Source organism: Nansenia antarctica (genome assembly GCF_963989245.1).
Source record: "Nansenia antarctica genome assembly, chromosome: 1".
In the NCBI taxonomy this organism is placed as follows: Eukaryota; Metazoa; Chordata; class Actinopteri; order Argentiniformes; family Microstomatidae; genus Nansenia; species Nansenia antarctica.
Genome location: NC_137674.1, coordinates 92,351,996 through 92,424,084, shown reverse-complemented (window position 1 = coordinate 92,424,084; position 72,089 = coordinate 92,351,996). Strand labels below are relative to the sequence as shown.

The 72,089-nt window shown below is 46.1% G+C and overlaps 1 protein-coding gene and 2 pseudogenes across 3 annotated transcripts; all 3 read right to left on the bottom strand.

Moving 5' to 3' along the window:
- Window positions 1-22,196: 22,196 nt before the first annotated feature.
- On the bottom strand, window positions 22,197-22,848 carry LOC308154154 (annotated as a pseudogene). The gene has a single exon. The product of its transcript is annotated as an uncharacterized misc_RNA (transcript).
- Window positions 22,849-35,188: 12,340 nt separating this feature from the next.
- Window positions 35,189-36,533, bottom strand: LOC308154143 (annotated as a pseudogene). The gene is made up of 2 exons: window positions 35,957-36,533; window positions 35,189-35,522 (listed from the first exon to the last, which is right to left on the bottom strand). The product of its transcript is annotated as an uncharacterized misc_RNA (transcript).
- Window positions 36,534-49,327: 12,794 nt separating this feature from the next.
- LOC308154132 (E3 ubiquitin-protein ligase TRIM35-like) lies at window positions 49,328-59,705 on the bottom strand (the record flags this gene model as incomplete). The annotated part of the gene is made up of 3 exons (XM_080527309.1): window positions 49,328-49,603; window positions 50,018-50,106; window positions 58,886-59,705. 3 exons carry the CDS (start codon window positions 59,703-59,705, stop codon window positions 49,328-49,330), a joined length of 1,185 nt encoding a protein of 394 aa, XP_080383435.1.
- Between the last annotated feature and the right edge of the window lie 12,384 nt (window positions 59,706-72,089).

Below are 72,089 nucleotides of genomic sequence, written 5' to 3'. Positions count from 1 at the left end.
GGAGAGCGCACATCACACCTGTCTTGAGATCACTACACTGGCTCCCTGTCAGTCATAGAATAGACTTTAAGATCCTTTTACTAGTTTATAAATCACTTCACTGTGATGCACCCAATTACATGGTGGACATGCTCATAAGATACACACCAGCTAGACCCCTACGGTCTAGTGGCACGGAACTTTTAATAGTGCCAGAGGCTAGGACAAAGAGATTTGGAGGATCAGCTTTTAGCATATGCTCCTAGATTGTGGAACACCCTACCTGAGGGCCTGAGGTTGTCTAAAACTCAGGACATTTTTAAGCGTGACCTCAAAACCTACTTATTCAATGTCGCCTTTTGATACTAAGGGAGACATTGGACATTATAGAACTAGGATCACTAGGCCATTACACCATACTCGTGTTTTTGAGATTTGTGTTGACAGGAAAATGGACCCGGGTGCTGATGAGGCACTGTCAGCTCCAAATAGCACCTAGAGCAGTACTGGAACCGGTACAAGGGTGTACCAGGACCACCATCAGGTTGTATTGCTGTCATCTTTATTGTCTCTATTGTGTTGTTGCATCTTAACTGTGCTTAAGTTTCTCTTTTGGCAGGACCTGTGACCATACTGGATGCAGAACGATGCAAATACAACACAAAATTTATGGACAGTGTGTACGCCGATAATATGCAAGGAATTTTTCCTGGATACATGGTGTACAGGTTTTTGCCCTTGCTTGCTTGCTCTGTGCCGGTGGTCCTGGCCTCCCCTGGGGGACCGCTGGGTACTGGTAAGCAAACTGGCTAGTAGTCGCTCTATTGGTAGAGGGCTGCAAGGGAATTTTTCCTGGCTACATAGTATACAGGTTTTTTACTTCTGCCTGCTCGCGGCTCTGTCAGTATTGATTGATTGATTGACTGATTGACTGAACATTTTCATTGTGTGAAGCGCATTGAGTTGCATCTTGTAAGAAATGCGCTATACAAATAAAATTTGATTTGATTTGATTTGAACTGTTTTAAGTGGAACACCGTTTATGTGAAGTTTGGGAAGTGAGTTGGGACATGACTTTTTTGGGATGTTGACCTGGAGACCGAAGGATTTGTACAGACTGGATATGGTGTTGAGAGCGTGCTGCATAGACTCTGGGCTGTGAGATAAGATGGCACAGTCATCATCAGCGTACTGAAGCTCACAGATTTGGCAGGACTCTGTCTTTGTGTGTGTTTGGAGCCGGCGGATGTTGAAGAGACTACCATCAAGCATGGCAGAGAGGAGGAGATTAAAGAGCACTGGAGCCATTACACAGCCCTGTTTCACCCCAACATATACCTCAAAGAATTCTGACTGGAGTTCACCCGTCTGGACTCTGGCTTGCATCCCATCATGCAGCTGCTGAAGGATGGAGAGGAACTTGGGTGGTACTCCAAGTTTGTCGAGGTGTTTCCAGAGCAGCCCACGGCTGATGGTATCGAAGGCTTTGCTTTGGTCTATGAAGGCTATGTAAAGATCCTCGCGGTGTTCTCTGCTCTTCTCTAGTAGCTGCCTCAGGACAAAGACCATGTCGGTGGAGTTTCCGGAAGCACAGTTTCCGAGATGGTCTCCATCAGCCTGTTCAGCATGATCTTCGCCAGCTCAGGGGCCCATAGTCCTCGGGACCCGGGGCCTCTCTCTAAGAGAAAGAAGGGCCCACGGAAACGTGACATCAACGGGGGCCCTTCCCTGGACCCGGTCACCCACCCTGATCTCCATCAAGGCCCCGGACCTGTATTTTACCTTAACCACAACACCCACCCTACCCTCCCTAATCTGGTGTTGGACCCCAACTCTGGCCCTAACTCTAGCCCTGACCCTGGCCCTGACCCTGACCCTGACCTGGACAGACTGCTCTATCACCGTAGTGCATATCAAAAAAGTGTGGTGTGGGACCTTGAGATTAGAAAACCAGTGGTGATAGTGGGGGATTCGAATCTCAATAGAATCCCCCCTTTCAACTATCCACTGGTACAAATTGACAGTTTCCCGGGGGCCAACATTTTCCATCTGAGGGATATTTGGAACAAGTTGAACCCTAGTCCTGCCACTCACAAACCCTAGTCCTGCCACTCACAAAGTGGTCTTTGTGGTGGGATTGAATAACTGTCTGAGTGGAAACCTGCTCTCGAAACCTGCTCTCGAAAAAGCAATTCCAACAGCTGATGGCGAGGGCAAGAGTGGTTTTCCCTCAGGCAGAGGTGTTTGTTACATTGACACAATACTCACCCAGGTTGCAGGCCCCAGTACGGGCCCTCCTGGAAGAAACAAACACCTATGTGCAGTCCACATACAGGACCCTGAGAGGGGTGGAGGCCCGGGACTTCAAAGCTTGTGAGAGGGATCCGATACATTGGACCCCTGCTACAGGCAAAAAAATGTTAGAGGCATGGATGCTACAGTTAAACTGAAAAGAGGGGGACCTGGGACACTTACCAAGCCCCATTCTAATATTTTAAAATTTTCTAATATTTTAAATCTTTCACTTACCTTTGAACTATCCACAAAAGAAGAAATGCTGCTGGAGAGGGGCCTCTTCTTTATTCCTACGCCATCTGTAACAGACAGAGAAGATTTACAAAGAGATTTAGCAAAGTATCACAGGCGTTTGAAACGTTTAGATCATTTCCGGTTTACCACGGATTTCATCAGGGAACCGTTCATCAACCCCTCTCATTGGGAACCTGATTGGAATTCCATCTTGGACCCTATTAAGGGATTGATCAGGGAAGATGTACGGGACCTGGAGGGAATCCGTTGGGCCTGTGAAAAAGAAAGTAACCTGTCACAAGGGGAAAGAAAAGCATTAAACAAATTTAAAAAGAACCAGGATATAATTATTAAGCCTGCCGATAAGGGCTCTAAAATTGTAATAATGGATAAAAAAATCAACATTTGACAGAGGCTAACAGACAATTGGAAAATAGAACACACTACTTACCTTTAACTAGCTCTCTGCAACTGGAGACCCAGAAACAGATTAGAGCGACGGTGTCTCACCTGTATGAAAAGAAAGTTATATCGGCCAAACAAATGACTTACCTGTATGGGGAGGATCCGCCACGTCCACGGCAAATCCATTATCCATAAATCCATTATCCCAAATTCATGAAAGTTTCATTAAAGATACATATGATTTTGTGGAAAAACTTAAAAACATCCAGGTTCCTTTTGGTTCAATGCTTTTCTCGGTCGATATTGACTCCCTGTATACAAATATAGAGACCCCATTGGGGCTCAAAGCGGTGCGGGACCTATTTAACGACCATCCAGACCCTTTTAGACCAGATGAGGCTCTTCTCCATCTTTTAGAGTTAGGGTTAACTAGAAACTATTTTATCTTTGATTCCAGATGTTTCCTTCAGGTACATGGGACGGCCATGGGGAAGAAGTTCGCTCCTGCATATGCCAACATTTATATGGCTGATTGGGAGCGGACTGTCTTCCCCAAATGCCGAAACTCCCAGCACTGTATGTCCGTTATTTGGACAATATTTTTGGCATCTGGAGCCACACAAGGGTGGACTTCCAGGTTTTTTATCAATGTACTGAACACGCATCATCAGGCAATCACTGTAAAATGCAATCTTCAACCTGAGAAAATCGAGTTTTTGGACACAGAGGTGTTTATTAAGAGAGGAGAGGGGGGGTTATAGTATGGGCACAAGAGTATATTTTAAACCCACAGATAGCTAGACTTGTGCAACAGCGCATGGGTATCACCCCAAACATACCTTTAGGGGAATAGTGAAATCGCAGCTTATCAGATTTAAGCGAATTTGCACAGCAGAGGAGGACGCGGAGTCAGCCACGAGGACCCTCTTCAAGGTCCTCAGATCCAGGGGTTATGGGAGAACTTTTCTCCGGAACATCAGGACTGAGGCAAGAGGGAGTCCTAGGCAGGAATTTAGACCGGAGAGGAAGGATGGCCCACAACATCTGGTCCCTTTCGTCTCCACCTTCTCCCCCGCCTCTCGTAGACTAAACAGCAACATCAAAAACAGTTTTTTAAGGGTGCAGGAGGTTATGGAACCCTTGAACAATTTGAAAGTTTTAGCAGCATATAGAAGAAATAAAAATCTGAAGGATCTCCTTGTACATGCCTCCTTAAGTCGGAGTGTAAAAGATAAATATAAATCACATTTCAAACAGTTGAAGTTTCTCAAAAATCTGTATACTGACCTGGGCTCACCGGTGTGGCAGACCGTGGGGCCTGAGTCTTCTAATCTGGTTTACAGTATCCAGTGTGGAACATGTGGGAGACTGTATATTGGACAGACCAAGAATAGCCTCTTACAGAGACTCAAACAACACCTGTATACAATTGAGAAAACGGATAAACAGACTGTACTGTACACACACTTTAGGAGACATGGGAGCACCAACTTGCTCATAGCGGGATTGGAGTCGGGTACGAGGTGGTCCAGAGCACAAAGGCTCGCCAGAGAGAGACAGTGGATTAGAAAATTAGGTACTGTCGATCCTGGGGGGCTGAACGAATTGGATCATTAAAATGATGAGAGGAGAAGTGGGGAACTTGAACGGGAGGGAGACTGAAAGAGGGAGAACACCCTTATTTATTTATTCATATGTTATATTGTATGTGTATGTGTGATGTTTTAGGATCATTTATGAGGTGGAGGCGTTATGGATTGAGACCCCCCTCAATACTTGAGTTGTTACCAGCACTTATTTTTGGCACTTTTATTATTGGCGGGAACTTCCTCATTAAAAATATCAAGGCCCCCCGGCCCCCATCTTCCCTCTATGGATCCGAATTTTGTGACCTCTGTACCTACCTCATGTTGGTACCCACCGGAGACCCTCAGTTGTGGATGGTGTTGGTCACCAGTAGTTTTTTCCTGAAAACCAGAGGAAATTTTAGTTTATAAGAGTGAGAAGTTACAGTTAATATTTTCCTGTATATCGGATATGAAATAAAGAGGATTGTAGAATACTTACCTACTACTTACCTGGAACCGGAATGCTTACCTGTATCACAGACCTAATAGAGGAAAAGTAGAACATTTATCTATCACCTCACCTGGAACCGAATTTTGAAAAAGAAAGGAATTGAAAAATTAAACAATAACAATAGGAAATGAGGATACCTACCTGTGTGTGGATGTATCAACTCGTCTGGGACGTATTCTGACAGTTTAGAGGGGTTTAATAACGGTTTTAATGCATTAAAGATAAGTAGAAAATATGTTTAGACACAGACCGCATTTAGCTGGGTTAAAGGACAGCGATGTATAGACGCAATTTAAACCACCTCTTCTGCATGAATAACTATGCTAGACTACATGGAATCTCAGACTAAATGACGGTCTGGTACATATTTTGACAATCTACAGGTGTTTAGGGTATTAATTTAAACTCAACGTGCTGCTAGACTAAAACAGGTTTAGACACAGACCGCATTTATCTCGGTTAAAGGACAGCGACGTATAGACGCAATTTAAACCACCACTTCTGCTAGGATAACTATGCTAGACTATATGAATCTCATACTACATGACGTCTGGGACGTATTCTGACAGTTTAGAGGGGTTTAATAACGGTTTTAATGCATTTAAGATAAGTAGAAAATATAGCCGTAATATAGCAGGATTATATGATGGCCAAGCGTAGACGCGAGGTTGAAAAGACGTCTATTGCTCACTGGGATGTTTTGGTCATGTAATTTGTTGTTAACATTTTGGAACTTTGTGATTGACACGATAGCATTATGTTTAAATATTCACATTGCAAAATCATCTCGCTTGTGTCTTTTAGGCACAATCAATATGGATCCTTGGAATGAATTTCAAAAAAAATATATTGATCTTGCTTTGATTGCTGCAAAGAAGTGTATTGCAATCCATTGGAAATCCGATTACTCTCCTACAATATCACATTGGTTAAATTAAATCTCTAGCTTCATTCCATTAGATAAAATATACAATAATATAAGACATAAGAGTCAGGACTTTGTAGAAATATGGCAACCACATATAGATGTTATGGCAAGAAGGGCAGCTTCAGGTACTATTGTTTGATGGACAGTGTTTCTTGTAGGGATGCACGGTGATGTGAATTGCTGTTAATATCATAGCGCATCCCTAATGAATGTATTATTGTGTGTGTGTGTGTGTGTGTGTGTATGTAGGTATGTGTGTTTTGTCTTATTATTATTATTATCTTTGTGTTGTGTTGTCGTTGGGCATTGCCGCACAATGGTGGGTGGGTGGGGGGGGGGGGGGGGGGGGTGGATACAAGGGGGCGGGGAAACAAGAAAAAATGTGTTCAATTTTATTGTAAAAATGTTTGAATCTTTGGAAAAAAAAAAAAAGAAGAGGCGGACCCAGGTCATCCAGGAGTTCCAGAGCCCCGCTCCTGACGGCCCCACGATCATGCTGCTGTCACTCAAAGCTGGCGGGGTGGGACTCAACCTGACAGCCGCCTCCCGTGTTTTCCTCATGGATCCAGCGTGGAACCCTGCAGCAGAGGACCAGTGTGTGGATCGCTGTCACCGCCTGGGCCAGAAGAGAGACGTCTTCATCACCAAGTTCATCGTGAAGGACTCTGTGGAGGCGAACATGGTGAAGATTCAGAGGCAGAAGCAGGATCTGGTGGACAAGGCTTTCGGCTCCAAGAACCCCACCGACAAGAAGGCGTCACGCATTAATGAAATAAAAGCCCTCATGGAGCTGTAGACGTCCCTACGTATGGGAACCTTGTTAAGAAATTCCCATTTTGAAGTTTAGTTTTGATACTGTTTGTTGTGGAATGTTCTCTCAGCACATATATGTCCATCATTACATTCCCACTCACCACACTGCCCTTGGTTAACAAGTCTCATGATACATTTACATTTTGAAATTAGGTAGGGATGTCCCGATCCCATTTTTTCACTACCGATACCTGGGCTTCAGGTATCTGCGATACCGATATCAATCCGATATTTGTATTTATTGTTTTACTCCTGAATAATAACAAATACTTCCCCAGTATAGTCCACAACATTTGGCTATTAAAGACTGCCAGCCTTTATTCAAGCAACACAAACAGTACTCACTGTTACTCACTACTCAGTGACCAACTGGTTTGAAGTTAAAACAATTTAAACAGCAGCATTCAGCATTGTAGAAAAAAATGAGTTACTGTCTGATTTCTAGTTGTAGTGCCTTCAGTTCTCTTTCAGAGTATTCGTTTGGTATCTCACTATGGGAACGCCCCCTGCGTGACCTCATCAGAAACTGAATTACACTGCGCCAGCCCATTGGCTGACCAAGGCGACGCTTGTGTCACGAGGGACGGGACCCTCCGCCTATATAAGACGTACACACGGCATTCAAAAGCCTTTTTCTCGCTTCTCACTGGAGCTGACAACAACTGTGCCGGTGGCTAGAGCTAAACAGTCCACAGATACGAGCGACCACAACACAAACCCACACACACACTGTATGGAAAGTTTGAGCGGCAGTGACGGCCGCGCGCTACACTTAGTATTTATTCTTGATTATTTTGAACGTCTCGCTCAGCCCGTCAGTGACGGTGCAGTGTGTGTGTGTTAGCCCGTCAGTGACGGTGCAGTGTGTGTGTTAGCCCGTCAGTGACGGTGCAGTGTGTGTGTGTGTTAGCCCGTCAGTGACGGTGCTGAGCCGTGCTGTACGTTAACAAACACGTTTGTACAGCTGTTCCTTTGTGTCGACCTCCCTCTGTGCCTAGAGACTCTTATATAACGTTACCACCAGGTGCTAGCTAGCTACGGTAGCTAACGTTACCACCAGGTGCTAGCCAGCTACGGTAGCTAACGTTACCACCAGGTGCTAGCTAGCTACGGTAGCTAACGTTACCACCAGGTGCTAGCTAGCTACGGTAGCTAACGTTACCACCAGGTGCTAGCTAGCTACGGTAGCTAACGTTACCACCAGGTGCTAGCTAACTAAGGTAGCTAATGTTACCACCAGGTGCTAGCCAGCTACGGTAGCTAATGTTACCACCAGGTGCTAGCTAACTAAGGTATCTAACGTTACCACCAGGTGCTAGCTAGCTACTGTAGCTAATGTTACCACCAGGTGCTAGCCAGCTACGGTAGCATTCCTACACTTGAGATGGATGTCACTGCATGGAGTATACAAGAGTTGTGTATGCTGGAGTGCATCCACTTAGGTTCACTCTTATAGAGTCATTTAAATGCTCATCTGTCAGTCTTGTTCAGAAGTAGTAGATTTCATTACATTCATATCAGAAAAAATCTGATTCTCAAAGGCATGTAGAGCCAAATACAACAAATACTTTCAGGGCTGCTTGGTGAATATTCTTATAGTTGCTTGGGTCTACCAGGCTCCAGAAATGTTGTGAATGTAGCTGGACATTATTCTGGAGCTTTATAACCTCCATCTCCATTTCTCCAGGCTTGACACTGAACAGTTCAGCTATCTGCTCTCAGTGTTTCCGTTGGTTGCTGCCTTGGGGCGGGGGTGGCATGGACTGTGGCATATGTTGTCTTGACTACCTGTCTACTTTCTCACCTGGTTCTTGCTCTCTCTCTTTGGTGTGCTGACACCATCCTGCTCTCTCTCCTTCTCTACCCTCCTCTCCCTCTTTTGCTGTCAACCAAAAGGCAAACATAACAACCAGAGTATGTATAATTTAATAAGAGGTATAAATTGATCCATATCAATTCATAACATAATTCGAATTGAATATTGGGTTGCTAAAAAATAAAGTGTATCCATCTATAGAAAACAGACATTTTCAATGAGTGAGGGTTTGTTCCAATGCTTCAATACACTGTCCATGTACTGTAAATATACCATTATGGTATTACCATGAAGCCCAATTCTATCAGAATAAGAAAGATTGTATATCTACTTTAAGTAAAATAATAAAGTGCCTCCAGTTAGCTCTTTAGCTGGCATGTGTGCAGCAGACTAGCTCATCTCATCAACTCTGAGCTGGCTAGCTAGTTCTTTGACACTATTCACACCATGGAACTATAATCAGACACTAGTCACAATAATAACAACCTTTCTCTGTCAGAACACTCAGCAAGTATATTTGCTAACGTTTCAACTTGCTTACTTTCATCTGCAGACATCTCACCCTGCAAAAACTCTTGTGTCTCGTGCGCGCCCACTTGCGCAAAAAGTATATATTCTCCAGCGCTGGTACAGCGCGAAGCGAAGTGTGGAGAGATAGGTCTGGCTATGAGAAGTGTGGAGAGATAGGTCTGGCTATGAGAAGTGTGTCAGAAGCATTCGCTTAGAAAATAACAAATCTCATGTGGTCTTGAGAAGAAATCTCAAACATTTTAATGAGCAATCTTTCTTGGCAGGTTTTACTCAGAAGTAGAATTGATGTCATGTTACTATAAGTTCAATGATGCTCAACTGGCATTGGACTTCTTCAATGAATCAACTCAGTTGACCTAGGTACAGAGGAACGGCTGTAAATATGTTTTTATTGGCGTACAGCACGGCTCCAACGTCACTGACGTGCTGAGCGAGTCTTTTCTAAATAATAAAGAATAAAGAACAAGTACAGCTCTCTGGTTCACTCAGTCTCTCTCCAACACCTCAGCAGGTTTTCCCCGTCTCCTTCACTCTCCCGGGGGAACAAACACACTGGTTAAATAGACCATCCAGTATTGGCTGTTGTGGTTCCTGTATGCCTCCAGGGGGCCCCGTCACAAAGCTCCTATACTCTGTTAAGTCCATGTCCACAAGAGTGTGAGAGGTGGCATTATTTGCAAGGTCATCTCCAGGTAAAGGTGCATTTTCCTCTGTGAATGGATCAAATAGACTGAACAGATCCTCTGGTTGAGCCATTTTACTCCTAGTAATGCTTTCACAGTGCTATTATTACAATATTAAACAATTTTTCCTAAGCCAGGTTTGTGGTATTGAGTCCTACCTGGGGTGCCATTTTTTATGTAACGGGTTTGACCTTTGACTTGGTTGTCCGGGGTGCCAGTCAGGGCGAGGCCTGACAATTTTGATCATGTCCGTGACCGAATAATAGTTCTCTTGACATTCAAAGAGCTCAGAAAAATATTGGTATCAATATCGCTAATAATTTTTACCCACAATTCCACAGTGAACCTGGGGGGATAGCACCAGCCTCCCCCCAAGCGCCTTCATGGGAGAGGGCACCAACTGCCATCATTCACTTCAGACTTGTATAGAAATTTACAAAATTAAAAAATCCATATACAGTATATATCATCAGCACCCATTATTATATAGATCCTAAATATTACTGAATCAATATAACTGTGTGTGGAATGTGGCTCATGCATTGCTGTTATCGAGAGGGTCTTACAGTGAGAGTACAATTTGAACAGTATCATGAGAAGTGAGACAAAGGAGTCAGAGTCCTGTTGATCATGTCCGTGACCATCTATGACAATTAACAAAAGACAATAATTACAAACTAACTACCTGGTTATCATCTGCCGTCTTCCATAAATGCTCCGCAATGCAAATGTTTTGTTTGGTACTACTAAGTGTTAAGTTGTCATGGTTTTCACGACGGTATATCCGTTTCTACTGTTATCATCACTGTCATTGATAACAATCAACAAGCACATTTAAAAAAACGGGTACGAGTACAGTAGCCTCTCACCTGATAGTCTAACACAAGGGGACAGGGTGGCTGGGCTGTGTCACCTCACTCTGCGTCTCACACACAAGCACTTCTGATTTGGGTTCTGCCACCGTTCATGGATTAAAAACATGTCTCAACAGTTGTCAGAGGGTTTCAGACGGGGTGGATGTCATAGTCATACTCTGGCTCTAGGTGGTCTGGTTAGGTCAATCTCTTCTCATGGAGGGGGGGCCTGGATGCTGTCAGAGGTATTGTGTATACAGTACTTATGAAAGCAAGACAGCAGTATTATTAATAAGTATGGTATACATTTACAGACACAACACTTTAGAATCAGTTGTGTTGTTTTCTGGTGATGAGGGCTGACAAGCTGAATGGACAAAAATCCACAGAATCATTCATGATTTAGTCATTATCCCTCACCAGTTAAATAATCTTACCTAAATATTTAAATATTTACATTTGTTATCACTCTCTCTCTTCTCTCGAGAAAATTCCAAAAAACAAAAACTAAGCTTCAAGTTGTCAATATTCCGTTCTTTTTTTTTCTTCTCATTAAAATCAAGATCAAAAGTGCTTTTATAAAATATTTTCTTCTGTATGTACAATTTGTATTAGCTATAGCAGAAACCAATAACATCAACAACAATCATCATCATTAGTATCATATAATAAATAAGAATAAAAAAGTGGATTCAAATTAGTTATGTAGACGGAGCGCACAGAGAGGGGACTGTGGACAAATGCATGTTGCCGTGCCCTCAGTGGCCACAGCGTGTTGAAGCGTGTGGTGACCGTGACCAGTGTCTCTACAACATGAGGTACAGAGAGCTCTACAGCCCCTGAAAAGCACCAGGGTTTCTCCCAAATAAGCACCAAGCAGACCCTGGCCACGCTGCACGCCTGGTGCCACCCTGGAGCCTACACAGCACGCGCACACACACACACAGAAACACACACGGAGGCGCGCACACAAACACACACAGGGGCACACACACACGTGATGCTTGGTGGCCCTCAGCGCCCCAGGCTCCAGGGCTGGGAGTGTTGAACCCTGTGTGGTGGGGGTGGGGGCACCTACCCCTGATTAGCACCACCCCCCCCCAGGGGACAACCGCCTTGGGCCGCATTGTCACCTTGTCACCTTGTCACCTTGACCTGGCTGGACCGAGATGATCATGGTTTCATTCTTGTGGTTGAACAGCATGCTTCCTGTGTAGCCTTTCTGTGATAGCATGTTGTCATGACAGTAACCTCCTCAGTGTGGTGTAGTTGGTTAGCCTCTCGTTTAGGATAGTGTCCAGCATCTGGGTGAAGCGGTTGAGGCTCTTTACCTCCCGGGCCAAGGTCTTGTAGCTCAGCTGGGCCTCATGGAATTGCCTGATGACCGTCTCGCTGTCTCCCTGCTGGGTGCTGATCTTCACCTTCAGGCGGCTGATCAGTCACAGCACCATATACAGTATTAGCAGGACTGAGTGAAAGCATATACAGTATACTGAGTCACAGCACCATATACAGTATTAGCAGGACTGAGTCACAGCACCATATACAGTATTAGCAGGACTGAGTGAAAGCATATACACTCATAGAGGGTTAATATCGACTGTGAGAACTAAAATACATGAGTACTTCCTACTGACCTGATCGCCCCTCCTCTACAAGGCCTAGCTAGCATTGTGCTTTATTATACGGCAGGGAAATAGACTCCTGGGGGACAACAACAAACAAAATAATTGTTGTTCTTTACCACAAAGGTTCTCCTGAATGTATGTAAAATACTTTGCAAAGTGCAAACAAAAATGTTGCCGAAATGACAACCAAAAAAGCATGTCACCGTGGACATTATGCCAAATCAAGATAACAAAACAAAAAAATAAAGAAAGTAACCAAGTTATTGTCCAAACAAGCATTAAATCAAGAGTTTGTTCTTAAGGTGAATGCACTCAGGTACAAAACAACATGTTTTATAACAATATGAACAAACAACATTGACAAAATGTCCTTAGAAACACTATACTCCTTTAATAAGGAATATTCCAATAACAACCAGTGGTATGGATTGTCTCCTGTGTGTGTTCTCTGATGCTTCTTCAGGTGTCTTGCTTCACTAAAAATCTTCCCACACTGGGCGCATGTGTTTGGTTTCTTTCCTGTGTGCTGAATGCGGGCTGGCTTTGTGCATTCTTACCCATTTAAAGTTTGAGAATAGGTTGAGATCGTTTCGGCCCCAAGACCTCTAATCATTCGCTTTACCAGATAAAACTGCGAGACTTCGAGCGCCAGCTATCCTGAGGGAAACTTCGGAGGGAACCAGCTACTAGATGGTTCGATTAGTCTTTCGCCCCTATACCCAGGTCGGACGACCGATTTGCACGTCAGGACCGCTACGGACCTCTCCGAGTCCTGTGCACCGCGTCTCCACCCTCACCTCCTCGGAGGGTGAGGTCATCAGGGGGCGCCGGGCCAAACTCCCACGGATGTTCAGCAGGTGGCGGAACACCAGAAGACCCAGAAACGTGTTCTATATATTCTATAGAACATCATGGAGTATTCTAGAACATCTGGGAGTATTCTAGAACATCTGGGAGTATTCTAGAACACGTCAGAGTGTTCTATAGAACGTCACAGTGTTCTAGAACATGTCAGAGTGTTCTAGAACATGTCAGAGTGTTCTAGAACATGTCACAGTGTTCTATAGAATGTCACAGTGTTCTATAACATGTCAGAGTGTTCTAGAACATGTCAGAGTGTTCTAGAACATGTCACAGTGTTCTATAGAACATCACAGTGTTCTAGAACATGTCAGAGTGTTCTAGAACATGTCAGAGTGTTCTAGAACATGTCACAGTGTTCTATAGAGCGTGTCAGTGTTCTAGAACATGTCAGAGTGTTCTAGAACATGTCAGAGTGTTCTAGAACATGTCACAGTGTTCTATAGAGCGTGTCAGTGTTCTAGAACATGTCAGAGTGTTCTATAGAGCGTGTCAGTGTTCTAGAACATGTCAGAGTGTTCTATAGAACATGTCACAGTGTTCTAGAACATGTCAGAGTGTTCTATAGAGCGTGTCAGTGTTCTAGAACATGTCACAGTGTTCTATAGAACGTCACAGTGTTCTAGAACATGTCAGAGTGTTCTATAGAGCGTGTCAGTGTTCTAGAACATGTCACAGTGTTCTATAGAACGTCACAGTGTTCTAGAACATGTCAGAGTGTTCTATAGAGCGTGTCAGTGTTCTAGAACATGTCACAGTGTTCTATAGAACGTCACAGTGTTCTAGAACATGTCAGAGTGTTCTATAGAGCGTGTCAGTGTTCTAGAACATGTCAGAGTGTTCTATAGAGCGTGTCAGTGTTCTAGAACATGTCACAGTGTTCTATAGAACGTCACAGTGTTCTAGAACATGTCAGAGTGTTCTAGAACATGTCAGAGTGTTCTATAGAGCATGTTGCAACAACCTCTCACCTTTACAGTTGTCATCGTCATCAACAACAACAAGCACCATTAGAAACATGTACGTAAGATAATATGTCTATATAGCAGGTATTTATTTACAATTATTATTATGAAAACAAAAAAAATACAATGTGAGTTTTTTAAGCAATTGTGTCAGAAAATAATGACAAATAATTTGGTATGTTTAAAATAGATAAAGAAACAGTAACAATATAACCGTAACCCCCCACCCCCTCCCTCCCAAACATTATTTCTACCACCCCAATCTCCTCACTGCCCCCTTCAGTCCATCACTGGCGTGACAGTGGTACTTGAGGCCCAATTCCATTACGACCCCTAGCCCCTACGACAAGCACCGTGGGTCCCCCACCTCTTCAAGTCTGCAGGTCTACGTCATTGGGTGTGAATCCTGAATGTGACCTGAGGTGGCGGAGGTATTCAGAAGCAGAACAGATCGCAGAGCGTCAGAACAAGCCCGGAGTTTCCTCTGGCTTCGCCCTGCCTAGGCATAGTTCACCATCTTTCGGGTCCTATCGCACGCGCTCACGCTCCACCTCCCCGACAGAGCGGGCGAGACGGGCCGGTGGTGCCCTGTGTGGTGGGGGTGGGGGCACCTACCCCTGATTAGCACCACCCCCCCCCAGGGGACAACCGCCTTGGGCCGCCTTGTCACCTTGTCACCTTGACCTGACTGGACCGAGATGATCATGGTTTCATTCTTGTGGTTGAACAGCATGCTTCCTGCTACTAGATGGTTCGATTAGTCTTTCGCCCCTATACCCAGGTCGGACGACCGATTTGCACGTCAGGACCGCTACGGACCTCCACCAGAGTTTCCTCTGGCTTCGCCCTGCCTAGGCATAGTTCACCATCTTTCGGGTCCTATCGCACGCGCTCACGCTCCACCTCCCCGACAGAGCGGGCGAGACGGGCCGGTGGTGCCCTGTGTGGTGGGGGTGGGGGCACCTACCCCTGATTAGCACCACCCCCCCCCAGGGGACAACCGCCTTGGGCCGCCTTGTCACCTTGTCACCTTGACCTGGCTGGACCGAGATGATCATGGTTTCATTCTTGTGGTTGAACAGCATGCTTTCTGCTACTAGATGGTTCGATTAGTCTTTCGCCCCTATACCCAGGTCGGACGACCGATTTGCACGTCAGGACCGCTACGGACCTCCACCAGAGTTTCCTCTGGCTTCGCCCTGCCTAGGCATAGTTCACCATCTTTCGGGTCCTATCGCACGCGCTCACGCTCCACCTCCCCAACAGAGCGGGCGAGACGGGCCGGTGGTGCCCTGTGTGGTGGGGGTGGGGGCACCTACCCCTGATTAGCACCCCCCCCCCCCCAGGGGACAACCGCCTTGGGCCGCCTTGTCACCTTGTCACCTTGACCTGGCTGGACCGAGATGATCATGGTTTCATTCTTGTGGTTGAACAGCATGCTTCCTGCTACTAGATGGTTCGATTAGTCTTTCGCCCCTATACCCAGGTCGGACGACCGATTTGCACGTCAGGACCGCTACGGACCTCCACCAGAGTTTCCTCTGGCTTCGCCCTGCCTAGGCATAGTTCACCATCTTTCGGGTCCTATCGCACGCGCTCACGCTCCACCTCCCCGACAGAGCGGGCGAGACGGGCCGGTGGTGCCCTGTGTGGTGGGGGTGGGGGCACCTACCCCTGATTAGCACCCCCCCCCCCCAGGGGACAACCGCCTTGGGCCGCCTTGTCACCTTGTCACCTTGTCACCTTGTCACCTTGACCTGGCTGGACCGAGATGATCATGGTTTCATTCTTGTGGTTGAACAGCATGCTTCCTGTGTAGCCTTTCTTTCTTTCGCCCCTATACCAGAATTTTGAAATGGTAGAACATCGCCAGAAGCAGTGGATATAAGTGCCATTTTTCTCCTTACACTTGGAGCAAAGTGGTGATCTGGACAGGTCAAATTTATTAAGGATATATGGAGTTCTATGTTGTCTATGCAAAATGTTGTACTGAGTCTCCTTAAATTTATTACAGCAAAAAGTGCTACTGCAAGAAGTAATACATGTAGTCCAGTCTGCCCCTTCATACTTAGATTCCAAGTCCCTCTCCCAAGTAGCTATTACATGGTCTATATTATGTTTGTTGCAAGTGTCTAAAAAGTTATAAAAATAAGAAATAAACCCTCTAGGTTGTGAGAACCGGGTAAGACATTCATCTAAAGAGCTCCTTACTGGCCCCCCTGGAGACAGTTTAATATTGGTATCTATGAAATGGCGTACTTGTAAATAAGCAAATAAATGTTTATTAGGTATAGCAAACTGAGACTGAACCTGGGTAAATGACATGAGAACCTCGTCCGTGAATAAATCACCTATGACCCTAACTCCCTTCCTATACCATTCATTGAAAACACTACTATTAATACCTGGAGGGAAGGTCTTATTACCAATTATTGGAGTCAGGGAAGAGAAACATCCCTTCGTACCAGTATGGCTTGTAATTTCTCCCCACGCTCTTACTGTGCTATAGATAATGGAATTCTTAATGCTTGATGGTATTTGTTTTCTGTCACCAGTTAGCAAACTTAACAGAGTTACAGGTGAACAACACCATTCATCAATGTGTTTACCCACTCCATTAAGGTAATCTTTTAACCATTCCAACATGATCCCAGCATGACAGGCCAAATTGTAATTGAAAATATTGGGGAGTGCTAAGCCCCCTCTTTCTACAGGTAGCTGGAGTGTTTTCATCTTTAGTCTCTGATGCATCTTTAGATTTCCTGCTGTGTACTTGAACCTCTTCCCACACAGGGAGCATTGGTACGGTTTCTCTCCTGTGTGTGGTCTCTGATGCATCTTTAGATTTCCTGCTGTTTTGAACCTCTTCCCACATTGGGAGCAGTGGTATGGTTTCTCTCCGGTGTGTGTTCTCTGAGGCATCTTCAGGTGTCCTGCTTCAAATCAAATCAAGCCCCCAAGGTGTCTTGTGGTCTCCAGGATCTTGCTGAGGAGACGTCTGTGATTGACTGTGTCATAGGCAGCTGAGAGGTCGACTAACACCACACCAGTTACCATCCCTTCCTCATATCCGTCTTCGATGTACTGGGTGAGGTTGAGTACTTGGCTAGTTGTTGACTTGCCAGGGCGGAAACCTGCTTGTTCAGGGATGAGGTGTTCGTCAACAAAGGTACAGATTCTGTTGAGGATCAGACGTTCAAAGAGCTTGTAGGTGTGACTTAAAAGTGAGATTGGTCTGAAGTTCTTAGGAGCGGATGGATCTTTCCCCGGTTTCAACAGTGCTATAATGTGGGCTTTCTTCCAGATGTTAGGGAGCTTGTATGTTGTTAAGCACTCATTGTAGAGCTGTAGAAGCCACGTCTTTGCCTTGTGACCGAAGTGCTTGATCTGTTCGGTTGCGATGTTATCCAGTCCAATTGCCTTTCCTGGTTTGAGGATAGAGATTCCCCCTTCTAGCTCTCCCATAGTAAGCTGTCTTGTAAAAGCAGGGTCCGCAATGTATTTCTTGCGGTTCAGCTTGGCGTGTGTGGTTAAATAAATAACTATTTACAGAGAGGAGATAAAAGATCCATATTTGAAATTTAACATTTGTTATTTAAATAATCACAAATAAACACACTCACACACAAATAAACAAGTTAAGCGTATTCCAGCAGGATTCCTGTCACCAGCAGGGTTCCTGTCACAAGCCGAGGATGGTGCTGACAGCCTGGTTAAATCTGGATCATTCTAATTTAGATTAGACGTTTTTGAAATACTGGGCTCTAGCTATCAATATTATATGGGCTAGTGGTGTTGACAAAAGTAGGTAGATTAACATCATGTATTATGTTACCCTAACTCTCCGGAAAGGAGAGCTAGCCAGCTAATCAGTGTAGCTAACATTAGCTAGGACCCCTAGATCAGGCTGGGATATCGGATAGCTCCATGCGTGGGATGGTAATCGGCTTGAGTGGAGCAACTCTGGCCTTTGCCATGACAAAGGCTCCATGAAGCTCGTTGTCATTGCTCTTCTGTAGCAAATAACTCACTGTTCCATAGCCCTCTTGACTAGCATCTGCAAAGTGATGCAGTTGGCTGAATGTTGTCTCGCCAAAGCCTTTAGGCTTGAAACACCGAGCCACTCCGAAGTCTTCCAACAGGTGAAGGTCGCTCTCTGTATACTTCCCATGGCATGTTCCATGCATCTGATGGGATTTAAATCCGTGCGCACCGGTGTGAAGGCTACAACTATGTTACAGTTTTTGGAAGGACCCTGAGAAAGACCTAAAATGAACATGTTCAGGCGTGTCTAGAAATCAAGTTTCACACATTCATATCAATTATTATTTGTGTGACTGTCATATAAGTAAAAGCCTTACCTTCAGAATGATGCACTAATATAATAGATAACGTTAGACATATCCACACTTTGTATTTCCCCCCCATTTCGGTGGAAATGTGTTCCAACGCTTCTCTCTGAAGTATTTAGCAGTAATACATCCTTTGGAAGTTCTCACAAAGATAAAAGTTCCAAGGGTGACAGCAGGGAATCTTCATAACGTTTTTAAGGAGGACATTCATCAACTAAAACCAAGTAAAAACGATGTTGAAAATGTTTAGGTCCAATCCCGTATTCGTGTCCTCCGCAGCTCGGACAGATGATCTACTTGGCTGACACTAGCTAGTAGTAGCTAGCTAAAGATAAACACACACTAGCTAGTTGATTTCAAGCTATACAGCTGACTTTTTAAGATAGCCCAGGAAGCCAATACATAGCTAGATAGAAATATACATTCTTTCTCTACTCTACAGAGAGAATGCCTCTTCTCGTGGATGGTCTGTCTTGTACGACGATCTTAAACTTGAAGTCGTCAGATTCGGTACACCATCGGACTCCCAACGCTAGCTCAAAAGGGAGCTTGTCCAGGTCCAAATCCAGGTCTCTAACTTCTTGGACCCGTTCTTCTGCAGGAATGGCTGACAGCGCGGCCCGGCTGTTGCTCACCCATTTTGTGAGCCGAAATCCTCCCGAACTAAGGATAGCTCTCAAGTCGTGGTACAAGGAAACAGCTTCTTCCTCTGAGCTAACTGACTTCAGGCAGTCATCGACGTAGAAGTTGTGCAGCACGGTTTTGACCCCTTTGGCGCCGTACTGGTTTCTGCTGTCTTCTGCACACTTCCGAAGGGCAAAGCTGGCACAACTTGGAGACGAGGTGGCTCCAAATATGTGCACCGTCATCCTGTACTCCACCAATTCTTGGCTGGTGTCACCGGAGAAGGTCGGCATCCTCCATCGGCACCCTAACCTGGTGGAACATAGCTTACACATCCGCCATGATAGCCACCTCCTCTTGTCTGAACCTGGTGATGACACCGAGCAGAGTACTAGTTAGATCCGGCCCCTGTAGCAGGTGGTTGTTCAATGTGGTACCCTGTAACGACGCTCCACAATCGAACACCACTCGGATCTTCTTCTTCTTAGTATGGTACACACCATGGTGTGGCAAGTACCAAACCTTCCCGTCGCTGCGGCTGAGCTCGTCCTTGGGAACCTTTACTGCGTAGCCTTTGGTTATCCAATCATCCACGAACACCGTGTAATCAGCTCGAAACTCAGGATTCCTCATGAACCTCCTCTTCAAGTTGAGAGCTCGCTGTTCAGCTACTCTTCTGTTGTTTGGCATCTTGACTGTGCTCTTTAGTGGTAGACTAATGCTGTAGTGTCCCTCTGTGAGCCTAGCAGACTGCGAGACCATCACCAGAAACTGGATGTCATCCCTCGTTATCTCCAGTTTGTCGTCTTGACCCTCTGGAAAGTCATTCTTGAACTGTTGACTCCAAAGCTCATCCAGCGTTGCCACTGATAAGTGGTTGGATGTGACCTGTATGAGTCCACTTGTGGTTCCGTGGCCATGGTCTTCCCGGAGGGGACCGTTGACAATCCAGCCCAGTCATGTTTTCACCGCGTACGGCCCTTCATCTTGGCTGGATATAACCTGCCATGGTTCCATAGCCTTGGGTACGTTAGTCCCAATGAGAAGGCCTATCTCCGCTTGAATCTCCGGGATCCGTACTTGACTGAGATGGGGCCACTTATCCACCTCCTCTTGTAGTGGGATGTTCTGTTTACGTGCTGGGATAGCCTTCTGAGAGAAGATATTGGGCAGCTCCAGGAAGTCATTACTATCCAAGCTACAGATCTCTAAGCCGGATACCACTTGGCTGCTTATGATCCTCTCTCCCCCCATGGTCTTTAGCAGGATGTTTGTGTTCCTGCCTGTGAGGTTAAGTGCCGACATTAACTTCTCAGTGCAGAATGTGGCATTGCTGCCTGGGTCGAGGAAAGCGTAGGTAGCCAACACCTTGTTGCCCTTCTTAGCTTTGATCTGGACCGGAACGATCGCCAAGATGGTCTCAGTGTTGCCGGCCCCAGTGGCTCTGCAGGTTCTCGTCTCTGCTTTGATGCATCCGCTGACCACCGAATGATCTTCGCCCCCATCCGATGGCTCGCTCTTGTGTACATCATCCGGTGACTCGCCCTCGTGCTTAGCTTCAATAGATGTAGCCTTGTTCTTCATATGCTTCATATTCTTCAAAACCGTAGGGTGTGTCAGCTGGCAGTCTTGGCAGCTTAGCCTTTCCTTGCAGTCCCTGCTTATATGTCCTTATTTAAGACAGTCGAAGCACAGACCTTTATTCTTAAAAAAGTCTATCTTCTCCTTGTGAAGAGACCTCCTCATCTTCTCGCAGTGCTCCATGGCGTGCTGTTCTCCTTGACAGAAGAAGGTTTCGAAAAAGCACAGAGTATGTCCCTCTTTACCCCGCATTTGTTTTCTAAATACTTTTCCATATGATTTAAGTATCCATGTGTGGTGAATAAACCAAGTGTCTATGGAATACATATAGTCCTGCCTCAACTGAATATGAAAGCAGTAGCAGCTCAATGGCAAACTGCTGGGGAAAAAATATGATACAGTAGTCTCCTCCACTAGCAATTGCTAACCTGCACAAGCTCTTGCCTGTAACCTGTCAGTAAGCCTACTGTGTTGAAATACAATTGCAGAATTCTTAAATATGTGTATGAACAGATTGTTCTGACTTTACAACAAACCTCTGTCAACAGAGAGACACCTGGAAAATGAAATAATTATAAAATCAAAAGATGTATCCTGGAGGCCCTTTGCCTGGTCAGTGATATTCTGCCCTGGAAAATGTTTTGATGGCATACAGTTAGTACAACCATTGCATTTAATGGAGATAATAATGTGGACAGGGAAGAAATAACCTATGGATTTGTAACTTCATAACTCACTCAAACATGGAGCTGCTGCTATACAATAAGTGCCAATGCCTTGCAAAATGTATTTAATCTATGTGCACCATTTGGGATGGCTTCACCAAAGGCTCACACATTTTTAATACATTTAGTTTCGCCCCCTTTTTACTTGTCTATGCACTCTTTTTCGAGAATACTAACAAAATGATGGTTAAACCTCAATTATACCATATATCTCTGTTGAATTCCCTACCACTGTAGCAGCAGTGGTAAAGCTTCCTCGACCGCCACTCTTTCTGGTCGACCTCTCATCATTGTGAGCTCTAGCTTGGCTCCTGACTCCATCTGCTATGTTCCCCAACAGGGGATCCAAGGCTTCTTCAGCTTGCTTGTTTACAAAACCTGCCAGGTCATGAAACTTGGCTCTACGCTGCTAATTTTTTTATACTTAGATTTTATTAACAGCCACAATGTGCATTCATTTATTTAACAATTGATTACATTTCCATAAAATAATTATGTACATCTTAAATAAAATATCAAACAAGTCAACATTCTTCTTCTCCTCTTCATTGTCTTCAATCTTTAACACAGGAATGAAACAACACATAAAGGCCAACTTGGAAGGAGGCTAGCAGGCAAGAAGTAATTTAATTGCTTAGGCACACTTTAGCTAACAGGCATAACGTCAGAACAAACTGCTTTCCCTGCAAAGTCATCTGCCCTTAGAAATCCAGCATTTTCTGTTGTTTTGACCCACTACCAGACTGCTTTCTGTGCCTGGAACACAAGGCACAAGAGAGGCAGTTCTAGTTCCCCAGACAGCCAGCGAGCAAAGGCAAGCCTCAAGAATGAATATGAAACTCCTTAAGCAGCCAGAGTGGAGGAGAAAGAAGGGGTATCTCCGTCGCTCTCCCCCTCTTCCTCCGCAGCGTCTCCACTCAGCATCTGCCGGGGCACCCAGCTGAACGGGGCGCTGGCCGCGGGGGGGGGGGGGCGCCAGCGGGGCCACCACCTTCCCCGACGTCTCTTTCCTGTGTTTGGGCGTCTTTGTCTTTCTCTCTTTCTTCATTCGCTCAGCTGGGGGAGCCAAATACTCCGGTGGGAAGGGCAACGTGTTGAGGTAGGGCGTAGTGCCTGCAGACTGAAGGGAGTTCACTCCAGGGCGTGAAAGGAGGGAAAGATGAGGGGATGAGGATGAAGGAAGGGTAACACCAGGACTACTCCTTCTCTTCTTTCCTCCATCTCTCTCTCTTTCCCTATCCCTGTGTCCCTCTCCTTCACTGTTCTCTGAGGATGCTGTAGCATCTGAGTCTGAAGAGTCCTCGTCCACCCTCTCATATTGTAACAGTCTGTCGAGAAGAAAGCTTTTGTCTCCGGAAACTTTAAGCAGCTTTCTCTGAGATCTTCTAAGTTCTTCCTGAAAACATTCCTGCTCATAAACCAGAAAATTCAATTTGCGTTTAAGGTTTTTGTATTTCCTCTTGTAATCCACCTCCATATCGGCTTGACCGTTCATTTCTGACACGGGGATGATGAACACACGTTTATGGGAATTCTGACTTCACTTCGGTCCTCTTCTCAGCCGCAGTCCACACACGGCTGTCTTCCAAAAGATAAGTTAAATACAGAAGTATGAACCAGTTTATAGCATATCGTTTTTTGACTAATGTGAGGGGCCGACGATGGACTTTTAGCTGCTACAGTTAGCTACTCGTGTGTGTTGCACTCCTTCGTTTAGAATACCAAAAATCCACAGGACTCCGATGTAAAAAGATATCAAAAGTTTTATTCCAATTTCCACAGGTAAGATCTCCTTTACATGAGCAAGATTGTGAATTTCGTAAACTATGTTTTGCAACTACGACTACAGTCAAAAAACTATATGCTTCCAGTCTCAAATCCAATCACCGACACACTGCCTAGAACAATCTAGAAAACAAAACAACATCACATTTTTAAACAATTTAAACAAAACCAATATCACATTTTTCACAAGATTAAAACCTCTTTTAACGCACTAGAGGCGATGACTAAGCATGAGACTCGGCACGGGAGCGACGTGCCTCAAAAGAATCGTCCAAACTACTAACTTTCTTGTTGTAAACACTTAACCAGTGTCCGTGTCAAGCCTGACTGTGTGATAAGTCCATAACATGTTATTGGTCAGGAGCGTAACTCCAAATAATCCAATACAAGTTGGAAATCCAGCTAATGGTGAACACTTCTGCTAACAAAATAGAATAGTTCGGCTCTTGACATTGTACAAACTGAACATGACAACGTATTAAACTGTTCCAGCAATCCTCACTCAGCTCTGCCTATGACTGTCGATACTCTTCCTGTAGTGATGATAAAGAAGATGACATTAATAATCGGATACACCTGTCCCCTATAACATCTGTAGTGTATAACACCTGTAGTGTATAACACCTGTAGTCTATAACACCTGTAGTCTATAACACTGCCACGCCGCCAATGTTGGGGTCCAGGAAGTTGTGTGTTTTGACGACCGCGGTTTTCTTCTCCGAGGCGGCCTTCTTGGCCTCCAGGCGGCGCTGTCGGCAGGACTTGGCCGGCTCGGGGAGCTTGCGGACGGCGCGGCGGAAGTTGTCCAGCACCTGGATGGCACCGGACTTCATCTTTTGCCGCTGGCCCTCCTCGCTGCCGTGCTCGTCGGTGAGCAGAGATGGAGCATGTAAATAAACAGGCCAGTTGTAACTGAGTGGTTATTTTTATTTTCTGGTTCCAAGAGTCATAATGATCACCACAGAAAAAGGTCATGTAAGTCAACGTCAAAATAGAATCTAGATGCATCAAAACAAAACAACTCAACACAGTCTTCAGTAAGGTTTGTCAACACAGATCCAATACAGAACACAAGTAACAATTAACAAGATCTTCAGGTCTGCGCTCGTACACTGAATACTACCAGAACACTTTATATACAGCATATTGGTTAACAACTAAATTGGTACAATCAGTAACGTAGCCCTTTGAGGAAGGTGTGCCCAAGCAAATGATGAAAATGTACAAGAAATAAAAAGAAAGAAATACAATAACAAAATGACACATTGAAAGACAGAAAACAAACAATAATGAGATTTAGTTTGGTGTTGGAAGCTCATAACTTACAGGCACCATATGCAGGATTGCTGGAACCCCCCTTGTAGAGGGGCAGCACATGGAGCTGCTCGTCCTCGGGGCTCTCCCCCACCTTGCGGTTGTCCTCTTTCGTCAGGGTGCACACCTGGGAGAGAGGCGGTGGTGGGGGGGGGAAGGGGAGAGGGGGCGTGCCGCGTCACGGGCCCCTCTCTCTTGTCCTTGGTCTGGCCTGGTCCCGGACTAGCCCCTGCCGCCGCCCCGTACTTGCGCTTTTTGCCGTAGGCCTTGATCTCCTCCTGGGAGAGGCCCAGTAGAGCGGCCTCCTGCTGCCTCTGCCGCGCCCACTCCGCGTGCACATTCATCTTGGCCTCCCACATGGCCAGGCCGTGGACGGGCTGGTTCAGGTTCTTGTGCTGATAGAAGACCAGGGAGATGCGCGTGGGGTGGGAGCGGTCGGGCCTCTTCAAGAAACGGCTCAAGGAAATTAAATTTTTTAAAGTCTTATGTCTTAAGTCTTAAGAGATTGTCAAAAGAGACTCTGGAAATGAAACGTTTATAACTTTTGAGCCAAAGGCTGCACACACGTTATTCAAGTTGCTCTGATTGTCATTTAGATATACGGTATATAGTACAGGCATTTTGTGAGAAAAGAGGAGGGAACCTCAGACAAATTGCAACAGAAAATCTTTCAACTGTTTATTGCTCATAAATGTCTCCTATATGACGTATAAAAAGTCTTAAGAAATCCAAGTGGTGGAAAGTATATTTTTTTTACCATAACCTGGTAACACGTTTTTGCTTCCAAAAATGACATTATAAAGCTTAAACATTTTGAAACTTAAATCGAATCACTAAATTATTATACTTTTATACAAGGCAACATAAATTGGCAGTAATCAACATTAATATAGGCATTGATTAACATCAATTGAAAACAATATTATTAAAATATCACTTTTATGTTACTTTCAAAATATTTGTGACTAGATTTGCAGATTTGTGGCAGCCGAACCACTCTTTTTTTTCTCGCATCTCTCCTTTCTATATTGGTCTCTGAGGCTTCGCCACCTCTTCCTACATCTTTCTTCTGAAAAGAACAACAATACATAAATTAATTGTACTGTCATTCTTATCTACTCAGAACTCAGAGAGGCCCCGGGATTCAGGTGTTGCTGTGTGGTCTGACTGTGGTCTGACCTTTCCCAGACTCCTCTCTGTCGTCCTCCTCCCTCTTCTCCTCTGCCACAAAGGCGCGCGTATCCCTCTCCGCTGTGGGCCACCAGAACCTCCTGCGAATAAAGTCCAGGGTCCTGGCAGCCCCGGGGTGGCCAGTGAGTGACGACGCATGCGCCCATTGCAGCAGCCGTGAGCGCGCCGTCTTGGGAACATACAGCCTCCCCGGGGGTCCTCCCCCCGGATCCGGCTCCCGCCTGAGCGCCGCTCTCACCACTTTATCGATCCCCCACGACACAGGGGCAACAATAAGGGTCTCCGGAACAATGGGGTGGGGTTTTTCCTCCCAGTCCGCCGGATCGAACTGCCGGGAGAGGGCGTCCGGCTTGACGTTTTTGGACCCCGGCCTAAAGGAGATGGAGATTTGGAAGCGTGTAAAAAACAGCGCCCACCTGGCTTGACGCGAATTGAGGCGCTTAGCCCCCTGGATGTAGGCCAGGTTCTTGTGGTCCGTCCACACCACAAACGGCTGTGCGGCCCCCTCCAGCCACTGCCTCCACTCCTCCAAAGCCAATTTAATGGCCAGCAGCTCACGGTTTCCCACGTCATAATTACACTCGGCCGGGGACAGCCGACGTGAGAAAAAAGCGCAGAGATGTACCTTCCCATCCTTCCTGCACCTCTGGGAGAGCACCGCCCCCACCGCGAGATCTGAGGCGTCCACCTCCACCAGGAATGGTACTTCCGAGTCCGGATGGGCTAGGACCGGAGCAGAGGTGAACCGTTGCTTGAGGTCCACGAAGGCGGCCTCCGCCTCCGAGGACCAGGCGAACGTACGGAGGGTAGACCTGGTGAGGGCAGTTAAAGGGGCAGCTAGGGCACTATTTTTGCGGATAAAGCGTCTATAAAAATTAGCAAACCCTAGGAACCGCTGTAACTGTTTCAAAGAGGAGGGGCGGGGCCAGTCTAACACCGCACTAACCTTGGCAGGGTCCATGCTTAAATCCCCCCGTGTTATAATGAACCCCAGGAATGACACTGTGTCGGCGTGAAAGACACATTTCTCTGCCTTGACAAATAACTGGTGGTGGAGGAGGTGCTGGAGGACTTGACGGACATGATGTTGATGTTGAGTAATGTCTTTGGAAAAAATTAGGATATCATCAAGGTACACAAAAACCGAATGACCAATCAAATCCCGCAGTACGTCGTTGACTAGTGCTTGAAATACTGCGGGTGCATTAGCGAGACCAAAGGGCATGACTAAATACTCATAATGTGCCGGGGCATCTGCCGGGGCACCCAGCTGAACGGGGCGCTGGCCGCGGGGGGGGGGGCGCCAGGGGGGCCACCACCTTCCCCGACGTCTCTTTCCTGTGTTTGGGCGTCTTTGTCTTTCTCTCTTTCTTCATTCGCTCAGCTGGGGGAGCCAAATACTCCGGTGGGAAGGGCAACGTGTTGAGGTAGGGCGTAGTGCCTGCAGACTGAAGGGAGTTCACTCCAGGGCGTGAAAGGAGGGAAAGATGAGGGGATGAGGATGAAGGAAGGGTAACACCAGGACTACTCCTTCTCTTCTTTCCTCCATCTCTCTCTCTTTCCCTATCCCTGTGTCCCTCTCCTTCACTGTTCTCTGAGGATGCTGTAGCATCTGAGTCTGAAGAGTCCTCGTCCACCCTCTCATATTGTAACAGTCTGTCGAGAAGAAAGCTTTTGTCTCCGGAAACTTTAAGCAGCTTTCTCTGAGATCTTCTAAGTTCTTCCTGAAAACATTCCTGCTCATAAACCAGAAAATTCAATTTGCGTTTAAGGTTTTTGTATTTCCTCTTGTAATCCACCTCCATATCGGCTTGACCGTTCATTTCTGACACGGGGATGATGAACACACGTTTATGGGAATTCTGACTTCACTTCGGTCCTCTTCTCAGCCGCAGTCCACACACGGCTGTCTTCCAAAAGATAAGTTAAATACAGAAGTATGAACCAGTTTATAGCATATCGTTTTTTGACTAATGTGAGGGGCCGACGATGGTACAAAACAACATGTTTTATAACAATATGAACAAATAACAAACAACATTGACAAAATGTCCTTAGAAACACTATACTCCTTTAATAAGGAATATTCCAATAACAACCAGTGGTATGGATTGTCTCCTGTGTGTGTTCTCTGATGCTTCTTCAGGTGTCTTGCTTCACTAAAAATCTTCCCACACTGGGCGCATGTGTTTGGTTTCTCTCCTGTGTGTGTTCTCTGATGCATTATTTTTATTTTTTTTATTTTATTTAGATACACAATACATATAACACTACATTGAATCAACAAAACAAACCTCCACAATACCCACATACAAGAGACAAACAAACATAAATTACACATTATATATATATACCCATACACATACATACATACATACATACATACACGTACACATATTATTAAAATATCACTTTTATGTTACTTTCAAAATATTTGTGACTAGATTTGCAGATTTGTGGCAGCCGAACCACTCTTTTTTTTCTCGCATCTCTCCTTTCTATATTGGTCTCTGAGGCTTCGCCACCTCTTCCTACATCTTTCTTCTGAAAAGAACAACAATACATAAATTAATTGTACTGTCATTCTTATCTACTCAGAACTCAGAGAGGCCCCGGGATTCAGGTGTTGCTGTGTGGTCTGACTGTGGTCTGACCTTTCCCAGACTCCTCTCTGTCGTCCTCCTCCCTCTTCTCCTCTGCCACAAAGGCGCGCGTATCCCTCTCCGCTGTGGGCCACCAGAACCTCCTGCGAATAAAGTCCAGGGTCCTGGCAGCCCCGGGGTGGCCAGTGAGGGACGACGCATGCGCCCATTGCAGCAGCCGTGAGCGCGCCGTCTTGGGAACATACAGCCTCCCCGGGGGTCCTCCCCCCGGATCCGGCTCCCGCCTGATCGCCGCTCTCACCACTTTATCGATCCCCCACGACACAGGGGCAACAATAAAGGGCTCTGCACACAGCGTGCGATTTCTGTTGCGCGACAGCATTCCATTGCAACGCACACGGCGTGCGATGCGATTTTGTGGCGCCGCAAAATTCCATTTTCAACTCACACCATTGAAGTCTATGAGAAAATCATAAAAAATCGCATCCCAATGCACACAGCGTGCGATGCCATTTCTGTTGCACCTCAACATTCCATTCTCAATTGTTACGTAGTCGGACCAGGCAGGCTGATTACAATAGGCTCTACCAATATTGCTTGCCTTGCTTCCACAATTTCTACAAGATACAACTGGACATATTGTGATAAAATATGTGGGTCCCCTGATTTAGGGGGTGTACCATGTTCTGTACATGTTCTGAAAGATGGCGGCCGGATGTCTCATGGCCGGATGTTGCCGCAATTGTCCTCTAGACTGCTGGGACTTGTAGTGTTTGATGGGAAAATACATGGGAGCATTTAGCACAACAACAACACTCAACAAATAAATGGATTCTCCACATGGATTCTAGCTGTGGGCTATATAAGTGTAGTGGCTGGCTGATGGTGATGTTCGTATCTAGTACAGTTCGTTCTAGAATAACGGTCACTTAACATCTCATCAACGAAAGGAGACAAACGAAAATGGGTGAGTAGCAACGTTAACGTCGATATGCTTTTAAGTAATGATAGCTAGCTTTTTTGCTAGCTAGCTAGTTAATAGTAACTTTTTTTTTTTGCTAACGTTTTATTTGTGTTTATACTCGACACTTCATTAATGTTAGCTAGCTAGCGTTGTCATAATTTTCATACCAGCCCCATGTCAGGTAACCAACCATAGTTTGACAGTTCTTTTGTATTGTAAAAAAATCTACCGGTAATTGGTCAAAAATAAGTGGCAGGTACATTTTAGAATCCACCAACTTCTGTGGTGGTACACGAAACTTGTGTTCAAAATGACTGAAATACCACTAATGTTGCTGTTTTTTCTCTTTACAGATAGTGACATGAATAAGAAGAAGGCTGCCGCACTTCTTCTATATCGCCGGCGTAGACAGCATCGGAGGCAGTGGCAATAAATAAACAGAGGCAACAACAGGGAGCCTTCCATCATTTGGTGGCAGAGCTAGCTTTGGACGAGGAAAGGCACCGCAAATATTTCAGGATGTCTGCGGTGCAAATGGAGGCCCTTCTCTGTGTGGTGGGACCTGACCTGACGAGGCTGATAACTAATTACAGACAGCCTATTGAGGCCAAGCAGAGGCTGGCGATAACATTGAGGTGAGTCATACTATGAATGGTATAGTTCATACTATGAATGAATTCAGGAAAATAAGTTACTTAATGTGGTTTATTTATTCATTTATTAATTAAATGTAAAACCAAAAAATTAATGTAGAACATGCACATATTACATATTACAGATTACATATATACACATAGGCTGCTTTTTGTGCAGTATCCGGACCAATCCGGACCAATATGTACACAGTATGCACAGTTTTGTGTTGGACCAATGTTATTTTATTTCAAATATAAGCTCATTCAGAAAAATATTTTTTATAAAAGCAACACACTTGCCCATAACAAGGTCTATAAGTAAACACAATGACAAAAGTACACCAATAAAATCAAAAATATATTTGACAAATAAATACCAATGAACAATCAATGAGTGAAAAATATTCCAAATAAATAAAGTGAATACTATAAAATTGTTAACTGTTAACTACAAAACAATATTTGTCTTATTATTTTCAAATAAATATTTACATAGGTGTTATAAAGTCCACCTCATCTGCATAGCTTGGGTGGTGGGCGGGGGGAGGGGGAGGGGGAGGGGGAGGGGGAGGACCCTGATTGTGGGGATTGTATTGCTGGTGGTAGTTCTCCCAGGAAGTCATGGGTTGTTGGTACGCCAGCTGCTCCCTGTGTGCTGGCCTGGCAGCAGTGTTGTAATTGATGTGTGGCTGCTCCTGGAGATTGCGCAGCTCATCCAGGAGCTTTATTATCCCTATTTGGGCCCGTGTCTGGAATTGAGGGTTGAGACCCTCCATCACAGGCACTTGACTAAGTAAAAACATTTCAGATGCAGTCTTAACAGTGGGGGCTGCAGGCTTCGGCGGAGCAGTGATGAACTCCACGAGAGCTTCATCAGTGTCCTGTTTCGTTTTTCTTTTTTTGCCCCAGCCACTCAGAGGGGTTGCTGTGCGGGCTCGCGCAGGGGTGGCTGGGACGGCAGCGTCTTCTTCTTCATTTAGGCCTAGTCCAAATTCATCATCTTCCTCCTCTTCAACCATTAAGTTTGTCTTCCCACTATGAACAGCAGGGGCTCAGATAAGGAAACATTCATACTTGCCATACATCTTAGAAAAGACACTTGCCCTTACTAAAAGTTACTCATTGAATGCGTTATAATGTACATTATCTTATCTTATGTCACATGTGTCATTGAAGATAATATCATGTGACATTGGGGCACTTAACTGATCAAAACCTGACCTACCCTTTCCCCTGGGTGCATGGGAGGAGAAAAGACATAATCTCCATAAATCTCCAGCCTTTTCGGTCAGCTGCCCCTGACCCACTGGGTGGAATCACATCTCTCCTTTTCCGGACATATGTTGTCCGTAGACTCCTCCATCTTTTTTGGCACTCCTCAACTGTAAATTGAAAACAAGTGAATATTGAATTCATTGTAACATTCTGTATATTTTACAGGTTCCTTGGAACAGGTGACTCATTCACGAGTCTGGCCTTCCAATACAGGATGGGAGAGTCGACTGTGGCAGCCTGTGTGGATGCGAGCTGCGAGGCTATCAACCAGCAGCTGATGGGGAGCCAGCTGCCTCCTCCGACTGGGGAGGACTGGAGAGCCATTGCTCTGAGGTTTGGGCAGAGGTGGAACTTTCCCAACTGCATCGGGGCCATGGACGGCAAGCATGTGGTGATTCAGGCACCCCCCAAGTCCGGCAGTCTGTATTTTAATTATAAGAAGACCTTCTCCCTCGTGCTGCTTGCCCTCGTTGACGCTGACTATCGCTTCCGAGTGGTCCACGTGGGAGAGTTGGGAAGGGTCAGTGATGGGGGGGTTTACGCCACCTCAGCTCTTGGGAAGGGGATGGAGGCCAAATCCCTCCAAGTGCCAGAGGATGATATCTTTCCACTCGCCGCACACCATGGAAAGATGCCATTTGTGATGGTGGCAGATGCAGCATTCCCGCTGAAGCGATACCTTATGAGGCCGTTTCCAGGGAGCAACCTGACCCACGACAAGCGTGTCTTCAACTACCGCTTGTCTCGGGCCAGGAATGTTGTGGAAAATGCCTTCGGCATCCTAGCTTCCCGCTGGAGGGTGCTGCACACCAAGATACATTTGCAACCCAGGAAGGTGTCCACCCTGGTGTTGGCTCTTTGTGTCCTGCACAATTACTTGCAGAGGCCTAGTGGAAACCAGGTGTGGCTGGATGAGAGTGGAGCTGGTGAGGACGGTGAGGGCAGCCTGGTTTCAGTGAGAAACGTTGACGAAAACAGGTGTACCCGGGAAGCCTACACTGTGCGAGAGAGATACCAGGAGTATTTCTGCTCGCCAGAGGGTAGTGTGGTATGGCAAGAGAAGATGGTGTAGGCCATCGCCTACATCACCATCGCCTGCCACACCACCGCCTGCTTCTGCCAATGTTTCTCACTGAAAGTGCCACACCACCGCCTGCCACACCTCTGCCTGCCATACCACCGCCTGCCACACCTCTGCCTGCCATACCACCGCCTGCCACACCTCTGCCTGCCATACCACCGCCTGCCACACCTCTGTCTGCCATACCACCGCCTGCCACACCTCTGCCTGCCATACCACCGCCTGCCACACCTCTGCCTGCCATACCACCGCCTGCCACACCTCTGTCTGCCATACCACCGCCTGCCACACCTCTGTCTGCCATACCATCGCCTGCCACACCTCTGCCTGCCATACCATCGCCTGCCATACCACCGCCTGCCACACCTCTGCCTGCCACACCACCGCCTGCCACACCTCTGCCTGCCATACCACCGCCTGCCACACCTCTGTCTGCCATACCACCGCCTGCCACACCTCTGCCTGCCATACCATCGCCTGCCACACCTCTGCCTGCCATACCATCGCCTGGCGTCCCCACCTCTGCCTGCCACACCTCTGCCTGCCACACCATCTGTATTAAAACACTTCATATTTAATTATATACAAGTTATTTTGTGATGCTTATTATTACATTTCTTTGTACCATTTATTTCTGCTAAACCTATTTGTTTACTTTCCAGTTCTTTCCTGCCCTGGCTCCACCACTCCTACCCAGGCCTTCCACCGCCTGCCCTGGCTCCACCAGTCCTACCCAGACCGACCACCGCCATCATCAAATATATATATTTTTTACTGCATCTGTTCTGCTGTCCTCCACTGTACCAAATCAATAGGAATAAATGTGTGTTTTGGAAATGACTGTCTGTGATAGGAGTGTATCGCCCACCATCTGCTCATCAATCATCATCTGCAATATGACAACCCTAGGGTACATAAGGTTGCAGAGAAATAGGAAATGTTAGAATAGGTATAGCATAGCATAGAGTACAGTGTTTTATCTGTACAGTATAGTATAGTGGATAGTGTACATAGCCTTTATTTAATAAAACAAGCCTTACATGCTACAAATGTCATGCCTACGTTTTGCAAGGCACACTCTGACCTGATTGCAAAATGCCACTCCTGTGGGTGAACACACACACACACAGGCAGAGAGACCTTGACCCTGACCACCGTTCTTGTGGTGTACCTCCTCTCTCAACCCAACCATCAAAATAGAATTATATGCACATGCAACACTACAGTAACAGCTATGATTGGGCAATGGTATAAATATTCAACTTCTACTTTGTATTTAGTCACATTACAGTAATTTGGTCATATCTATGTTCATTTTTTAACATCTCACAGGTCTCAGCTTTCACCAGGTACCAAATTTAGCAAATTAATAAGCAGTTAATCAGACCGGTCTAATTAGACCGGGAACACCAAGGATGGGGGGGGCAAACATGAACACAACCGGAGGGTTAAATGTACTAAATATTTAAAATGTATGCCATTTGAGTGCAATAATAAAAGTTCAAACTATTTATGAAATAGCCTTGTATTAGCCCCTCATCTGAATAGAAACCAATAACACAGTCTGTAGGTCAAAACAATACAGTGTGTAAATGATTGCTATTCAGCAAGTCAAAGTGAAGACTTTTTCAAACAGGTCTTATCATCTTATCAGGTCTTATCGTTTTTCATTGTTAATCAATTATTGAAACTAGATCTAATTATTGAAGCTAGATCTAACGTTAGTAAAAACCACTGCAATACATTCACGTAGATTACATTACATCGTGAACACCCACCCCTGGTACATTCGTAGAGAGACGTCTGAGTGAGAGCTGCACGCTAACGGCTAATCACAGGCTAGTTATCTGAGGTAACTAGCTACTTAGCTAGTCTGAGAGAGAGCTGCACGCTAACATTAGTTATCTGAAGTAGATACTTAACTAACTTACCAGGGCATCCAATAGCAAGAGATATTGCTCTCCATGATTGGTCTCTTTTATTAATGTCCTTATACATCGCATAGCTGGGGTCGTATAGCTCCCTATGGCACTGAACAAACGTTATCAGCTTTTCGTCATCCATTTTAGAGTAGAGTAAATAATGTGCATTGGCCTTAAATATAAATGTTGGGTTGCCGGATGTCCGGTTTTCAGTGGACAGTGTCTATACAACATGTGTATAAATTGGCTGGTCATTCAGTCGTGCTAGATTAGAAAATCTGGCAACCCTGTGCAGCCAAAAACTATATTTTAGTGATTAGTGAATGATGTGCCTGGCACACTGAAAAGAAGATGAGGTTTACCAAATGGCATCCATTATCCGTTGTGTCCAGTATGTATTTGAAATATATGATATGAAAATGAAATGATAATGTTGTACATCATAAACCCTTCATGTACCGTAGGTGTATGCACTATATCAGACCTTTTGGGTCAGACCTTCAGCCTTTAACTTCTTTCAAAAAAGGAGACAGTCAAAAATGTATGCTCCAGTCTCTCTCCCCGTTATGAGTGACTCAATTAATTTAGATAGACCAGTTGAAGTTTTCCCAATTGTCCCATTGTGATGCAATAATCCGTCGCACCACAAACTTTTACAACATTTTGCAAAATTTGACAGTGCGACAAAACTCGCACGCCGTGTGCTTTGTCCCATTCAAAATGAATGGAATCGAATGTTCGCCGTGCGATTACAATCGGGGCCGTGTGCGGGTAAATGCGATGCTCTCATAGACTTCCATTCAAACTTCAAAATGGAACGTTGACGCGCAACAGAAATCGCACGCTGTGTGCAGAGCCCTTAAGGGTCTCCGGAACAATGGGGTGGGGTTTTTCCTCCCAGTCCGCCGGATCGAACTGCCGGGAGAGGGCGTCCGGCTTGACGTTTTTGGACCCCGGCCTAAAGGAGATGGAGAATTGGAAGCGTGTAAAAAACAGCGCCCACCTGGCTTGACGCGAATTGAGGCGCTTAGCCCCCTGGATGTAGGCCAGGTTCTTGTGGTCCGTTCACACCACAAACGGCTGTGCGGCCCCTTCCAGCCACTGCCTCCACTCCTCCAAAGCCAATTTAATGGCCAGCAGCTCACGGTTTCCCACGTCATAATTACACTCGGCCGGGGACAGCCGACGTGAGAAAAAAGCACAGGGATGTACCTTCCCATCCTTCCTGCACCTCTGGGAGAGCACCGCCCCCACCGCGAGATCTGAGGCGTCCACCTCCACCAGGAATGGTACTTCCGAGTCCGGATGGGCTAGGACCGGAGCAGAGGTGAACCGTTGCTTGAGGTCCACGAAGGCGGCCTCCGCCTCCGAGGACCAGGCGAACGTACGGAGGGTAGACCTGGTGAGGGCAGTTAAAGGGGCAGCTAGGGCACTAAAATTGCGGATAAAGCGTCTATAAAAATTAGCAAACCCTAGGAACCGCTGTAACTGTTTCAAAGAGGAGGGGCGGGGCCAGTCTAACACCGCACTAACCTTGGCAGGGTCCATGCTTAAATCCCCCCGTGTTATAATGAACCCCAGGAATGACACTGTGTCGGCGTGAAAGACACATTTCTCTGCCTTGACAAATAACTGGTGGTGGAGGAGGTGCTGGAGGACTTGACGGACATGATGTTGATGTTGAGTAATGTCTTTGGAAAAAAATTGGATATCGTCAAGGTACACAAAAACCGAATGACCAATCAAATCCTGCAGTACGTCGTTGACTAGTGCTTGAAATACTGCGGGTGCATTAGCGAGACCAAAGGGCATGACTAAATACTCATAATGTGCCGGGGCATCTGCCGGGGCACCCAGCTGAACGGGGCGCTGGCCGCGGGGGGGGGGCGCCAGGGGGGCCACCACCTTCCCCGACGTCTCTTTCCTGTGTTTTGGGCGTCTTTGTCTTTCTCTCTTTCTTCATTCGCTCAGCTGGGGGAGCCAAATACTCCGGTGGGAAGGGCAACGTGTTGAGGTAGGGCGTAGTGCCTGCAGACTGAAGGGAGTTCACTCCAGGGCGTGAAAGGAGGGAAAGATGAGGGGATGAGGATGAAGGAAGGGTAACACCAGGACTACTCCTTCTCTTCTTTCCTCCATCTCTCTCTCTTTCCCTATCCCTGTCCCTCTCCTTCACTGTTCTCTGAGGATGCTGTAGCATCTGAGTCTGAAGAGTCCTCGTCCACCCTCTCATATTGTAACAGTCTGTCGAGAAGAAAGCTTTTGTCTCCGGAAACTTTAAGCAGCTTTCTCTGAGATCTTCTAAGTTCTTCCTGAAAACATTCCTGCTCATAAACCAGAAAATTCCATTTGCGTTTTTAAGGTTTTTGTATTTCCTCTTGTAATCCACCTCCATATCGGCTTGACCGTTCATTTCTGACACGGGGATGATGAACACACGTTTATGGGAATTCTGTCTTCACTTCGGTCCTCTTCTCAGCCGCAGTCCACACACGGCTGTCTTCCAAAAGATAAGTTAAATACAGAAGTATGAACCAGTTTATAGCATATCGTTTTTGGACTAATGTGAGGGGCCGACGATGGACTTTTAGCTGCTACAGTTAGCTACTCGTGTGTGTTGCACTCCTTCGTTTAGAATACCAAAAATCCACAGGACTCCGATGTAAAAAGATATCAAAAGTTTTATTCCAATTTCCACAGGTAAGATCTCCTTTACATGAGCAAGATTGTGAATTTCGTAAACTATGTTTTGCAACTACGACTACGGTCAAAAAACTATATGCTTCCAGTCTCAAATCCAATCACCGACACACTGCCTAGAACAATCTAGAAAGTTACCTTCAACGTAAAGAGGTCTGACGTTCTTAAAGTGACAGCAGCCCCAATATTTAACATGGGCTCTGAAGGCTAAACCAAAGGGGTTTCCTATGCTGATACAAATCATATATCAAAACATTGTTTCTACATTATACTTATTAACATTTCCAGTGTAGAATTTATCCAAAACTATAAATGCAAAATCATAAACCTCATCCAAAGTAATTGGCTCCTACAAGCGGCGTGGTGGCATGCAGCTCGCGCCGGGCGCACTCAATCAGGATGGAGCCGTGGGCCGGGGCCACTGCCACGCCGCCGATGTTGGGGTCCAGGAAGTTGTGTGTTTTGACGACCGCGGTTTTCTTCTCCGAGGCGGCCTTCTTGGCCTCCAGGCGGCGCTGTCGGCAGGACTTGGCCGGCTCGGGGAGCTTGCGGACGGCGCGGCGGAAGTTGTCCAGCACCTGGATGGCGCCGGACTTCTGTCGCTGGCCCTCTCATCTTCTGTCGCTGGCCCTCCTCGCTGCCGTGCTCGTCGGTGAGCGAGACCTTGTAGAGGGGCAGCACATGGAGCTGCTCGTCCTCGGGGATCTCCCCCACCTTGCGGTTGTCCTCTTTCGTCAGGGTGCACACCTGGGAGAGAGGCGGTGGTGGGGGGGGGAGGGGAGAGGGGGCGTGCCGCGTCACGGGCCCCTCTCTCTTGTCCTTGGTCTGGCCTGGTCTGGCCTACTTTATTGCAGGGTTGTACATTACATTTCAAGTTCATTTCATACACTTTACAAGTTTTCTTCACTTGTCTAAGTTCATCCTGCATCATTTTTTTATTTTTTTATTTTTATTTTTAAAGAGAACAAAAAATAAAAAGATAAAGAATAAAGAATAGAGAGAAAATACAGAAAAAGAAGAGAGAAATTATAGGGATAGAGATAGAAAAGTAAGAGATAAAAGGAGGGGGGTGGGAGGGGTGGGATCGGTGAGGGGGGGGGGTTCTTCCTACTCATTCATTCGGTCCATTTACTCCAGTTCATAGTGAATTGCTCTTCACGGTTTCCCACTTTATAAGTAATTCTTTCCATTTCTTTTATCTCTTCAACAGTTTTTTTCCAATTATTAACAGATGGTGGGTTTAAGTCCAACCATTTACGTGTAATTTGCTTTAAAGCTGCAATACGTAATATAGTGTACAAATATTTATCTCCCTCCCTGTGTATATCTAATGGAATAAGACTGAGTATAATATTTACTGGATGTATAGGATTTTGTAAGGTAAATGTATTTTTTATTTTTACTTGAACTGCCTCCCAAAACCTTTTCAATTTAGGGCATGTATAAAAAATGTGTGTGTGATTGGCTTCTTGTTCCGTACATTTCCTCCAGCATTCTGCATTGCCTGTTGGCCTATATTTTGACAACATTTTCGGTGTTAGGAAGATCTTCATATTTATTTTCCAAGCAAATTCTTTCCAGAATTTTGATTGTGTTGTCTTAAATATTCTTTTGCATGCTTCTTTCCAATCTTCTTCCGTAATTGTTATTGCTAATTCGTTTTCCCATTTTTCTTTAGTGTTATCTTCTTCTATCTTGATTTCTTGCATGATTTTGTAAAGTTTTGAGATTTTTGTCTTTTCGCTGTTTCTATTTTTGCTCAGATATTCCATCAGTATATGTGATCTTTGTTCCTGTCTCCTCTGTTGTGTTATAAGGTAGCTTCTAATTTGTAAGTACTTAAAGAAATGGCTATTACTTATATTACATTTATTAACTAAGGTTTCAAATGAGTCTATCATGTCATTTGTAACCATCTGTGAGTACACCTGTAGTCCCTAGCCCATTCTTCTAATATGTTGTCTGTTTTATTAGGTAAAAAGTCTGGATCACTGGCTATCTCTCTCAAATAAATACATTTGTCATCACATTTATACATTTTACGAATAGTTTTCCAATTTTTGAGGGTATTTTCTATGCATCTGTTATTTCCACTATATTTTTGAATATCCTTTAGACTCAGAAAAGGTAGTGTTCCTATTGATATTGATATTACTTGTTTTTCTATGTCTTTCCATTTGGTTTGAACCGAGTTATTCATCCATTTCATTATTGTATCTATTTGAGTTGCATGGAAATAGGACTTTAGATCAGGGAAATTAAACCCTCCTTTTTCTCTGGTTTGAGTTAGTATACTAAGTTTTTTCCGTTTACTTTTGTAGTTCCAAATGAAATTTGAGAGCATTGTATTCCATTTTTTGAAGCTACCATGTGGAATGGGAACTGGTAATGTTTGAAATAAAAACAGAAACTGTGGGAGGATCATCATTTTGACGCTTTCTACTCTACTCATTAAGGATTCAGGTGTTATCTTCCATCTATTAAGATCTTCTCGTATTTTATTTTCAAGGGCTTGATAGTTGTCAGTGTATAATGTTGTTATATCTCCGGTGAGGTAGATTCCTAAATATTTGATTTTCTTTGCATCCCATTTCAACTTATATTTTTCCTTAATTTCCGAATCTATCTGTTCTCCAATTGTTAATACTTCACACTTACTTTCATTTAGTTTATAACCAGAGTGTTTACTATATTCTGTAATTGCTTCCATTAGGCTTGGTAAGGATTGGGTTGGTGATGTTAAATAAACGACCACGTCATCTGCATATAATGCCAGTTTATGCTGTTCCTCTTTTATCGTTATGCCTTTGATGGTATTATTTTTCCTTACACTTTCTGCTAGTCCTTCCATGCATATAGCAAATATAACTGCTGAGAGTGGGTCTCCTTGTCTTGTACCTTTATAGATTGGAAATCTTCTGGATATTGTGCCATTTACTTTTACTCTTGACACTGGATTTTTATACATTCCTTGAAGCCATTTATTAAAATTCTCATGAAATCCAAAGCTTCTTACAATTTCAAACATGAATGGCCATAGCACTCTGTCAAATGCTTTTTCTGCATCCAGTGTCAAGAGTAGAAGGTTTGCACCATTATTTTGTGCATAGTCTATTATATTTAACGTCCTCCTTATATTATCTGACAGCAGCCTACCTGGTATAAAACCACATTGGTCGCTGTCTATTATATCTGGTACGATGTCCTTTAACCTATTGGCAATAATAGCTGTTACTATTTTATGGTCCGTATTCAGTAGCGATATTGACCTGTAAGACGAACATTCAGTAGCGTCCTTACCTTCTTTATGTATAACCGTTATTATAGATGAATTCCAAGTAGTTGCCCAATTTCCCGTTTGTAATACATACTTATATGCTTGTAAAAGTAGTGGTATCAATTGTTTTTTAAAAGTTTTATAAAATTCATTAGTATATCCATCATCACCTGGTGTTTTCCCCATTTTAAGGTTATTTATTTGTTGTTGTATTTCATTTACTGTGATGTCCTTAATGAGCTGTTCATATTTTGATCTTGTTACCTGCTTTAAGTTTAACTTATGTAAGAAATCTTTCATTAGTCCCAGGTCAATATCTGTGTTTTTATAGAGGTTCTCATAATATTTTACAAATTCTTCAGCTATGTTATCCTTATCCGTTATTGTTCCAGAGCCTTCTACAGTCTTCAATTTCGAAATGTGTGCTTTTTTAGTCTGTGTCTTAAGTCGATATGCTAGGAGTTTTAAAGACTTAGGCCCAATCCCAATTCACCCCTAGCCCTTCGTTTTCACCCCTATGGCTCGATTTGCGCGTTCACGTTTAGGGCGAGGGCTGTCTCAATTCATATTTCGTCGAGGGCTAGGGGTAAGGGGGAGGGCTAACTATTACTTCGTTTCGAGGGATTTCAGGACCAGACTAGCTTCGAAGGGCTAACGGTACGCTACCCCTTGATACCAGGATGCATTGCGAATCATCTACAGAAATCTTATGTCGCTCTATTCAATGCGGAAATGTCATTTTAATTCTCTGTAATTACTTATTAATAAAGATTTGAAAAATTATGATAACCATCTTATTGTCTTAGTTTAATGTCATTACAATGCATTATAGACCTTTTATTTATAACAAGCTTAACCCAAAAATCGCTTTTATGTCGGTGCTGTGTCTAACGTTACAGTAACGCAACGCTGCATGACAGTCGAGCATTTCAGAGATGTACAGTCATAAATCAATTATTACCTGTGGCGTTTGACAGCGGATGATGGTACACATATGTAAAGTTATCTATCAAACGTTCGTCTGACTTGTACATGATGCGCATTTTGACCTATTTCCACCCGCAATCTAATCCGAGCAGTTGTTATTAGGTAATATTATTAATGGGTTGTATCATTAATTTCAATGCATTATAGACCTTTTCTTTATAACAAGCACAACAACAACAAAACGTTATCATGCCGATGTGCTGTGTGCTGTGTGTTACAAGCTGATTTGTGCATGACAGCCGCGCATTGACATATTTCCATGTCTAATGGCATATGACACGCGAAATGTAACTACAGTTAAGGATACGCGTAAAGGATGATGATCTATCACCGTTCGACTCTACTGAGAAATGTTTCCGCTTATTTGTCATCTCTCCTTCACGGGCAAATGTGGCCGCGTCCCCAAGAGATCCTCTTTCTACGTTTTTGACCACCACTATGATGGATTGATTTTTGGATTCTAGACGACGAATTGTTCTGAGAAAGGCGCTTGGTAACGTGATTTTTGGACAACGCTTTATGACTACTGATGGACTGGTTGTTTTGGTTGGAGTCATTCATTGTCATTAAATTCATTGTCATTATTGCGATGTCCATAAAAAAGACATCGCTGACGGAAGAGACTAAAAAAGGAACGTCTAAACACTACAGTGTGTTGATAACAAATGAAAATAGATGCTTATAGCACACGCAACAGAAATAAACACAGCTGAACAAGGCATTGCGAGATGTGAGAATTCGCCGGCAACACAACGCGTCACCCGTACCGCGTGATGACGTAGGCGCCGTGAAGGGCTGTCCCAATTCATAGGGCTTAGATTTCAAGGGGTAGGGCTTGTGACGTATTCGAAGGCCTTGCCTTCGAATCGAGTGACACTCGAAAACGAGCCATAGGGGTAGAAAAGAGAATCGGGATTGGGCCTTAGGTCCTCAATCGTAATATTTCTGTTTGGTGTATGTCATTAATTTCTCCACTTCCTCTGTATGAATTTTATCCAACTCCTTATACTTCTTTTTTAATTCATTTTTTACTATTATTTCATTTGTATTTTTTAATTTGTCTTCCAAGTGTTGTATTTGTTGTTCAAGCATTTTCTGTTTTTGTTGTGTTTGTCTTTTCTTAAATGCACAATATGCTATTATCTGTCCTCGTAGTACCGCTTTAAGGCCCTCCCATATAATAGTTGGATTAGTATCTCCATTGTCATTTATCTCTACATATTCTTTTATGGCTTTATTGATTTTTTCAACAAAGATCTTATCTTGAAGAAGTGAATTGTTTAATCTCCATATTTTTTCTCCCTGCTTTATATCAAAATGTATAGTTATAGATAGCGTAGCATGATCTGATAAGTCCCTTGTGCCTATTGTGCATGTTTCCAGCCTCTCTACGTCTTTTTTAAACATGAAGAAATAATCCAGTCTATTGGAAGTTGAAAATCGTCCAGAATAATATGTATATGTTTTTTTAGTTGGATTTAGCATCCTCCATATGTCTACTAATCCAAATTCTGACATTGCACTTCTTAAAATTGATGATGTTTTATCAGCTCTGTGTGATTTATTATTTGAGGAATCTAGCCTAGAATTTATTGTAAGATTCATATCTCCTCCCATTAGGGTGATTCCTTTACATTTTGTCATTAACATTTCAATTATTTCTGACATGAATTCTGGGCCTAATTCCGGTGGATAGTATATATTTAAGAATGAGACAGTAATTGACTCTATTTTACCAATTACTAAAACAAACCTCCCCTCTTTGTCGTATATATGTTGTTCTTCTTTAAATGGTATGTGTGGTTGTATAATTATAGCAACACCCCTCTTCTGTGTTCCATATGAACTGGAGTAAATTTGTCCCCTGCTCAATTTGTCATGTTCTTTTTTCTTTAAATGGGTTTCTTGTAAAAAGAGGACATCTCCTCCAGCTCTCCTCAGTTGGAGGATAATCTTTTTCCTCTTAATTATGTTATTCAAGCCATTGACATTTAATGATATTATTTTCAACTTTTTCATATCTCCGTTTAAGGGCTTCATTTTAAACTAACATTACAAGTATTTCATGGAGTAGGCATATTATCGGGACTAGGAAAACAGTAGGAGGAGGAAGGACAGTAGGGAAAGGAGACAGAGGGAAAGAGGAAGAGGAACAGGAACAAGAAGAAAAGAAAAGTAAAAAGAAGAAAAAGAGAAGAAAAAGACAAAAGAAAGAAAAGATTGACAGGTTCAATTGTACCACCTTAATCAGGTAGTAAGTATCAGTGACCTTTATTGGAGGAGCCAAAGTGGTCCTTGGGGCGGTCTGTGTCGGCCGCCAAAATATAGTTACTCAGCAAACTTTGCATTGGCATCAACGTAACAGTCTCTCTATTCCCCTACTTATTTTCTCTTAATTATTCAAAATAGCTCCAATTCATATATGTCATTTAAGGTTTCATTTATCAAAAAAGTGGACAAAATTAAAGTAATATGGGGGGGGGGGGGGGGGGGGGGGGGGTGTAATCTTGCTGCACCAAGCTTTAAAGTAAACTCTCCGTTTTTATAACATTGAAGAAGTAAATAAAAGATAAAACAGTATTGGTAATTATAATAATAATGATAATAAACGAAATAAATTAATACCTTATTCAAAACAGCTCCAATCTATAATTAGTAATGTAATGTTTAATTTAGCAAAAAAGTATGGGCACAGTCAAAATAATAGAGGGGGGGGGGGGTGTTATATATTACAAGCCTCATCTCTACTCAATAATAATCATAATAGCATTTATCACCACAATAGCACAAAGACAGCTTTTACACCTCCATCCCTCCCAATAAGGTAACCACCTCGCCTTCCTCCCCATCCCACCCTCACACACAAAATCATACACGCCCCAGACACCAAAATACCCTCAAACATACAGATACCCCCACGCACGCGCACCCCAACTCAACATGCACACGCACTCACACACACACACACACATACAATAATAATGTAATGGTAATCATAATAACATTTATCATCACAATAGGACGAAGACAACTTTTACACCCCATCCCTCCCACACCAGCTGCACACCCACTTCCTCCCATCCCACCCTCATTCATACATATCCCCAGGCGCACAGTTACCCCCCCACACATGCACCCACGCGCGCACACACACACACACACACACACACACATACACATACACACATACACACAGACACCACACACACACACACACACATCAGAACACACACACACACACACACACACACACACACACACGTACGTTCGGGGGAAACAAAAAGCAAAACAAAAAGGCAAAGTAATTTCAATTAAATAAACGGTTTAAAGAAAAAGAAAAGTAAAGAGAAAAAGATATATACCTTAAATTTAAATTAAATACCTAATTACGAAACAATAGCCTATAGCAGTGGTTCCCAACATTTTTTGTCTTGTGTACCCCTTGAGCTGTTTTGCCATGCCAGAAGTACCCCCTCACTCATGCGTGTTGATTATTTCCCCAAAAAATCAATTAAACTCTAACTTGCAAATATAACATTTATTACTGACACACAGAGAGCAAAACCTCTTCTCATGTCTCCAAAACTCTAAACACATTTTCTGCTTTACACACATTTTGCTATTCAAAATGGCACTTTTTAAATGCACTGAACACGGTTTTCTGCACACAACAATCTGACATAAAGTCACATGTTTGCCATTTCAAAACATTGCCATTCAAAATTAGACTACATGAGCTAATTGGCCAATACATGTGCCACCTGGCCACGTCAATGGTTAATTGTTACCACATGCCCACACACTCACTGAAAATAGAAAAATAAATAATAAATAATAATGAATTTGATTTGATATCTGTTTCTTTTCCCTTTCTCCTGCTCCTCTTTGGCTTCTGTCTGAGGTGCAGTGATGTCATCATTTTCTCATCCCAGAGTCTTGACTGATGGGGAGAGGAAACAGACAAGATGAGACAGGATAAAACTTATCACACACACACACACACACACACACACATAGAGAGAGAGAGAGAACACATTCAAGACATGATTATCACAAATTCCCTCTCAGGGACAAGAGCTAATTGAACCAGAATATCATCACAAGTGTCAGTTGCACTTGCAATACAGCCACCCACACCCCCAACTATCCACACACACACACACACACACACACACACACACACACACACACAGAGAGAGAGAACACATTCAAGACATTAGGATTATCACAAATTCCCTCTCAGGGACAAGAGCTAATTGAACCAGAATATCATCACAAGTGTCAGTTGCACTTGCAATACAGCCACCCACACCCCCAACTATCCACACACACACACACACACACACACACACACACACACACACACACACACACACACACACACACACACACACACACTTAAACTTCTTATCTAACTCTACTGATTATTAATGAAATCATTTGAACCACTCCCCTTTAATACATAGATATTTACACCATTGTGAAAAATAGACTCACCCAGTAGCAGTTGCAATTCTTTTTTTCATCAGTTAAGCTTTAATGAGACACTTGAGGTTGCTTCTCTTTTATAAGCTTTGACAGTTCTGGAGGCAGTGTGGCAACAGCAGTCACCAGGCTGCTCTCCACACTCAGTCTGTTCCTTGGCTTGGTTTTGATGTGGGTCAAAGCTGAGAAGGTCACTTCACACATATATGTAGATCCAAAAGGCAAAAGTTCATTCAATGCACACTTTCCCAGCACTGGATATTCCTTTTCAACATCACACCAAAACTCTGTCAATGACTTGTCAGCATGTGCCATCTTCAACCCACGATCAGAGGACATGTCCATCAGATTTTCCTGCAGGCTTGCAGGAAGGCTGCTGCTGCTCCTGTCATTCACTCTGAATGGGTTCCTCACCCAGTCCAGTTTTTCTGACTTTGTTTCAATGTCATGAAAGTACTGGTTGAAGTCAGTGTCAAGTTTGGACAGATGTGCTTTAACTATTTTCACCACAGGACCTCTGTCAGCATCAGTGGTGGCGAGATGGCCATCAAGCAGTGGGAAACAGCTCACATCTCCATCCTTACATTTCCTCTCCCATAATTTAACCTTCTTTATGAATCCATTCACTTTGTCATACATGTTAAGGATGTGTGAGTACTTGCCCTGAAGTGAAAGGTTGAGCTCATTCAGCTTAGTGAAGACATCAGCAAGATATGCCAGCTGCGCAACCCACACTGCATCCTCAAACAGGGCTGCAAGAGGGTGGTCGTTTTCTGTCAGGAAAGCAAACACCTCGATGCGCAATTCATAGAGCCGCAGCAGCGTTTTGCCACGAGACAGCCAGCGAACGTCTGTGTGAAGCAGTAGCTGCTCATGCTCTGACCCGCTGCCATGACAAAGAGTTTGAAACAGTCTGTGGTTCATTGGCCGGGACTGAATGAAGTTAATCACCTTAACTGCGTCATCCATAACTGCACTTAACTCGGGGCTCATCCTTTTGCTGGCGAGTGCCTCCCGGTGAATAATACAGTGCATCCACTTAATTTCGGGGTTCACCTTCATCACACGCCCAAGCAGCCCACGCACCTTACCCGTCATTGCTGCCGCTCCATCGGTACAGATGTGACTGCAGGATTTCCACTCCAGATCGTTGTCTTTGAAGAAGCTGTCAATAATCAGAAATATTTCCTCGCCAGTTGTCTTTCCTGGCAGCGTCTTGCAAAACAAGATATGCTCATTTATGTCCGACTCTTCTTTATAACGCACAAAAGCCAGCAGCTGAGCCTCCCCACTAACGTCGGTCATTTCATCTAATTGCAAAGCGAACTGACCTGCTTGCTTCATTTTATCCACCACTTGTCCGACAATATTTATGGACATATCATCAATCCGACGGGAGACGGTATTGTTTGATAATGGTACCAACTTGAGCGCGTCAGCTGCTTTCTTGTCCAGCATAGTTTTAGCCAAAATCATAGCGGCAGGCAAAATCAGATCTTCGGCGATTTAATGTGGGGTTTTTGACTTAGCCACTAGTAATGAAACAGCATAGGACGCCTCCAGTGCTTTGCTTGACACACTTGCCGCTTTTTTCAGTGTAGCCTGACTTGACTTGAACTCTGACAGTTTTCGCTTGAAAAAGTCGTCAGTTTTAACAACAGTTGCTAGGTGTTTGGTGCTCTGGTGTCGCTGTAAATGGGCTGGCTTCATTGAATTATTAGCCAGGACTTCGCCGCAGAAAAAGCACTGTGGCTGTGGTGGATCAGCCGATGTACATGTAAATCCCCACAAAACATATGTTTCCAAATAATAGCGGGGTCCTTTTTTTCTTTTTTTCTCTGATCTGACCGTCTGATCTGCCTCTGATCTGACCGTCTGATCTGCCTCTGAAGCTGGTCGTTTTAGCCATCTGTCCATCTTTGCGGTATACTGACAGGCCTAGCTGACGTGCGCCTGTAAATGAACGTAAATGAACGTGATTTAAATGTGACGTGACTACCACTTGTGTTACAGTCATCACCTGTCGGGGAGGAACTTAAGTTGCAGCGTACCATTTTAACAACAGGTTTATGAAACGACTATATTTTTTTTTTAAATGGAAAGGGAAATAAATTATAATTCCATCTTCTATCTTTCCACGTACCCCCTGCAATCCCCTCACGTACCCCTAGGGGTCCGCGTACCCCCGGTTGGGAACCACTGGCCTATAGTGTTCACAGCAACTAGAATGTTAATGTTTGAAAGTCTTGGTACCTTGGTTTAATGTCTGTTTATGATCCAATCTTCCTCTCATGGCTTCTCCAGGCCTGTAGCTGAGTGTTTGTCCTTTCCATATACTCCTGCTTTGAACAATCCTCTCTTCTCCAGGTCTGTGGCTGCCTCTGTTGGGTTTGAGTAGTTTGTAAATGTTCCATCCAGGTTGAAAACTTTCAGTTTTGCTGGCGCAAGGATGTGCGTCTTGATGCTCCTTTGATTTCTCAGGTAGTCCCGGATCGGTTTGTAGAGGGCTCTCTGTTTTCTTGTTTTGTATGTGTAGTCCTGATCAAAAAAGATGCGCTCTCCGTCAAGCAGCACTTGCTTCTTATCCCAGGCTGCTTTAAGCACCCTTTTCTTTGTGTCAAAGTCTAAGAATGCTGCAATAATCGGTCGAGTGGAGTGTGTTTGTTGGTTGCCCATGCGGTGCGCTCTGATTAGATTGATATCACCTGGCACCTCCAGAGTCTCTGCAATTAGCTTTTTAAGAAACTCATCATATTGCTAGCTCCGTTTGTTTCCTTGACATTATATATACACATATTGTTCTGTCTGGATTTATTTTCTAAATAATCCACCTGATCTGAAAGCTCATCAATTCGATCCTTTGTCTGCTTCAGCTGCTTCTGGGCTGCTGCCTCGGCATCGTCCAGGTAGCTCACCCGTGTCTCCAAACAATCCACACGTTTTCCTGTTTTCTCCACGTCCTCACGCAGATCTGCTGTTTGGTCCATAATTGTTTTAATGTCTTTTTCCGTGCGTTGTTGAAAGGTTTTGGAGTCGTCTCTGAACTCCTGGATCTCTTTAGACAGGGTTTTGGAGTCGTCTCTGAACTCCTGGATCTCTTTAGACAATGATTCTTTCAGATCGGTAAATAATTTCTGCATCTCCTCTTTGTTCATGGTGGTCATGGTGGATTCGGCGTTCGCTCTGTGTTTATTCTTTTTAAGCAGTAGATTGTCCGGTTTTGTTGTTTCTCCAGAGCGTAGATTCATTCCTTGTTAGGCTATTATTTCACATTCTTGTTTGGTCTACTATTTCCGAGTTTTAATCATTATTTTTCGGGGCTTGCGAGAGAGGATATCACGCTGCGGCCATCTTGTCTCACGCACCTGTCACTACTAACTTTCTTGTTGTAAACACTTAACCAGTGTCCGTGTCAAGCCTGACTGTGTGATAAGTCCATAACATGTTATTGGTCAGGAGCGTAACTCCAAATAATCCAATACAAGTTGGAAATCCAGCTAATGGTGAACACTTCTGCTAACAAAATAGAATAGTTCGGCTCTTGACATTGTACAAACTGAACATGACAACGTATTAAACTGTTCCAGCAATCCTCACTCAGCTCTGCCCATGACTGTCGATACTCTTCCTGTAGTGATGATAAAGAAGATGACATTAATAATCGGATACACCTGTCCCCTATAACACCTGTAGTGTATAACACCTGTAGTGTATAACACCTGTAGTCTATAACACCTGTAGTCTATAACACCTGTAGTCTATAACACTGCCACGCCGCCAATGTTGGGGTCCAGGAAGTTGTGTGTTTTGACGACCGCGGTTTTCTTCTCCGAGGCGGCCTTCTTGGCCTCCAGGCGGCGCTGTCGGCAGGACTTGGCCGGCTCGGGGAGCTTGCGGACGGCGCGGCGGAAGTTGTCCAGCACCTGGATGGCGCCGGACTTCATCTTCTGCCGCTGGCCCTCCTCGCTGCCGTGCTCGTCGGTGAGCGAGACCTTGTAGAGGGGCAGCACATGGAGCTGCTCGTCCTCGGGGATCTCCCCCACCTTGCGGTTGTCCTCTTTCGTCAGGGTGCACACCTGGGAGAGAGGCGGTGGTGGGGGGGGGGAGTGGAGAGAAGGCACAAGAGAGGCAGTTCTAGTTCCCCAGACAGCCAGCGAGCAAAGGCAAGCCTCAAGAATGAATATGAAACTCCTTAAGCAGCCAGAGTGGAGGAGAAAGAAGGGGTATCTCCGTCGCTCTCCCCCTCTTCCTCCGCAGCGTCTCCACTCAGCATCTGCCGGGGCACCCAGCTGAACGGGGCGCGAGCCTCTAAATATTACTTTAACTTTTGACAAAGTTCTCCTGCTTTTAAACCAACACTTTTACACTGAATCAAGACAAACTAACAAACAAAACACAACCAAACAGTCAACTAACAATGGGAGACAAGGAGGAGCATTTAAACAGACGGGCAGCCCTCTGATTGGAGAATGGGCAGCCTTCTGATTGGATGGGAGTGGGATGATGAATGAGGGAATGATTGGCCAATTGACAACACCTGGATGGAGAATGATAGAGGAGAACACAGAAGGGAAGGAAACACAACAAGGACACATGTGGACGTAACAAACATATTCATATAATCTATTAGATATTCTTAATCCAGTTCTCATCAGTACTAACTGTAACCAGGGAGTAGCTAAAGGACTGTAGAATTTAGGAAGGGCTGGTTATCTAACTAACTCGGAGCTAAATCGGCAGTGTAGGAGGATACAGGCAGGGGGCGCCAGCAACCCTTTAGACTAGCAGTACTAGCATTAGCATTAGCATTAGAATTAGCATTCGCTAACAGACAACTAAACACACAGTAATGTAGCAAAGATGAACAAACACATTTATTTAGACAAATGAGATATACATCCCCGTATATACTCCCTCCCAGCCGGCCACACACACACTCAATCACTCACTCACACGCAGGGCCTGGCCTGGAAAAGGCTTAGAGTCCCGGACTGAAAGGAGCGCGTTGAGGCCTGGTTGGAGCTCGCATGTGCTTCGAGGAAGGCAGCAGACAAAGGGGGGGGGGTGACGTAGCAACTCGAAGGGAAAGGGGCTTCTTCGTAGTCCACGACGAGGTGTGAATGGCTCAGGTCCGGTGGTCCACGGTCGGTCGCAATCCACCTCGTGAAGGCGACGGCTCTGTCCAGCTTGGGTCTCGCTTGGTCCAACGTTAGCAGCCGGCTGCTAGCAAGGCTGGCTAACGGGGACACAGCTAAACTGGGCTAGCGCTGCCAACTCAACGAACTCCGAACTCCCGCGGTGCTGCGGGTAGCCCGTGATTCACTACTAACAGTCAATGCCAAAGGCAGGTCTCCTCCGACACTCAGAGTCTCCCGTTCTCCTTGTGGACTGTTGAGAGATGTTGAATTGCTGCTGTAAGGTTTGCCCTCTGTCACAGTGGTAAACTCAATAATCACTCTTCAGGTCTTCAGCTTCAGCACGGTGTGCGTTTTACTGACTCCGCCATCTTAGATCGACTTCTCGTTTCTCCTTCTCATGTCACTCTCGTTACTCTCATCACTCTGACGCACAGACCACTTCCGTCGCTATATATACACCAACCGAACATACATCCGGTCACGTACGCCAACCATACATCCGGTCACGTACGCCAATCAAAACCACGCCCACTAATCTGGCGCTTACACAATACTAAACAAATCTAAGACAGAACTTATACAATTACAATAATAATACATACACCTTCATGAGAAACGTACATGGATAGTATGGAAAATAATAAAGGAAATAACAGGGGCAAAATAGGGCTGATTTGGGGAAACTAACTGGCTCTAAATTGTGGGCCTTCATAACAGCCGCCCCATGAAACCCTCGGTTTCATTTAACTAGGGAAGGCACACTGGCTAGGCTGCTCTAGCAGCGTGAGGTAGGAGGTGATAGTGTCCTTCGTAATTTGAGGGAGCTCAATCAGGCGTGCCACAGGTCGGGTGTAAGTGCGACCACCAACGTCCACGATGGCCGTCCGCACCCTTCCATCCGGACCCGGCAGGACCTTGGTCACTCTGCCTGTCTGCCAGGCGGCGCGTGGAAGGGACTGGTCGATCACCAGTACCACGGCACCTTCGGACAAGTTGTCTCTCTCCCTCGTCCACTTCTGCCTGACTTGCAGGGTCGGCAGGTAGTGCAGTATGAACTGCCTCCAAAACTGGTCCGCGAGCACCTGGCTGTGCCTCCACCATCTTCTTCCGGTGAGCTCTGCAGGGTCGTAGACTACCTGAGGCAGTGCAGAGTCTCGCCGCCCCATCAGCAAGAAGTTGGGCGTAATGGGATCCAGATCTGCTACATCACTGGAGGTATAGCCTAGGGGCCGGGAGTTCAAGATGCCCTCAATCTCTGCTAGTACAGTCTCGAGCACCTCATCGGTAGGCACCTTCTGTCCGAGAATGGTACGTAGGACGTTCTTTACTGAGCGAATCTCCCGCTCCCAGGCTCCCCCGAAGTGTGGAGCATTTGGGGGGTTGAACTCAAACTTCACTTGCTGGGAGGCGAGTCTGTCACGGGCCTCCTCAGTCATCGCAGCGTAGCTCGCCCTCAGCTCGGCCTCACCACCGACGAAGTTGGTGCCTCTGTCCGACCGGAGGGTCTTAGGGGTCCCTCGCCTGGAGGTGAACCTCTTGAAGGACATGAGGAAGCTGTCGCTTGTGAGCTGGTGCAGAACTTCCAGGTGCATTGCTCTCGTCGTCAGGCACGTGTAGATGATGCCCCACCGCTTTTCGGAGGCTCGCCGGTTTCGGACTAGGAGTGGCCCGAAACAGTCGACCCCAGTAGAGTGGAACGGAGCCTGTCTCAGTCGCAGCCGGTCCTCGGGCAGATCGGACATCATGGGCTGCGGCGGCGTGGCTCGCCACCTCTGGCAGTCCGAGCAGGACCTTTGATATCTCCGTACCGCCTCCCGTCCATGGAGTATCCAGAATCTCCGTCGTACCTCCGCGAAGACACGCTCTCCACCCGCGTGCTGCACTTTGTCATCATGGTGCTTGATGACCAATCTGGTGACCTGATGCTTAGTGGGAAGCACGATGGGATGCTTCGTGTCTAGGTCTAGATCTTGAGCGCGGCGCAGTCTGCCACCCACGCGAATGAGAACACCGTCGAGCTCTGGAGCTAAGCCGCGGAGTCTACTGTCCGAGGGGATCGGCTTCCCTTTCTCGAGACACTCCAGCTCTCGGGAGAAGGCATCCTGTTGGGCACTCTGCAGCACCAGGAGCTCCGCCGCGGTGTAATCTTCGGCGCTGAGCGTAGTATCTAGGGGTAGACCGGCCTTGGAGCAGAACATCCTCTTCTGCAGCTCTTCGAGCGTCTCACACTCCTCTCCCGGAGTAGTCTCAGGGTCTACGACCTGGGTGGTTCCGCAGAACAACGTCTTACGCAGCTCTTTGTCCTCTCTGTCTTCTGCTAACGCCGGCGTGGCTGGCCACTCTGACTCCCGCTCCTGTAGGAAGTCTGGTCCCGTGTGATACAGGTGGGGCTCAGCCAGATCCTGGAGAGTTGCCCCTCTCGTGATGACGTCAGCAGGGTTCCTCTTGGTGTCTACATAACGCCAGCAGTTCACCTCAGTCAACTCCAGAATCTCTGCGACTCGGGTGCCCACGAACACCTTATACCGACATGAGCTGGACTTCAACCACTGGAGGACGGTAGTTGAGTCTGACCACATGGTGACGCTCATCAGAGGTAGCTGGAGCTCGTCGAGCAGGAACCTTCCCAGTTGCGCGCCGTTCAGGGCAGCCCACAGCTCCAGTCTTGGGATGGACTGTTGCTTTTTCGGCGCCACTCGGGAACGTGCCAGGACAAACGAGACGTGGACTTCACCTCCAAGCTCTGCCGCTCTGACGTATGCCACGGACCCGTACGCCATCTCCGAGGCGTCGCAGAATACATGTAGCGTGATGACACTCCTCTCTAGGTCCGTGGAGGGAGGGAAGTAGCTCCGCTGCAGCTTGATGTGCTGGAGAGTGGGAAGTTCCTGCTCCCAGGCCTTCCACTTCTCTTCTAGGTGACGAGGCAGAGGATCGTCCCATCCTCGTTCTTGGGCCCACAGCTCCCGGACAAGCACCTTGGCCATCGTCGTGAAGGGAGCGATATATCCCAGTGGGTCGTACTGGCTCGCTAGAGTGCTGTATATCGTTCTCATCGTGACGCGTTGGGGCTTGGCAGGCTTATTGCGATAGCGTAGAGTGTCGGTCTGGAACTGCCAGATAAGTCCGAGCGTCATCTCCTGAGCATCATCTGGTGAGTGAGAGACCCAAGCCTCGCTGCTGGTCGAGGTGGCCTCCTTCGGGAGGTCTCTGATGACTTGCGGGTCGTTGCTGGCCCACTGGCAGATCTCAAATCCACCCTCCTGGAGATGAGCACGCAGGTCCTGGACTAGCTGACGGGCTTCCGTGGCTGTCTTCGAACTGTGGAGGCAGTTGTCCACGTAAAAGCTCTTATGGACGGCGTCAAACACTCCAGGAGGTGCCGTCTCCTGCGCGGCGTGAGTCTGTAGCGCATAGGTAGCGCAGCAGGGGCTGCAGGTTGTCCCGAAGGGTAGCACCTCCCACTGGTAGATAGAGGGGTCGGGGTCGCTCGGGTCCTCTCTCCAGAGAAACCTCATGAGTGGCTTGTCTTCCTCCAACATCCTGACCTGGTGAAACATTCGCTTAATGTCACCACTGACTGCGATCGGCTGCTGACGGAAGCGCACCAGAACTCCCAAGAGGGCTGGGGTCAAGGTTGGACCAGGGAGAAGATAGTGGTTGAGGTTGAGCTTCCCCACCTGGTAGCTACAGTTGAAGACCACTCGGTTCTTCCCGTTGTGGTGAACATTGTGGTGCGGGAGGTACCAAGACTCGGCACTCTGGTTCGCCTCGGCTGGCTCAAGCTTCTTCACCAGACCGGACTCCGTCAGTTTCTTCATCTCAGTTCTGTAAGAAGCAGCAAGGACCTCGTCCTTCCTCATACGCTTCTCAGTGCTGGTCAGACACTGTAGGACGGTTCGAGGGGATACTCGAAACTCTGGCATGGGTTCTCTTCGGAGTAGTGGTGTGACGTATCTCTTCACGCCCTGGACTTCGATACGCACTGTCTTTGCTTTAAGGAGGTCTATGGCGTAGACGTCCTCCTTTGACCGTACGTAGAGCTTCTCATTCTTGTAGGGCGCAACGTCTAGCGTCCACAGCTTCTGGACGTTGTCTAGTAGCGCCGCATTCATGGAGTCCACACTGGTGTGAAGGCAGTTGATGGTCTGCACTTCTTCGGTGCGGACATGGAGGGATGACGTAGCTCTCCCGTCTCTATCTCTCCACTCGGTAGCGCCTTGGAGGGCCCACCCAAGCGCAGTCTTAACAGCCATCGGGCAGCCTCGTGGTCCTCTCAGCTGAGGACGGAGCGACACGATCAGTGCAGCGTTGTCCGAGCCGATGAGAAGGGTTGGCTCCGCTCCTTCTATCGGATGTAGGTCTACTCGCCGTAGGTGGGAATATCTTGCGCGTAATCTCTCCAGGGGGTAGTCGTAGCGGGAGAGCGCTAGCTGGTCTGCGGTGAAGACATTCTGAAGCCGATATCTATCCGACGGCCGCCCCGCCGGGGAGATAGAGAAGTTGATTCTCGCCCCGGTGACCTCTTTAAGGTCGCGACGTATCGTGCGCAGAGTCAGCTTCTCCTCAGTCCCGTGGAGCCCCAACTGGCGCACTGCCTCCTGGAGGAGGATGGTCCGTTCCGACCCGTCGTCTAGAACGGCGTACGTGTCGTACACAGCGTTGTTGTGGTGCAGTCGGACCTTCACCACCTTCAGTAGGACCTTGGAGCCGCTGCTCTGGGTTGGGTCTAGATAGTAGACAGGTGTTTCCTCTTCCGGTGCGCTACCGGACCTAGGGCTTCTGGTGCCCTCCGTGGACCTGGCGAGGGAGACCTCGTGTAGGATGTTGAGGTGGACCTCCTCACAGCGGTTGCACTTTCTCCTCAAGGTGCAGTTCTTAGCCAGATGGTCGCGCCCACAGTTCCAGCACCTCTTGTTCTCCTCGAGCCACCTCTGCTTGGCCTCGGTACTCAGGTTGTTGAAGTCACTGCACTCATTGAACCAGTGCTCGCTGGTGCAGTACGGACATGGCGGTGGACCTCTCCGTCCCTTTTGAGGGGGTTGAGAGGAATCCTTTCCCTCAGGTCGGGCTTTCCTCTCTCTCCGAGGCTCCTCCTCCGTGTGCAGCACTCCTACTGGGCGTCCTCTGTTCGAGCTCGGCCTGTCCCAGCGGTCTCCCTTCTCCCTCTCCTTCTTCGGCTCAGCGTAACCCATGGCGTCTACGTTGGTGTCATGCACTTCCTCCAGTAGGAACTCCGCGAAGGCAGCCATGCTCAGACCCAACTTCCCGGGGTTACGAACGCGCTGCTGTCGCCGGAACCTCTCCTGCCGGAAGCGTGGGATCTTGCGGAGCAGCCGCTCTACGTTGGAGGTGCTGTTGATCTCGCTGGCGCCAGCTGGGCCCTGCGTCTTCAGCATTCCAACCAAGGTGTGCACGCGGAGCGCGAAGTCATCTAGCGCCCGTTCATCCTTGATGGGGGCCTGCTGTTCGAGGGCTTGCAGTTCAGCAAGGGCGTGGTTCCAGGGACGACCGTAGCGGGCATCCAAGTCGGCGAGCGCTCTGGTGTAAGGTGTCGGTGCGGAGGCATGGGCCAGAACCATGTTGTGGGCTCTGGGGTTCCTCACATGCTGAAGGAGAATCGCATATTTGTAGGACTCTGAGCAGGAGTCGTCCAAGAGCGTGTCTAGGCAGATGCGTAGTTCCACATACTGGCTCCTGTCCTCGTCCTTGAAGAAGGGGAACTTGGGTCCCTCCACCTGGGGAAACATCCTGTAGTGGGTGATCGGGGCTGGAGTGACTGTCTGGGTGTCCGGCCTGCATGCCCTTTGGTTCACTGGAGGACCTAGGGGTGTGCTACGCTCTTGGGGAATGGCTCCCCTCCCGGGCAGCGACGCTGGCTCCCTCTGGGCCGCGTAGCGGTCGGGTCCCTGGTCCTCTTCCTTCAAGGTGGTCAGCTGGGCCTGTAGTTGGACAGTCATGGCGGGGGTCATGGAGCCATCGGCGGGGGGTTCAGGAGATGGCACTCGAGAGGGCCGTGCGGATGATGCTCTGGAGCTACGGGCCGACGGAGCTCTGCTGATGCACACGTCGCGCATGGTCTGCATCACTGCCTCCATCTTCTCCGCGTGCAGTTGCTCTCTCTCCATCTGCCTTTCCGCCGCGCGTTCCGCCCCCTCCCTCTGGAGGCGTTCACGTTCTAGCGCCTCCTGGCGCTGCCTCTCCGCCGCGCGGTCCGCCCCCTCCATCTGGAGGCGTTCACGTTCTAGCGCCTCCTGGCGCTGCCTCTCCGCCGCGCGTTCCGCCCCCTCCATCTGGAGGCGCTCGCGCTCGAACTGGATGCGTTCCCTCTCTAACGCCTCCTGGCGCTGTCTCTCCGCCGCACGTTCCGCTCCTTCCATCTGGAGGCGTTCACGCTCGAACTGGAGGCGTTCCCGCTCTAACGCCATCTCGGCCTGTTGGCGCATACATTCTGACAGCGCGGCACTACTCCCTCTGGAGTGCATGCTATCCGCCCCAGAGGCAGAACTGCCCACGGAAACCCTGGACCGGGAGGAAGCCACTGAACGGCAGGAGCTAGGTCTCGAGCGCGCCGTACTGGGAGGCAGATCGTTAAGGCTGAGGCCCTCCCTCTTCCGCCCGCAGGCGCTGTCGGACCGGGCCTCTCCTTCCTGCTCTTCCGTTTCTACGGCAAAACCCTGCTGTTCTGCCATCTCATCCTCAGGCTGGTGCTCTTTGATGGCTGTCTCGGTGCTAGCCACCCGCGCGCCGGCGGACACCTCGGCCTCTCCGACCACTGTATCCCGTGGAGTGCGCTCCTCACTACCACTCAGTGAGCTTTCGAGCTCAAGCTCATACTCCTGTAACCTCGGAGGCAACCGCGGGACTCTCTGTGGTCGTGGCTCTGGCTCAGGGGGCGGAGAAGGGGGGGTAACTGTCTTGTCTGGTTGGCTGCGCTCAGCCATGCTATCACTACACAACCTATCCGGCTCGAAGGACCAATTGTAACCAGGGAGTAGCTAAAGGACTGTAGAATTTAGGAAGGGCTGGTTATCTAACTAACTCGGAGCTAAATCGGCAGTGTAGGAGGATACAGGCAGGGGGCGCCAGCAACCCTTTAGACTAGCAGTACTAGCATTAGCATTAGCATTAGAATTAGCATTCGCTAACAGACAACTAAACACACAGTAATGTAGCAAAGATGAACAAACACATTTATTTAGACAAATGAGATATACATCCCCGTATATACTCCCTCCCAGCCGGCCACACACACACTCAATCACTCACTCACACGCAGGGCCTGGCCTGGAAAAGGCTTAGAGTCCCGGACTGAAAGGAGCGCGTTGAGGCCTGGTTGGAGCTCGCATGTGCTTCGAGGAAGGCAGCAGACAAAGGGGGGGGGTGACGTAGCAACTCGAAGGGAAAGGGGCTTCTTCGTAGTCCACGACGAGGTGTGAATGGCTCAGGTCCGGTGGTCCACGGTCGGTCGCAATCCACCTCGTGAAGGCGACGGCTCTGTCCAGCTTGGGTCTCGCTTGGTCCAACGTTAGCAGCCGGCTGCTAGCAAGGCTGGCTAACGGGGACACAGCTAAACTGGGCTAGCGCTGCCAACTCAACGAACTCCGAACTCCCGCGGTGCTGCGGGTAGCCCGTGATTCACTACTAACAGTCAATGCCAAAGGCAGGTCTCCTCCGACACTCAGAGTCTCCCGTTCTCCTTGTGGACTGTTGAGAGATGTTGAATTGCTGCTGTAAGGTTTGCCCTCTGTCACAGTGGTAAACTCAATAATCACTCTTCAGGTCTTCAGCTTCAGCACGGTGTGCGTTTTACTGACTCCGCCATCTTAGATCGACTTCTCGTTTCTCCTTCTCATGTCACTCTCGTTACTCTCATCACTCTGACGCACAGACCACTTCCGTCGCTATATATACACCAACCGAACATACATCCGGTCACGTACGCCAACCATACATCCGGTCACGTACGCCAATCAAAACCACGCCCACTAATCTGGCGCTTACACAATACTAAACAAATCTAAGACAGAACTTATACAATTACAATAATAATACATACACCTTCATGAGAAACGTACATGGATAGTATGGAAAATAATAAAGGAAATAACAGGGGCAAAATAGGGCTGATTTGGGGAAACTAACTGGCTCTAAATTGTGGGCCTTCATAACACTAACCATGCTTGACAATCCCCTGCATCTTCTCCCAGACTCTGAACTGCAGGTTGCCCAGGTGTTTGGCCACGTCTATCAGCGCTCCTGAAACCTTCTCTGGGTCTGGCAGTGTAAACTGGGCTCTTTTCTTACTGGCCTTGAAGTTCTGCAGGAAGGAGATGTCTTCAGCTTTCAGCTCCTTCTCTAAGGCTGTGATTGTGTCTGAAAGTGATGATATCTGTCTGCTCAGTGCCTCAGTCTTCTTCTTCATCATCTGACTCTTCTGCTCCTCTTCCTCTCTCAGTGCAGCCATCCTGGCCTCCTCTTCCTCTCGTAGAAACTGGTGGAGTTTCTCAAACCCCTCCTTAATCTGTCTCTCTGTGTGCTGGGCCTGGCTCTTAATGTGCTCTGATGTTTCATCACAGGTTTGTTTAACTTTGTTAAAGACCTCCAGCTTCTCCTGTAAGGGTTTCAGAGCTGTCTGGAGTTCCTCCTTATGTTCCTGTGCAGCCTCGTCTACTGGGACACAGTCATGAGATTTGTGTTTCTTTGAGGCCTGACACACCACACAGATGGGCTGTTTATCATCCAGACAGAAGAGCTTGAGTTTCTCACCGTGCAGACTGCACAGCACCTCAGACCCTGCCTCAGCTCTCTGACTTCTCTCCTGTAAGAAGGCCTCACACACGTTCTTTAGAGCTAGATTAAAGGTAAGAGGCTCATGCTTTGAGGATCTTCTCCTACAAACTGGACATTCCCGAGATTCCTTGTGTTCCCAGTATTCCTGCAGACAGGCCCAACTGTGAGAACAAGTCTTCCAAGTTGTAGGCCCGACATTTGTCATTAATAGTAGAATCCCATCCAGTTAACAAACTGAACACGACAAGAGTAAAAAACAACATTGTAGATGTAGCAGGCTTCAGCTAGCAGAGCAGAGTAGATGTAGCAGGCTTCAGCTAGCAGAGCAGAGTAGATGTAGCAGGCTTCAGCTAGCAGAGCAGAGTAGATGTAGCAGGCCTCAGCTAGCAGAGCAGAGTAGATGTAGCAGGCCTCAGCTAGCAGAGCAGAGTAGATGTAGCAGGCCTCAGCTAGGAGAGTAGATGTAGCAGGCTTCAGCCAGCAGAGCAGAGTAGATGTAGCAGACTTCAGTCTGCTCTGAGAGGTAGTCACGTGTGGGGAGGTACACAGAAGGTCTTCGGTTCGACGCTTTACACACAGAGTCTGCATGGAACCTGCTGAAGTTGCTCTTGTTATAAACGGGAAGCCCTTTTAAGAAATCCGCCTCCTCTCATCGAAGTTCTTATGATATCCTCGATGTTGAAAGATGAACCAACCATGCTTGACAATCCCCTGCGTCTTCTCCCAGACTCTGAACTGCAGGTTGCCCAGGTGTTTGGCCACGTCTATCAGCGCTCCTGAAACCTTCTCTGGGTCTGGCAGTGTAAACTGGGCTCTTTTCTTACTGGCCTTGAAGTTCTGCAGGAAGGAGATGTCTTCAGCTTTCAGCTCCTTCTCTAAGGCTGTGATTGTGTCTGAAAGTGATGATATCTGTCTGCTCAGTGCCTCAGTCTTCTTCTTCATCATCTGACTCTTCTGCTCCTCTTCCTCTCTCAGTGCAGCCATCCTGGCCTCCTCTTCCTCTCGTAGAAACTGGTGGAGTTTCTCAAACCCCTCCTTAATCTGTCTCTCTGTGTGCTGGGCCTGGCTCTTAATGTGTAATGTGTCTTAATACTACACCAACTGAGACACACTAATGACAGTGAACACATCATCCACCTCACCAATACTGAAAGCATTCAAGTGATCGTCAAAATACATCGTAATGACCTTAGTGGTCAAAAACAATGCTTCTTCATCCTTAATAATGACATCGACAATCTTATTGAAAATAGGCGTTTCATTTTCAACATGAGTGCAAACATACATTCCAATGTGGTACTCTGTTCCATAATTTTTCACCCAGGAAGTAGTGGGGACACTAGATGCATTAAAAGTTACACAAGCCTCCAAGACCTCACCGCCCTCTAGCTCACTAATTAATACATACTTAAGGGGACCAAATGTAAATCTTTGGAAATAAAAATTCTCCCAATGAAAAGCCAATTGATTCTGATGTTTCTTTACTAGTGTTTTGGTTATGTTTTTAAAGTTCTTCACAGACCTCTTAAAGAAATTGTGTTTCCCCTCGAACCTCATACACCACATGTGTATAAGTGGACCTATTTTCCTGATACATCTGGGATAATGAATCATCAGATGATGCTTTGGGATCAGCCTCTTATCTGTAAATACAGATTTGAACAGTTTGTGATGGTCAGAAATTAAGTGCTTCAAAAAATAAGTAATTCCTTTTGTTATGATAGGTGAAAATACAATGTTAACGATCTGAATCAAAAGTAGAATCACGTTCCAAAAACTGCTGTCCTGGTCAACTAGATCTCCAAAAATCAAGGGAGTATTACGCAGGAGGCACCATGACTGAATGGCATTGAGACCAAGGCCGTTGCTACCATCGTCAACTTTGACTGTACTAGGTCTGTTCTTTCTCTCACTGTATCCATAGTTAAAGCTCTGAATCCTTTCTGAAATTGAATGTACAGTACAAACAGAATCCTTCACTAAGTACTGAAAAACCAGCTTCAACTCATACTGTACAACACCTTCTAGGAGGTCATGCATAATATCCACTGCAAAATTGTCAGAGCAATGGAAAAACTGCAGTTCATTGAGAGGACATGTTTTCTTAACGCCAAATGAGTGGACTAGAGAAGGGTTTTGTGCCATAGCTTCACAATGTTCTGAATAGAGCTCCCTTGTGCGAAGAGTTAAATCTGGGTCATCCTCAATAAAGACTGACTGCAAGCTTGCTTTGTCGGTTAAACAAAATCAGCAACAGTAAGTTGCACTGAATGACTCAACCATGCCAAAAAGGCCATGTATAGCCAAATTATCACCAGTAACCTGAATAACAGACCCCTTCAACGGTGTATCTGAAAAGGGCGTCTGGAGTCCCTGTGTCTCTAAAACTTTTAAGTCTCTCACAAGAGGCTGTAGGATTGGACCAAACCCATACTTCTTCAAGTCCTCTGAATGGAAAAGTGCCACAAGGTGAATGTTCATCAAAACAGAATTTAGCTTGGGTGGTAAATTTCTTAAAATGAAATAAATACAACCGAGTTTGTGTATTCCTTTTTTAGATCCGAGCAGATTGGCTGTTTCGAAATCATCGTAATATAGCTGAATCTGAAGCGCATGTTCTTGCTGTGCAAATAATGAATGATTTCGGAAGTATGAACCATCATTAATGTCTTTGAAAATGCCATCTTGATGAAGCTTTACTTCCTGAAAACAGTTGCAGAGTTCCTGGTTGGTAAACATTGACTCAAGAGTTCCCAAAATGGGTACATACATACATTTGTCATTGACTGGAATTTGACTGTATAGACCTGTTCTATCTTTGCGGACATCATAACGCACACCGAGAACATGTTCCTTGGGCTCAACAATTTTCCATTTATTTTCAAAATATCTTTGCCTCTTAGTTTCAGTATTGAGGAGTGAGAATGGATTTTCAAGCTGCTCAAAACAGTTTCTAACTTTATCTAGGGCGTGTTCAGTTACTTCAGATGAAAGGCACTTAAGAACGGCCTCCTGTGCTTGAACATGGACATCTTTGACAAGCTCCTCCATTGAACTAGCTAAACATTGCACAGTACTTTCAGGGACTCCAGATGCTTGTACTTGAGCCATAATAGAGCTACACATATCCAATAACTGCCTTTTTTCAATAGGAGCTGCATTTGGCAGTGAATGACCAACTACGTCAACATTTGTAGTGGTATCAGTAGGAGTAGTAACAGCAGGAGTATCAACAGAGTCAACATGATCAGTAGATCCAGAGGCTACACAGTCTCCATGTACTCTCAATAAATGTTTCTTGAATCCACAATAAGTGTAAAAAACAGATGAACACCCATGTTCACCGCATTTTAAACGCAACGTACGGCCTGGGTACAAAGCATGAGTAAACTTCAAATGTTGGAACAAAGCTGAACTAGTGCTGTGCTCTAACTTACAAATGTAGCATGTAAACATCTTTCAATGTTCTCCCTAAACCTCAATGTTGTGAAGTCGCACCCTGATTTCTTTGACTCTTGGACTCTCCTTGGCAGTTCCCACATCAATGCCATACACGGTAGTTTGAAGGAAGGTGAAGAAGCTGGTCAAGGCCTCGTCGTAGGACACAGCAAACACAAAGTGTGCCTTAAACAGTTCGTCAAAGGCAGCCACAGATGTTTGTACCATGCACGGAATGGCCTTCTGGTCCAGGACGATGTAAAACTTCTGGATACTGCTCAGCTTTTCTCCGACCGCGAGGAGAAAGGGCTGTGTTGATCCAACTTTGCTGAGGAACGCGTCAATGCTCGTCCCGACCTATAGAGCGATGAAGAAGAAATTGTTCTTGTGTTTGTGTGTGCTCACACCCAAGAGACAGAAAACATTGTCCACCTTCCCTGGACAGGCATCATCTCAAAATTACATGCATGTATGTTAAAGGTAGTTTTTTGGCGTATGGAGGGCTGGCGTAAGCTCTTAGCATGGATGATCATGTCTATTCAACCATTTAGAAGTACATTAAAACTGAAGCAGCACTCTGCTTGGTTAAAAAAAACATTTTAAATGATCAATCTGGTACAATATTGGTCTCTTCCTAGAATTACAATGAATAAAATATACAGTACCAAATTGTTTATCTATCCCCCAGAGATGCTTCTTTTCAAGAGCTGTGAAGGGGAGATACTCTAGGCAGACCTAGAGTATCAAATCAGAGGTTAAATCAACAATCATTCTTCATCCACGTGTAGAACATGTACCTTCACAAACTTGATCACATGACCAGCAGCATCACTGGCACTGACTTTTCCAGTCGTCCTTCCTTTTGCAGTTGGAGGCAAGAGATGAACAAGCAGGAGAAGCGCTGCCACGTGACGTCACTGTCCCATCCTAGTGGATTAGAAGGGCCACACCCACATCCCATGAGTACAGTCAAAGCTCATAGGTGCAGATGAGGACTGGTAAACAAACACCCACATTAAATGTACACTTACCAGAATCATTTGATTCCTCCTGAGCAGTCAAAAGATCGTCCACATGAGTACCAGGGCGAAGGTCTTTGCATGCAGTAAAGACCCTAGATTTGTAGAAGGTTGGCCATTTCTCGATAAACTTGCGGGATATGTCTTCTCCAAAGATCATTCTGAAGTCTTGGTCAATCTAGCACACAGAAACAATGTCCAAACATTACGCACAATTCATGACATGTAATTATTAGTACATCTAGCTAGTCTCCATTGTGCTCACCAAGCCTGGTGTATCCAAGAATCGGGAGAAGTGATCTAGGACGAGTGCAGACTGGTCTTGATCGTGTAGCATACTCTGTCGGTGCTTGAACGTTGCCTTCATTTTCTCCTTGACAACTGATTGGTCGGCTGAATGCTTCATCATGGATATTGCTTCTCTGCATTCATCACCTGACAGCTGTGCGGGTGTAGATGTCTCACGCTGACTCTTGGGGCCATCTTGATGAGAAGACTTGGAGCTCCTCCGGGTTTCTTTGGAGGCACTTCTCATGTTGCGCTGCACTGTTTTCAATCTGTAGCCCAGGTAACCCTGTCCACTGGCAAGATCATAGAACTGTTCCTGTAAAACAAGGCAACATCAGACCAAAAATATGAATATATCTTTCAATATATCTATTTTTTTCGTTTTTGTCTCAATGTGTTAACAATGTGTGCTACACAGGGAAGAAAGGTGTGAAATGATTTTTGTTTTGAAATTCTAAAGTTAGTCCAAAAATGTAGACCTGAGCTAAATGTGATGAGGACAACAATATCCCCTGCCAAATTAGTAGAGAAAGGATCTAGTCCTTATTGGATACTTAAAATCCATCAAAGCAAAAATGGGAAAATCCTAGAGTTCAGCAGAACTCCTCTCAGTGTAGTTCATTGTGAAGCTATGGGTGTGTCTGTATCAGGATCCTGATACCAAGTTAGGAATTCCTAACATACTAATTAAATTAGGTTCCTGCTATATACTGTAACTCACATAACCAGTTGGTGAAGACAGATCCTTCAAATTGGGGAAAAGGGTGACTATTCCAAGGGCATAGGTAACACGGACATTGACCGGTGGGACTTTCCTGCAATATAGCGAGGGAGATAACAAGGTCAGTTTGAAATACAGTTCAAGCTATTTTTAACGGTGTAAACGGTTGAGAAGAGGATGGATGAGTTTAACATAACCAAAATTAGTAAGTATTTCAGTTAAGGAAGTAGAGTATATTGTATTGGTCACTATACCCATGAGTCTCGACCATATCTGCCACCAAGATGTTTACGAGTTTCCTTCTTGTTTGATCAGAAAGGCTTTTGGTTTTGTTGTACTCTTTGAATACATCCTCACCCCCTGGTTTTTGGTGCAAAGCTACGTAGACCGTCTGCAATACAGATATCACATGTAAACCTACCACACATTTTGAAAATGCCTGACATCAACCAGCAACCTATGAACTCACATCTTTTGCCACCTTGCTGTCAGGTGGTCCTTCTACCAGTTTCCTTTTCCATGTTTTGGTGCTCTCTAAAATTACAGTGGAGCTACTTGACGTGGATTTGGCGGCACTTGATGCGGAGCACGATGACTGAAATGAGGAAGACATCCCTTCATCTGAGCAGAAGGAGGTCTCAGAGATCTCATTCTCACCTAAAGGGACAAGGGAGGCAAAACAATAACTTCAGTTGCATAATATTCCATTTGAGGTATATTTAGCATTGTGGCAACAAGAGCGGTGAAATAAGTACGAGCTTCAACTAGTTGTCGACTTTGGGGGTTAAAAAGTGTACCGTAATTTCCGGACTATAAAGCGCACCTGAATATAAGCCACACCAGCTAAATTTAGGGTAAAAACCAATTGTGTACATACAAGCCGCACTGGACTATAAGCCGCAGGTATTTTAATGTTTAATTACCATATGTAAGGGTTTGGGTGATTTTTTGAGGGGCCAGCGTCATCGCTGCCAGCAAAACGGTTGTCAGGGCAGCCTGATTGAAATTAATGCATTCTAATCACTTTCACTCCCTCGCGTCGCTGTATGTCAGGATGGGGTGTGAAACGGGCCGTCCAACCGCTAAACAATACTAGAAGTTTGTTCACACCCCTAGTTCATTTGAGTGGTTTGGAATATACCCGTGATAAAATCGCAACGCTGCATATGAGGACAGTTTCGCACATGATTTTGTTGCCGGTTCGCTCGCTAGCTGTATGTCAGAATGAGGTGTAAGGTGGTGGACCGGTAAAATCCATAGATTTAGAACGCCCCCTTGTGGCCGTTAGCTGTAAAAATCCATAGATTAGCAGCACCATTGTATAGGCCGCAGGGTTCAAGGCATGGGAAAAAAGTAGCGGCTTATAGTCCGGAAATTACGGTAATTGGAGGGATCAGAAGGCTACTGCAAATCAGCGCAGGTCAAAGCCTCTCGAGTCACATCCATCTTCTAATCATGCCAAAATCCATTACATTAATACCTGGCCAAAATCAGCAAAACCACTGTATCTACAGTATATATCTCGGTGGCGAGGAAATAGGCTCCCTTAATTCCTGATAAAAGGACCATGTTTGCACGAAATGTTACCCATGTTGGCTGGGTATTAACATTCGTTGAATACTAAAATACTGTGAACACAGTTATTGTCGTTTCTCTTCCTACTCACAAAATGTAAAGTCGCTTTGGATAAAACTGTCAGCTTAAGGCCCTGATTTCTTACCAGAGTGTTCCAAAGTACCAGAGTGCTCCTCAGTGAACACCTTGAAAGATACTGCAGCACCCCTCACTAGCTCATCGAAGATGTCAGCTTCCACATCAACTCCTGAGGAGTCCTTCAGGTTCACATCAGTTCCATGTGGAAGGCTGAATTTCACTGAAACTGAGAGCAAAAACACTTACTCATGTTATGATAGCTATATATATATATATATTATAGGCCTACATGCAATGCATCATGTGACATTCAAATGCTCCATAAAGCATTGACTCTCTTTACTGTTCTCATTCTTTTAGCCGTCTTCCCATTAGCTTGATGTGTAAAAGAGTGGGCAGCCCCTACCTTCTTGAATGAATTGGAAGTAATCGTAGCAGTCATCCATCATTGGTACTCGTACCCATTTCAGGGCTCCCTTGCACTCGACGTGAACCAACATTTTCTCCAAGGGACCTGTGCAAAACATTGCTGCTTATTTCATTTTCTGAGCTATCTAATTCTACATCTGTCTCATTCAGCAGCTATAGCTAAATAGTGCTGCCAAGTCAAATACTGTCCGGGCGATGTCGGAATATCACTGTTCCTCATCGCAGTGGCGGCAAGCTACCCAGCTATCGTTACCTTGATAGTAAACTAGCTAACGTTAGCCAAAGTTTCCCAGCGCAAGAGGATTCCGATTCCATCACCGTGAAACAATTTGGCATGGCAGCGTCAACTCTAACAAGCTAAAGCCCCCCACGCTTGCTAAACTTTCTCAAACTAAGTTTCATACCACACAAATACACTGTTTTCGACACAAGCATATATAATATAACGAATTAACAAAAATGATAACATACATGTCGATGAAATTTACCTTGATAAAGGTAATGTCGAGCGACGCAATGTTGAGTACCTCACCTCGCTGCATCAAGTCGCAAGAGAGAAAGATGGCGAGATCGAGAAAATTAGCGCTCAGCTCACGCACAGCACGTAAATGTCCCGGATGTGGTGTTCAGTGTTAATTATGATCAACACCATAATCCAACTCTGTGCTCAATAGGGTATTAACAACAAGTGCCGTTAACATGCTTGAAGGAACACTGAAATCATAACACTTTACACTGAAAAGTGCTAACACTGTAATTTTAACACTGCCATTTTTGCTGTGTATGTATGCTGTATGTATGCTGTATGATGTATGTATGCTGTATGCTGTATGTATGCTGTATGATGTATGTATGCTGTATGTATGCTGTATGTATGCTGTATGCTGTATGTATGCTGTATGATGTATGTATGCTGTATGTATGTATGTATGCTGTATGCTGTATGTATGTATGTATGCTGTATGTATGCTGTATGATGTATGTATGCTGTATGTATGTATGCTGTATGTATGCTGTATGATGTATGTATGCTGTATGTATGCTGTATGTTGTATGTATGATGTAGATAGATAGATAGATAGATAGATAGATAGATAGATAGACTTTATTTGTCATTGCTATAGTACAGGTACCAAACAACGAAATTTAGGAGGGGAGGCTCCCCTGGTGTTTAGGAAAGGAAAAAGAAACACATTTTGGAAAAAGCATAGATGCATAAAATCACAAGAAGGTAAGGAGCTGGTTTACATCAATAGAGGCTATGTACACAATCCACTGTACTATACTGCACAGATAGTCAACTAGGGTTGTCATATTTCACAAGAAAGTATTTTTTCACATTATTTTAAAGTGTCACAGTTTGCAGGCTTGAAAATGTACATGTTTGTGCCTCAGCACTGGCTGCCATACAATCCGTCCGGACTGTCCTGGGCCCAGAACTTAGGCCTTTTCTGTGTTCAGGGCCTTGACGGCCCTGTGGTAGAAGCTGTCCTTCAGTCTGTTTGTCTTAGCGGCCGGGGTCCTGTACCTCCTGTTCGAGGGCAGCTTGACAAAGTGTTCGTGCCCAGGGTGGGTCGGGTCCTTGGAGATCTTGGAGGCCCTCCTGAGACAGCGTGTTTTGTACAGCTCCTCCAGAGAGGGGAGGGGGGCGCCGGTGATCCTCTGTGCTGTTCTCACGACTCTCTGTAGATCGCTTCTCTCCGCTGCCGTGCAGCTGTGGAACCAGTTGGAGATGCCGAAGGTGAGGATACTCTCCACTGCGCCATGGTAGAAGGCCACCAGCATCTCCTTCTTGCTGTGTTGTTTCTTGAGGCATCTCAGGGTGTATAGCCGCTGTTGTGCCCTCTTGATGGTGCCTTTAGTGTTGTCCTTCCAGGCCAGGTCATCCCGCATGTTGTGTCCCAGGAATCGGAGGTTTGAGACTATCTACACGCTCTCTCCGTCGATGAGCAGGGGCAGGATCTCTGACTTTTTCCTCCTGAAGTCTACGATGAATTCCTGGGTCTTTGACTTGTTTAGCAGCAGGTTGTTAACCTTGCACAGCTTGCTCAATTGCTCTACCTCATCCCTGTACGTCGCCTCGTCCCCCCCCGAGATATATCCCACCACGGTGGTGTCGTCTGCAAACTTTACGATGTAGTTGCTGGGGTGGATGGGGGTGAAGTCGTGGGTGTAGAGGTTGTAGAGGATGGGGCTTAGCACGCAGCCCTGGGGTGACCCAGTGCTGAGGCTGAGGGCTGTGGAGGTGTGGGGGCCCACCCGCACCCTCTGGGGGCGGTCGGTCAGGAAGTCCTTGATCCACGCACATATAGAGTGTGATAGACCCAGGTCTAGTAGTTTGGTCACTAGCCTGTCTGGAAGGATGGTGTTAAAGGCGGAGCTGAAGTCCACGAAGAGCAGTCTCGCGTAGCTGTTTCCCCTCTCCAGGTGGGATAGAGTGGCGTGGAGAGTCGTCGCTATGGCGTCCTCTGTGGACCTGTGGGCTCTGTAGGCGAACTGGTATGTATCCAGGTTGGGCGGGAGGCGTGTGAGTATGTGGGCCCGGACTAGTTTCTCGAAGCACTTCATGATGATTGGTGTGAGTGCCACCGGGCGGTAGTCGTTTAGGCAGCTCACCGTGCTTTTCTTCGGGACTGGGATGATAGTTGAGGTTTTCAGGCAGGGTGGGACGGTGGCCTGGGACAGGGACTGGTTAAAGATGTTGGTGAAAACCCCGGCCAGCTGGTCGGCGCAGTCTCTCAGCACCCGTCCCAGGACGCCATCCGGCCCCGAGGCTTTCCTGGGGTCCACCGCCTTCAGTACGCGTCTCACCTCGTGCTCTGTGAGGGTGAGGCTGCTGAGAGCTGGAGAGAGTGGTGTCTGTGTTGTGGTTACCTCCGTTCGCCCCTCGTCGAACCGGGCGTAGAAGGTGTTCAGCTTTCCCGCCAGCAGGGGGTCGTCCTCTGCGGCTGTGAGCCTGTTGGCTCTGAAGTTTGTCATCTGCTGAACCCCCTGCCACATCCGCCTGGAGTCGTTGCTCAGGAGGCATTCCTCAATCTTCTCTCTGTGCTCTGCCTTGGCCGCTTTGATGCCGCACTTTAGGTTGGCCCTGGTGGAGCTGTACAGCGGTGTGCGCTTCCCTGCGAAGAAGGCGTTGTCCCTCTCGTTGATCAGTTTTTGGACCTTCCCAGTCATCCATGGCTTCGTGTTGGGGTAGACCCGGACCCGTTTGTCCACGGTGACTGAGTTGGTGCAGTTCACTATGTGGTTCAGAACCGACGACGTGTACTGTTCCAGGTCCTCATGCTCATATTCCTGCCATAGGGTGTCATTTAGGCAGATCTGCAGTGGAGCGGACCCTTCTGGCCAGGTTCTGACAGTCTTAGTGGTGATGGGAGCACTTTTCCCCATTGTAGTGTATGCAGGAATCAGGAGGATTGACACATGGTCAGACATGCCTAGATGAGCTAGCGGACTAGCCTTGTAAGCACGTTTGATGTTGGTGTATACTTTATCCAGTGTTTTTTCTCCTCTCGTTGCACATTACATGCTGATAGAACTTGGGTAGTACTGCCTTCAGGTCGACATGATTAAAGTCCCCCGCTATGATGTGAATAGCCTGTGGATCAGTGCTTTGTTGGCTACTAATGACTTCATATAGTCGCGCCAATGCTACTTTGCTGTCTGCGCTAGGCGCTATATACACACATGTAATTAGCACTCCCTAGGGAGGTATGTGGGTCGGCATTTAACAGTCAAGTATTCCAGGTCTGGGGAGCAGTGGCTACTTACAGTTTTCGTGTTTAAGCACCAGCTGTCCTTCGTAGATATAATGAGGCCGCCTCCGCGGGTCTTCTCACTAAGCTCCGTTCGGTCAGCGCGGTGCAACGTACGTCCCTCCAAGCTAACAGTAGCGTCCACAATGTTGTCATTTAGCCAGGTTTCGGTCAGAATAATCACACAGCTATCCCCTACGATGTTGTTTTTGGCCACCTGTAGTCTCAGTTCATCCATCTTGTTCTTCAGGGATCTGACGTTAGAGAGGAAAATGCTTGGCAAAGCTGGTTTGTTTGGGCTTCTCCTCAGCCTTGCTAGCAGGCCTCCCCGGCGGCCTCGGCGTTGTTTACGGTCTCGCCTCCGTCGCTTACGCCTTAGTGTTGGGATAGCGAAGTACTGTTCACCCGGCGCCCTCGCGATGTCGAAAGGAATCCTTTGTTGTTCTAAGAATTCCGCCGTTACAGTCCCCTCGTTTTTCGCACCAACTTCTAGTAAGTCTAGTCTGCTGTAGGTACTATTTACACAACCGTTCCCTATGAGTACTAAAATAAAAATGTACATAGAAATATTCTTAAAAACACTAAAAAAACACCAGCGTGGAAGCCACTCCGAGCCTCGCGTCTGAGCGCGCCGCCATCTTGGATAACATCTTGGATCTTGGATGGACCAATGTGGGTCCATCCCCACAACTGTGATCCCATGAGCCATTTCCCAGTAAGTCAAATTATTGAAATAAACAGCTATGTAGACAACATTGTATCCAGCATTACAATTGGCATGCCCTTCATGGGACATCAGCACATTAGCTGTGTTGGTCCTAAATACTTTTTTTTTTTTTACTTGATTTCATCAAGGTAAATTAAATGGTTTCCTAACACTAAGCCAAAAAAACACTACATGTATGAGAAAGGACTTCATCAAATTCTCATGTAATTCATCATTATGCACACTCCAGTTAAGTGTTGGATAAAAATGATAAATGCGGTACATGGTTTTGAACAGGAACATGTCCCTGTCTCTATGGCGCTACTGTAGTGCATCAAGTGAGTCTAACCTCCCCCATTTTTCTCACAGGCTCAACCAAACACGTGTCCGTCATGGCCCTGGAGCTGCCAGTCTCCAGCGTCCAGGTACTGTAACTAATGTTACATACAGTGAAAGGGTTACTTCCCGCCATTACCAAATATCGCCACTATGAATAATTGATTTCAATGCATTCGGAGTGACGGCCCTTATTTGTAATAAAATGTGTGTCGCCACTCCGAAATTAAATTAGCACCGCCAT